The following is a 72,089-nucleotide window of genomic DNA, read 5'->3' on the forward strand; positions in this document are numbered from 1 at the left end:
AGAGATTAGGGCTCGTACAGAGGCATATAGGCAGTCATTTTTCCCTCGTTCTGTTTGGGAGTGGAACAGGGAGAGAAGATGCTAGTTGTGGTACGAGGTACCCTCCGCCACGCACTGTATGTTGGATTGCGGAGTATGTATGTAGATGTAGATGTAGATCTTTGATGTATGGATGCAGACTGAAACAACAAATGAAAATTTGTACCAAGGGCAGGCTTAGAACCTGGGCCTTGTGCTCAGCGAGCAAATGCGCTAACCACTGTGTCACCGTGACACAGTAGTTTTCCATTACTGCAACAGATTACCCTAGCAACTCGAACGGCGTTGCAGAGTATCTCCACTGCACGCATGATCCCCCATTTCTTCGATGCTGAGGTGCTATTTCTATACAGCTGGAGAGCCTCTGCAACGCTGTTTGAGTTTAGGAGGAATACCTAGTGGGCTGAAATGTGAATGGGAATTTGGACTGAAGAATAAGGAGAGCTAGCGTAGTCCATGCAGTTATGCAACGCAACAGTGCCAGGATGGCGTAGCGGTTTGTGCGTCTGCCTAGTGAGCTGGAGACCTGGTTTCGAATCCCGACCTTGGAGCAAATTTTTCACTCGTCGTTTCAGTCTGTATAGATAGATGATGGATGTTTGAGACTGAAAAGATCTCTGGAACCATATAGTTTTATTTGATAGTTCACTTTTCAGGATTTACCGCACGCACGTTAGAAAGACACTAAAGCCATATTAATTCCTTTCCTACATGTCAGTGGTTATATACATGCATCGGAGTCGCGCTACGTTTCGTATACGCTGCAGCAAAGCTCTCAGATAGGAACTTTTTTATCAACCCTTATATGTGTCATCAACTGGAACGGGTTTTCATTCACTGAATATACAGATACGGTACAAAAGCACCTTCTGAAATTGAGAAATTAATGTATTAGTCTGTTGCTTAGCACTAGTGGAATAGTTGTATTTACTGCTGGAAACAGTCCCAAAGTTGGCACTCTTCCACCATAGAGTGCTATGGCGGTAATGATTTTGTAAAACGTAACGTAATATCATCCGGTGAATGTTCTCGAAACTGCTTGCCCGATCTGCGTCTCGACTTATGTCTCATCCGACCTGCCTCACTCACTGCAGCTCCTTGATGTTCATCACAATGGTTCCCCTGCCTCTTTTCGCCACTGGCTGGACGCAGCCGTGAAGTCTAACAGTCTTCTACACCCTATGTGAACCGATCACTTGTTAAATAGCATTCAAACTTTTTCCCTGCGAAGGACACACAGCTCACATCATAAAGAAGGAAGGGAAGAGATGATGGCCCTGAGGGTTTATTTAGTCGCGTAATCGGAAAGGGCTTTTCTACTTCCACACACAATGGACTCTTTCCATGCGGTATGTGAGATTTGTGTCTTAAGTCAACAAAAATATGGAAACACCAAAAAAACAACACATTGCGAAGCCTAATACGATGAAGGAAAGCCTTTGGCTTTCAAACCAGCTTCCAGTCGTCACGGAATGGTTAAATACAGGTCGTATGTGGTTTTCAAGGGAATCTTATACCACTCTTCCTGCAGCATAATGGCACGTTGAGGTATTGACGGTGGAAGTTGAAATCAATCACGTACTCTTCTCTCCAAAGTAAACCGCAGAAGGATCAATGATATTGAGTTCTAGTGGCTGTTGTGGCCAGGGAAAATGCGACAGTTTATCCCCGTCCATACAAAACCAGTGCTGGACGATGCGAGTTGTGTCAGCAGGGGCCCCTGTCGTCTTGGAACTCGGTATCACCATTGGGGTGGATCTGAACAGCCAAAATGGTCGAATAATCCTTGGCAGTAATGCAACCTTGCAAGTTAACCTTGGTGCCCATGAAATACCATGACATGGCTGCCTATATCATCGCCGAACTTCCGATATGTTTCACTCTTGGGACTTCTACTCAACCAGAAGTTGAAAAAGTGTTAACCAATACTCATCCGACGAAACGACCTTCTTCTGTTGCACCAGAGCGCTGGTTTTATAGGTTCGGCACCTGTTTCCTATTATGAGCATTTGCATCACTGATGAGGCTTTGGAATTACTGCTCACCCTACAGTTCGCTGCTTGTGGGGCTCCCTTCGTATTATTTTGGTGCTGTCAGGCTTTGCAAGTGCGAGATTCAGTTCTGCAGTGACTTTTGCAGCTATCTTCATCCGTTTTTTCGTCACAATCCGATTCAATGACCGTCTGTTACGGTCACTGAATACAGACTTTCGTCCGCATTACGGCTTAATGCATAACGTTTTTACTCTTTCCCTGTATAGCGGTATAAATCTTCGATTCAGTGCCTCTTCAAATACCGATCACTTCGGCTACCTTTGCTACGAAAGCCCCCACCATACGAGCACCAACAATTCGCCAACGTTCGAATTCACTTAACTAGGACATAATGCACTCACAACTACAGAGAACCCTGTTCTGACCGCAGCTGATAACTCCAGTGTCCATTCGTGGTCAAATACAGCACGGAACCTGCACGCTCGGTTAGCACCTGTATTTATGTTCAAGCATGTACTTCTCCTTGTGTTTCCATATTTTTGTCCAGCCCCTTTATTTGTGTTGACTGTAGGTGATGGTACTGGGTGTGTGTGTAGAGTAGCGTCGTGTTTGTGTGATGATGAGAGACGGGAGTGGTTAAACTCAGTGCGGAAATTAGCCTATTCCCTTGAATATCACCAAAGGGGTCGCCAGGCTTAATGTCCCAATACGATGGATTATTCACCATCAACTTAATCACATACTCTCACTTCATGAGACACTTTTATTTATTTATTTCATTAACAGTACAGGGTAACCAACCGCCTTGAAACGTAAGGTGGGTCGGATGTTACTACATAGTTGATGATAATATAATTTAATTTATACAATGCAAATGTCAAAGAAAAATAAAAAAAGAAAATGTAACACAATGAGCGTGGTTAAGAATAATTTTTAATATATAGAGGGAATTGATATGCTGTATTTGGGTTCTAGGCGTTCAGTCCGGAACCGCGCGACTGCTACGGTCGCAGGTTCGAATCCTGCTTCGGGCATGGATGTGTGTGATGTCCTTAGTAAGTTCTAGGGGACTGATTACCACAGCTGTTAAGTCCCATAGTGCTCAGAGCCATTTGAACCATTTTTGCTGTATTTGGATGAGTAATACAGTCTAAGTAGCATGTTGGTTAGTAATGGCCTATTTCTATCCATTTCAGATGAGAAGGTCTCGGTACAACCTCAAGCTATTCTCATTGAAATGGTTTGCGCTAATGTGTTTTTACACATATTATATAGATTAAATGCTGATTGAGCACTTCATACATGGAATACATGAATTTTAGCTTCACATGAGAAATACACTTATGTTTGTCACTTGTTAGTTGAAATAGAATATAATTCACTGCTAATTGAATACATTATTCCTTAAATAACTTAATACATTTCTGATATATGAAATTCATTGATTATAGCTTTGAATAGAGAAGAGAATATACTTTTGTCTTCGTACAATAAGACGAGCAATACGTGACTGCTTGTGAGAAGTATACTTTAAACACTATACAGGATGCCATTGGGGAGGAGGTGCCTCGGAATAAAAGTTCTTCGAGCTTTCTCCTCCCAAACGACATTACCTTATTACTACAGTCTTAGTGTGTGGTGCCAGTGTTTATTTGATTTATGATTGTTGTGTTGTTTGTGACTGTGTTGTGGCATGCAGTGTCATACATTGTTGGTTTTGGTCCCATAGATGTTGATCCCTTCTGAGTCATGTTCACTTAGTGTTCCTTCCTCTGTAAGTAGGCTGTTTAGGTTTTTATGTTGGTAACGCCACGTAGCGCTCTGTATGAAAATCACTGACTGTGCTGTGTGCAGTCTGTGGCTGGTTGGCATTGTTGAAACATTCTCTATTGTAGTGTTGGGCGGTTGGATGTGAACAGCGCGTAGCGTTGCGCAGTTGGAGGTGAGCCGCCAGCAGTGGTGGATGTGGGGAGAGAGATGGCAGAATTTTGAGAGCAGACGATCTGCACGTGTGTCCATCAGAAAGAGTAAATTTGTAATACTGTATATCATGAACTGATATATATATGATGACTTTTGAATATCATTAAGGTAAATACGTTGTTTGTTCTCTATCAAAATCTCTCATTTGCTAACTATGCCTATCAGTAGTTAGTGCCTTCAGTAGTTAGAATCTTTTATTTAGCTGGCAGTATTGGCGCTCGCTGTATTGCAGTAGCTCGAGTAATAAAGATTTTTGTGAGGTAAGTGATTCATGAAAGGTACAGTTTACTGTTAGTCAGGGCCATTCTTTTGTAGGGATTATTGAAAGTCAGATTGCGTTGCGCTAAAAATATTGTGTGTCAGTTTAGTATTGATCAGAAAAAGTAAAGACAGAAATGTCTGAGTACGTTCAGTTCTGCTCAACTGTTTGAAAATCAAATAACGTAGAGGTTTCCCAGCACTGTCATTTATAAATTTTTCTAAGGGGATGTTTCACCTCGGTTTCGAACTCTGTGGTCGTGTTTGTGTCCTCCCATGTGACACTGTGGAGAGGTCTGGAATTTAATATGGACATTGCTGCAAAGGCTGGATATCAGGGACTTAAACTCCACCACCACTCCTCCTTACAGCCCAAATGCTTGAAGTGAAAAAATTTTCCACATCCAAGATTCGAACTGGCTACCTGGGAGCTGAGCTTCACCCAGCATGCGCACATTTGCAACCTCGGCTACAGAGGCTCACGTAGTAGTTGCCACACTTATAACAAGTGTTGATCACCTTCATGTGCTACTGGGGCTGCCACGTGAGCGACGCGCCGGTTGTTGGTAGGTGACCGCAGGTACGGGCTGCAGCCGCTGGACCCGCTGCGGCTGACGGAGGTGCTGCTGGAGCAGGGCCGCGGGCTCAGCCTCGCTCTCCGAGACGTCGACGTCATCGGCCTGCACGCCACCGACATCAGCAGCGTACGGTCAGTACCCGCACACGTCTCTTTCCCAGTCACTCTCGGGGCATAAATATGTTTTTACACCTTTTCTTTATCTGCTGTAAGTACTCTATGTGATCAATGCGATCGACGATATCTACGCATCAATCACTATGTGATATCCCCACTTGTTGGATATGTCACTTCAGTTTGCAAAAAAAAAAAAAAAAAAAAAAAACTAAATACATCCTTTCGACAGTAAGTATCCTGAACCTCTCATACGGAAATATGAACATAAAATGGGTTTAGAGCGATTTTTGCAATAGTAGTAATATATAAAATACACCATTTATAACAAATATTAAAACAAGACGAATTCAAATTCGCGAGCCGCGCGGTCTGAGACGCCTTGCCACAGTTCGCGCGGCTCCCCCCACCGGAGGTTCGAGTCCTCCCTCAAGCATGTGTGTGTGTGTGTGTGTGTGTGTGTGTGTGTGTGTGTGTTTAAGTTAGATTAAGTAGTGTGTAAGACTAGGGACCGATGACCTCAGCAATTTGGTCCCTTAGGACCTTACCACAACCACCAAAGTTGCGACAGCGACAAGCTGTTTTGTTGAAACTTGCATGTCGACACCTCGACGCCGCTTCCATGGTAAATAAAGGCGTCACTCAACCAGTATTTCCACTGGCTCTACGATCTAGAAGCAATCTCCAATTCCTGGAATGCGTTTATACGTGTCGACCTGTATTGCAGTACGCTTGTAATATCCAATCGCTGTCGCAGCTCTGAAATCGTCTTCTGCTGGATAGTATATATCGATACGACGACGCCATCTGCATGGGAACCTTTGACATCACTTAACCAATACTGTCTTTGCTGGTATATATCTAGGAGTTTATGATAAATCCCCACAGATGGCTACCGGTGTTCTCAGCAGGTTATGATTGGTTATCTCTTTTACATATATTCTTATCACATATGGACGCAATGCTGTTTATAGCAGTTTCTTTATATAGCGTAATGTACTTATTTGTTCATTTGCTATAACCGTTCGTGTATCTGTTCTGTATATGCCTTATCTTAACAACTGTTTTACGTCCTGTATGCCTGAATCGCTGTCGCTGACGCAGAGCATCGCGTTTGTAAACTACAGCTGCGTTGCTCTCCTTATCAGTTGACACTCGTGGAGTTACAACACCGGCTCCATTCACCCCCACCACCTTCCATCATGAGTATAATTTTTTCTTTTAATATTTGTTATATATGATGTATTTCATATATTACTACTGTTATCAGACATCCCTCTAAATCAGCGCTTCCCAACCTTTCTTAGACCATTACCCGTAAGTACAATTAGATATTAGCTAGTACCACCGCCCCCCCCCCCCCCCGCCCCCTGCTGTCTGTTGTCCCCTCTACCCCACGTTATCACCAACTTGAGCAACCAACTAAACTGTAGGATGAAATACTTTTCTTGGAACACTCTAACTTTTAACATGAGGAAAGACGGATGATATTTAGCTTACGTGCGTGCGTGTGTGTGTGTGTGTGTGTGTGTGTGTGTGTGTGTGTGTGTGTGTGTGTGTGTGTGTGTATGTGTATGTGTGTGTGTGTGTGTGTGTGTGTGTGTGTTAGTCTGAATGACGAAAGAATTCATGGTGCATCGCAAATGCTGCCCACGTCTCCTCCTCAGGAAAGCAGAAAGCCAGCTATTTAAAATCAACCAAACTAAAATGTGTGCACTATGCTGTTGGTGCTGCATTCCTTACCTCTGAAATGGCAGAAATTGGAAGACCTCAGACTGTTAGTGCTTTGTGTCTGGCCATAGCCACTAATAGTAGTAGTAATAATAGTAATAATAATATTAATATTGTGGACAGTAGTATAGTAGCCCTTATGTAGTTACTGCTGTGTCGTGCTATCAGTTAATTCATTTATCTGTTTCGAAGCGAATAATGAAGCAATTTCTGGAGTACTGCAGCTACTGCCTACAACTTGGAGAAGGCATTTTCTTGAGACACTTAGCATTTGTTACGTATATGTCTCACTTTTATTATCATCTATGCACAGGAAAATGCACAACATACGTGTGTAGTGGGTGGACTTTGTACAGAACCTGTAATCTCCACCGGATTAATGCTACTAATTCAGAAAAAGTAATTATTAATGACTTGTATAATCAATATTAGTCTCACAAAATTGTGATAATAGTAATGATATTTTGAAAATAATTTAGTTTCGTGACTGGAACAGAATCTCATCGTTTAGTTTTTACCCCTCAGAAAATTTCATTTTGCTCCTCAGGGGGTACTTGCCCCAGGTTGGGAACAACTGCTCTAAATCCATTCTATGTTCATATTTCAGTATGATGGTCTGAGGATGGTGAAATACTGGTTGAAACCGGTTACCACCGAAATAAATGTTTTTGCAGTGGGGAATGCTTGTAATCTATTTTCAAACTACCTTTCGTCAGACCGTTGTTTCTCCACGAGAAATGTTCTCAAAAATTATTATGTCACTAATGTTTATTTCTCAACGATTCAGCTCTGGTCCAGGAAACACCACAGGTCGGTAACACAGCTCATTAATGTAACTAGTTCTATAGTACTACTCCGGCCTTTGGAGTCTTTATCAAGTGGACATGACAGCACACTTCGAAAGAATTCAGAGAGACGTAATAAATCTGTGTAGTCTATATGAATGTGCAACAGACTTGCATGTGACTTAACGGAAATTTGAGGAAGAAAGGCTTAGTTGACTAGACATAACTGATATAACTCACTGTACATTCCGTAGGCTCGTAATTAGGAGATTTTTGCTGATATTGAACATGACAAGACAACAAAATATAAGGTGACTGTAAGTCCGTCTTTATACAGGATGGGTGCTGGACCTCAGCTGTTCAGTATAAAATGTCGAATCAAAAACACCTTCAGCCGTCTGTATTTCCAATTTTATTCTATTTTTGTTACTAGTTTTGACATTACACTATGCCATACTTAGGCCCTGTGGAAAGACAACAATAATGACACCGTAAACCACATAGCAAAACGAATGATGTAAAATTTAAGAAATCAAATTATATACAGTGGTAATTTGTTGTAAACATATAACAAAAACTAGACTGTTCAGGGAGTGACATTAAAATTGAAGAGAAGGGATAAAATGAATGAACAGTTGCACACTGTATGAGTATGAACTAAGGAACAAAATATGTATGCTATATGACAGTAAAGAGGACCTACTAATTGGGGGTCAAAGTCACAAGTTATGCATAGACAACGGTATCACGTGTTGACAAACAACCAGTATGTATGTCATTGCCCGTGAAACAACTGAAGCAAAACAATCACAGTCATAGCTGATGGGTATGATCGTGATAAATATTTTACCTTCACACTGTACTCGTCAGCAAATGATTGTGATGGTTTTGGTTCAGTTGATCCACGGGCAGTGACTTTAGCATTATGTATTGGTTATTTGTCAATATGTGACTCCGTGGTTGTCTATGTATAGTATGTAATTTTCACCTCCGATTAGTAGGTTCTCTTTACTACTACAAGGTGTACAACTTTGCTTCCGCCGTTTTTTCCCCAACATCTGAGGCTTTAATGAAACGAAATGATTACACATGTATCATTCAAAGTATTTTCCATCGCTGACCACTATTTTCTCCCATCTTTCGGGTAGTGTACGAATCCTGCGTCGAAAAAAGTGTTCATCTTTTGAAGCGATCCACGAATCGATCCAATTTGTGACTTCTTCATGAGATCGGAAGTGTTGGTCAGCCAGGCCATGCGCCATTGATCTAAACAGGAGCTAGTCAGGGGGAGCAATGTCTGGAGAATACGGCGGGTGGGGTAGGACTTCCCATTTTAACGTTTCCAAATGCGTTTTGACCTCTTCTCCAACGTGGGGTCGAGCGTTGTCGTGCTGCAAAATCATTTTATCGTGCCTCTCACTGTACTGCGGTCGTTTGTCTTGTAATGCTCTTTTCAGACGCATTAATTGCGTTCGATAACGAGCACCTGTGATTGTTTCACTTGGTTTGAACACCTCATAGTACACGACGCCGAGCTGGTCCCGCCAAATGCAGAGCATGATCTCGGAGCTGTGAATATTCGGTTTGGCCGTCCGTTTATCGTCCCCGGCCACAATGCGATGCATAAATCCCTTCCGTTTTTGCCTCTGAAGCAACTGTTCACAGACACACAAACGTCGTTCAACGGCCCTTGGTTTCAGCTCACAAGAAACCCAAGTTCCTTCTTTCTGAATCACGCCCATCACGTCTCAAAACGTTTTGAAATGGCTTGCTGTGTCACTCCCACTAATCGTGCCAATTCTTCTTGAGTTCGACGCGAGTCTTCACTCCGCAATGTCTCCAATTCTGCATCTTCGTAAACATTCTCCCTTCCACCACTGACGTTAGAATAACCGTTCTTGAAGCGTTGAAACCACTAACGACACGTTCTTTCACTAATAGCGTCCTTGCAATGCTTACTTGAGAGCATTCGATGAGACTCAGCCGCTGTTTTCTTCATGATGAAACAAAACAGTAACACCTCCCGCAAATCACGAGAATTAGCCTCGTAAACTGACATTTTCAATCAAGAACAACTTTATGATGCAGACACAAATCGACTAATGTTTGAATGAGGATATGTTGACCGAGGTCCAAGCTAACTGCCTGACGTCTGCGATCTGTTTCTTTCGACCGCTACTTACCGTTGTCGCCACCTATCTGCAAACGGCGAAAGCTAAATTGTACACCTTGTATATACATGGTGAACATTAATAACACCGACTAACTGTAGGGCGGATTCCTGACTGGAAACGGAGAAAGAAAGGTCCTATGAACATGTGTCCAGAAAAGCTCCTTTGCCACGATAGATGGCGCTGACGAATGGAAGTTCCTTTGACCACGTGCTGTGTGCTCGTCATGTGTTATTGGCTCTGTGATTGACGCAGAATACTGTAAGCAGCAGAATAGTCCGGTATTCCTGTCGGCAACAAGCCGAGATGGTATTGTTATACGGCCAAGCAGATGTAAACGGTCAAGAGGCGGCACGGCTATACAAAAAACAAGTACTCTCACAGACACCAAACACATCTCACAACATTTCAGGACCTTTTTGGGCGTGTATGAGGTAATGGGCCCTTTCAGACAGATGCTCATGCAGCGAGGCGGCGGACTGTGCGTACAGCAGATTTGGATGACCAAGTTGTACAGGGTTTTGAGACGAGCCCTAGTACAACGTCCAGGCAAGTGGCCTGCCAACATGGCGTAAGCCAAAGTACGATTATGTGTACGTTGTGACGTGGATGCGATACATCTCTATGCTGTGTTCCGGGACGATTTGTTGTCGTTGTACGCACACCGTCTGTGTCCGGATATATGTTCATAGGACCTTTTTTCCCTCCATTTCCAGTCGGGAATGGTTCCTGCAGTTTGTCGGTTTTTTTTAATGTTCAGTTAGCATATTTTATTCCCTAATTTATATTCATACAGTGTGTAACTGTTCTCTCATTTTAACCTTTAATTTATCTTTAACTTTGATGCCACTCGCTGCACAGTTTGGTTTTTATCACATGTTTACTATGTATTACGACTGTATACAATTTGATTTCTTAAATTTGATACCGTCCCTTTCATTGAGTAGTTTACACTGCTATTATTGTCGTCTTTATTCGGGGACCTGAAGATGGCGTAGTGTAACGCCGAAACACTTAGCAAAAGTAAACTAATATTGGAAATATAGACGACTGAAGGCGTTTGTCATTTGATATTTTACAAAAAATAAGGTGCTTTCAAAAAGGAACGAGCCGAGTGCTGTAAAATGAAAACCGCCGAAGGTATTAATACGCCAATGTCTACGGAAGAAGGAGTGGTCCGGTCCCTATTAGAGCGCTGACGACACTAACGCGCTGCTAGAGAGACATGGGATCACACTTACGTGACGACAGGGTGAAAACGTGCACACGTCGACGTCCATAGCACTCAGTAGTGCTGAAAACAGAGACATGGAGGCTGTAAATTAAGAGAAAAGAGATGTGGTGCGTTTCCTCACAGTGGAAGGAGTGTGGCGAATGGAAATTCATCGAAGAATGTCACAAGTGTACGGAGAACATTGCATGTCAGTTGCAGTTCTCACGCTCAGTTTGACCTCTGTGGGAATGGCTGTCAACGTAACTCGCCGGCCTTCACTAATAAGGGCGTCCAACTGCTGGACCGTAGCATCGGTCACGCAGGTGTGGCGTTCCAGGCCGTGCGTCATCGACCAACGGCATCCATCGTCTCTTGAAGCACTTGCGCAACACCCTGAACCTAGCAACGGACATGCAGCGCTCTTCGAACACTTCTACCATTGTTTAATGAGTTTCCATTCGCTGTCCTCCTTCCGCTGTCAGGGGACGCACTACACCCCTTCACTTTCCTTTTGAACCCTCCATTTCTCTGTTTTCAGCATTACTGAATCCAGTGAACAATCGAAGCCTGTACGTGCTCGTGTCCCTCTAGCGACGAGTATGGTTCACAGCACTCTTACAGAGACTACACTTTCTTCGATAGGCGATGGCATTACAATCCCTTCAGCGGTTTTCATTTTACAGTTTCCTTCCCGCACTAAACCTATATATACAAATTAGCTATTTGAAAAAGGACTATATGGTCCTGTTCCTTCCACAGATCCGATACGTATCCTCAACGATGTTGAAAGTAGGAAAGAAGTTCAGTTTTCATTTAGATATTTGTTAATAAGTTTAAATGTATATGAGCACAGGCAAATGAAAACCGAACACCCACCACAAAGGGACCATGGAATGGTTCCATTCAAAAGTAATCACCACACGTGACAATACATTTATCTCACTGGGAGACGAGATCCACAACCGCAACCAGAGTTGCGATTCCTCATCTGACAGGAACTGACGACCACACAAGTCTTTCTTCAGGTCACCAAAGATGTGAAAATCACACTGTGAATGATCGAGGCTGTACGGAAGGCGGTGCAGTGCTTCACAACCAAATCACCGAAGCATAGCCTTCGTCCTGTTGGCACTGTGGAGGAAGATGTTATCGTGCGACATTATGATTCCGTCCGACGGCATTCTGACAGCTCGGGTGCTAGGGAGCGGGAGGTTGCATGTCCATATCACGTCTGGGTCACCATTGTGAAAGTGGGGTACTAAGGTATACTAGAACCATCACTGAATTATATACGACACGGCATGAATGGTTTTACTGCATAGAATGAATTTACAGAGCTTCCACACCGTTACAACGTCGAAAACGCACTGGTTGTCTCTGCTTTTTCTTCCCCAACGATCTTCTCCCTGGTGCGTCAGCGAGGTTTTCACCTTTTACAGCTCTCGATGTTCCCACATATTCATGCAAACAACCATTTTCAATCATGAGCCTTATCAAGAATAAACTGAGAAGAAGTCTTATTGACTAGAAGTTGGAATTACGCCTAAGATTAAAAACAATGACATAGAAACTCGACTTACCCAACTGTCCATGGAGATGCAACGCCATTGTTCACATTAGTGTTCGTCACTTATTGCCATGATTTAATTTCATGGAAATCTCATAATTTAATTTTATAACTAAAATATATTTACGAAATTCAGCATGGTGCAGATAAAATATAGGTCCACAACTGACAGGTTAACTTCTTTTTGGTGTGGGTGCTGCCGCACTTTCTCGTCTTGTCTTGTAGTAAACACATGTAACTTTTCCAGAACTGGGCATCAGTTGTGTGTCATGCATAAAAGGAAAATTATTGAGCGCAGCTCTTGCAACTGTAGCGTCTGTTGCAAGTAATGTCATGTCGTAACGTAACGCATAGAACTTCAGCGTAATTCGACCCATTGGAGACAAATGACTGGTCTTACCAAAAACGTATTTGGCACTGTGGGATTTTTAAGTCTATATTAAGTTAATGAAAGAAAAAGAATGCACTGTTTAGTCAGCAAACATATCTGCTTCGACGCGCGCCGTTGTCAGCGGCCTCTAGGGTCCAGGGCTACCGTCTTTGATTAGTTATCAAAAGATCCTCGGTCCTGGGTTCGAACCCCGCCATCGCTTGAATATATAATTAAAAATCATCAGAAGTGACTTAAGAAGTCACCCTCATTCGGCCACAGGCCTCGTCAAAGAGGGAGCAGGGGCAGACAGAGGTTCAGGGCACTCTCTTGCCGCTGGGATCTACACCTAAGGGCGGAAGAATCAGCAATAATCAACGGCTGGGGACGCAGAGGGCAATGGAAATCACTGCTTGAAAGACACATAATACGTATCCACAGGACATGTGGCCTGTTACTGAAAAACTGTCATGAAGATCTCTCCATGAGCAAAAGATTCTGGACTAGTCCCCCATCTGTCCACAGCTCGTAGTCTACAAAGGACATTCCAGGCTAAGAGAAGTCCACTAGTATCAAACGTAGGCCTTAAGCTGAGGAATAAATTTCTGAGAATGTACGTTTGGAGCATAACATTACATGGTAGTGAAACATGGACTATGGGAAAACAGGAACAGAACAGAATCGAAGCATTTAAGATGTGATGCTACAGAAGAATGTTGAAAATTGGGTGGATGGATTAGGTAAAGAATGAGGAAGCCCTCCAGAGAACTGGCGAGGAAAGAAATACATGGGAAACACTGACAAGAAGAGGGACCAGGACGGTAGGATATCTGTTTAGACATCACGGAATGGCTTCCAGGTATTAGAGGGAGCTGTAGAGGGAAATAGAGATTAGGGTACATCGAGCAAATAATTGAAGATGTACACCTACATCTACATTTAAACTCCGCAAGCCACCCAACGGTGTGTGGCGGAGGGCACTTTACGTGCCACTGTCATTACCTCCCTTTCCTGTTCCAGTCGCGTATGGTTCGCGGGAAGAACGACTGCCGGAAAGCCTCCGTGCGCGCTCGAATCTCTCTAATTTTACATTCGTGATCTCCTCGGGAGGTGTAAGTAGGGGGAAGCAATATATTCGATACCTCATCCAGAAACGCACCATTCGAAACCTGGACAGCAAGCTACACCGCGATGCACAGCGCCACTCTTGCATAGTCTGCCACTTGAGTTTGCTAAACATCTCCGTAACGCTATCACGCTTACCAAATAACCCTGTGACGAAACGCGCCGCTCTTCTTTGCATCTTCTCTATCTCCTCTGTCAACCCGACCTGGTACGGATCCCACACTGATGAGCAATACTCAGGTATAGGTCGAACGAGTGTTTTGTAAGCCACCTCCTTTGTTGCTGGACTACAAGGACTCTCCCAACGAATCTCAACCTGTCACCCACCTTACCAACAATTAATTTTATATGATCATTCCGCTTCAAATCGTTCCATACGCATACTCCCAGATATTTTACAGAAGTAACTGCTACCAGTGTTTGATCCGCTATCATATAATCATGCAATAAAGGATCCTTCTTTCTATGTATTCGCAATACATTACATTTGTCTATGTTAAGGGTCAGTTGCCAATCCCTGCAGCAAGTGCCTATCCGCTGCAGATCTTCCTGCATTTCGCTGCAATTTTCTAATGATGCAACGTCTCTGTATACTACAGCATCATCCGCGAAAAGCCGCATGGAACTTCGGACACTATCTACTAGGTCATTTATAGGTATATTGTGAAAAGCAATGGTCCCATAACACTCCCCTGTGGCACGCCAGAGGTTACTTTAACGTCTGTAGACGTCTCTCCATTGAGAACAACATGCTGTGTTCTGTTTGCTAAAAAGTCTTCAATCCAGCCACACAGCTGGTCTGAATTTCCGTAGGCTCTTACTTTGTTTATCAGGCGACAGTACGGAACTGTACCTAACGCCTTCCGGAAGTCAAGGAAAATGGCATCAACCTGGGAGCCTGTATCTAATATTTTCTGAGTCTCATGAACAAATAAAGCGAGTTGGGTTTCACACGATCGCTGTTTCCGGAATCCATGTTGATTCTTACAGAGTAGATTCTAGGTTTCCAGAAATGACATGATACGGGAGCAAAAAACATGTTCTGAAATTCTACAACAGATCGATGTCAGAGATATAGGCCTATAGTTTTGCGCATGTGCTTGACGACCCTTCTTGAAAACTGGAACTACCTGTGCTCTTTTCCAATCATTTGGAACCTTCCGTTCCTCTAGAGACTTGCAGTACACGGCTGTTATAAGGGGGGGGGCAAGTTCTTTCGCGTACTCTGTGTAGAATCGGACTGGTATCCCGTCAGGCCCAGTGGACTTTCCTCTGTTGAGTGATTCCAGTTGCTTTTCTATTCCTTGGACACTTATTTCGATGTCAGCCATTTTTTCGTTCGTGCGAGGATTTAGAGAAGGAACTGCAGTGCGGTCTTCCTCTGTGAAACAGCTTTGGAAAAAGGTGTTTAGTATTTCAGCTTTACGCGTGTCATCCTCTGTTTCAATGCCATTATCATCCCAGAGTGTCTGGATATGCTGTTTCGATCCACTTACTGATTTAACGTAAGACCAGAACTTCCTAGGATTTTCTGTCAAGTCGGTACACAGAATTTTACTTTCGAATTCACTGAACGCTTCGGGCATAGCCCTGCTTACGCTAACAGGACATGTAGGCTGCAATGCTACTCTGAGATGACGAGGTTGGCACAGGAGAGGAATTCGTGGCGGACCACATCAAACCAGTCAGAAGACTGATGACTCAAAAATAAAAAAGGATGGGTTTTACATGGTAACCACCGTTGTCTGTGCATGCCATTTCTCCAATGCCTGTCTTGTGTGGTCTACTTACTGTTGTTGAGTCGGCCAGAGTGTCACTTTTATCATAACTGAAGGGGCTGTTTTGTACATAAACTTTCGCCTGTATTGTCACACATACAACCGTGCAACTCATATAACTAAATAACAATGAAAAATCTGTATACCTCACATATATATTAGTTTAATATAATTGTATTGCAAATATGTATGCCTTGTTTGTATAAAACTGTCAGTCCAACTGTGTTTTTATTTGTAAGATTGTATGAAAATGGACAAAGGTGTCCAAAAATAGTCACCATGAAGAAATAAAAAAGCAACTTATGATGAAACTACAACCATTTACTTCAGTAAATTATATCTCTATTAAGTGTGATATTGATTGACATTCATACTTTAACTAAGACTTAAACCTTTACTTAAAGTTTATTAAGTTAATTTTTGAGAGCATTGTGGAGTGAGTGAATGTGCGGGGTCGAGTAATGGGGAAGATATGTTGAGATTGTTTGAATATACAGAGGATGAAGAAAAGAAGATAAAATAAATAACTTCGCGTTTCGTCTATTTATTTAATCTTCACTGTTACAGCCTATAATCTGGGAAACTAACGTAGGCCACACACACATTATGAAGTGTATGGGAGAGTTGGAAGGGGTTGACCTCAGAGAATGTATCTCAGTCAGACTGAAAACGTTTCTAGCAAACGCTAGTTCAGAAGTACCGTAATCCAGTCCATAATAACGTGCTATCTTTGAGCAAAAGTATAAAAATTTGGCTTTCGAAAGAAATTTCAGTAATTGTATTGTCGACCTTTGGGCTAGTGTTTCTGATTTGGCTGTGTTCCCGCTCACTAAGTTATAACAGGTCTGACCTGCCAGTTGTAACTATTAAGATATCGTGACATCATATCTTTCACAGTAGATCAGCGCCTCCAGAAGCGCTGTTAGTGTTGTAATGTGTCATAACTTCTCTTTTCATAAGTATTGGGACAGTGTGTTCTGCAATGTCAGATTACTGAGTACATGTTCTTGGCTACTGAAGAACTCCTTTTCCTTTGGGGTTATTGAGATGCCTGGAGTTACCCTCCTCATGATGTCGGTTTACTGGATCCATTGCAAGAGTAATTTTACCAGGTGGAACTGTGGCGGAACACCCCAGGAAAGAAACCCATGTGCAGAGGACAGTTTTTCAGCTTGAGGAGGACTCCATTTCTCTTCGGTACCTGAAAAAAGCTGGTTTTACTGGCTACGGCTTATAGTCCCTCGCTATCAGTGATTCTTACTCTCACTGACACATGATTTGGAACCTGAACAGCAAAATGTTGGCATGCAAATTGATGACACATTTTATCAATGTCACTCCTACAGGTACCTTAATTGCACAAAAGCTAACTCATCCTCTTGAATTTCCATGTTCCTAAATTCCAGGGTGAATGACATTTTCTCTCAATGTTTTTGTGGGCAGATAAGGATATTGCACACCTTCTGGGCGTGTTTTTTTGTTAGATACACTGAATAGCTTAAAGAGAATTGCCACATCGAAGCATTTCTGAGTGTGGTGAGGTCTCATCTGGTCAAGTGCCCTCATGATACCATTGTGCATTATACACTACTGGCCATTAAAATTGCTACACCACGAAGATGACGTGCTACACACGCGAAATTTAACCGACAGGAAGAAGATGCTGTGATATGCAAATGATTAGCTTTTCAGAGCATTCGCACAAGGTTGGCGCCTGTGGCAACACCTACAACGTGCTGACATGAGGAAAATTTCCAACCGATTTCTCATACACAAACAGCAGTTGACCGGCGTTGCCTCGTGAAACGTTGTTGTGATGCCTCGTGTAAGGAGGAGAAATGCGTACCATCACGTTTCCGACTTTGATAAAGGTCGAATTGTAGCCTATCGCGATAGCGGTTTATCGTATCGCGACATTGCTGCTCGCGTTGGTCGAGATCCAATGACTGTTAGCAGAATATGGAATCGGTGGGTTCAGAGGGTAATACGGAACGCCGTGCTGGATCCCAAAGGTCTCGTATCACTAGCATTCGAGATGACAGGCATATTATCCGCATGGATGTAACGGATCGTGCATCCACGTCTCGATCCCTGAGTCAACTGATGAGGGCGTTTGCAAGACAACAACCATCTGCACGAACAGTTCGACGACGTTTGCAGCAGCAAACAGAGACCATGGCTGCGGTTAGCCTTGACGCTGCATCACAGGCAGGAGCGTCAGCGATGGTGTACTCAAGGACGAATCTGGGCGCAAAAATTGCAAAACGTCATTTTTTTGGACGAATCCAGGTTCTGTTTACAGCATCATGATGGTCGCATCCGTGTTTGGCGTCATCGCGATGAACGCACATTTGATGCGTGTATTCGTCATCGCCATACTGGCGTATCACCCGGCGTGATGGTATGGGGTGCCATTGGTTACACGTCTCTGTCACCTCTTGTTCGCAATGACGGCACTTTGAACAGTGGACTTTACATTTCAGATGTGTTATGACCCGTGGCTCTACCCTTCATTCGATCCCTGCGAAACCCCACATTTCAGCAGAAGAATGCACGACCGCATGTTGCAGGTCCTGTACGGGCCTTTCTGGATACAGAAAATGTTCGACTGCTGCCTTGATCAGCACAATCTCCAGATCTCTCACCAACTAAAAACGTGTGGTTGATGGTGGCCGAGAAACTGGCTCGTCACAATACGCCAGTCACTACTCTTGATGAACTGTGGTATCGTGTTGAAGCTGCATAGGCAGCTATACCTGTACACGCCATCCAAGGTCTGTTTGACTCAATTCCCAGGCGTGTCAAGGCCGTTATTACGGCCAGAGGTGGTTGTTCTAGGTACTGATTTCTCAGGATCTATGCACCCAAATTGCGTGAAAATGTAATCGCATTCAGTTCTAGTATAATATACACTCCTGGAAATTGAAATAAGAACACCGTGAATTCATTGTCCCAGGAAGGGGAAACTTTATTGACACATTCCTGGGGTCAGATACATCACATGATCACACTGACTGAACCACAGGCACATAGACACAGGCAACAGAGCATGCAAAATGTCGGCACTAGTACAGTGTATATCCACCTTTCGCAGCAATGCAGGCTGCTATTCTCCCATGGAGACGATCGTAGAGATGCTGGATGTAGTCCTGTGGAACGGCTTGCCATGCCATTTCCACCTGGCGCCTCAGTTGGACCAGCGTTCGTGCTGGACGTGCAGACCGCGTGAGACGACACTTCATCCAGTCCCAAACATGCTCAATGGGGGACAGATCCGGAGATCTTGCTGGCCAGGATAGTTGACTTACACCTTCTAGAGCACGTTGGGTGGCACGGGATACATGCGGACGTGCATTGTCCTGTTGGAACAGCAAGTTCCCTTGCCGGTCTAGGAATGGTAGAACGATGGGTTCGATGACGGTTTGGATGCACCGTGCACTATTCAGTGTCCCCTCGACGATCACCAGTGGTGTACGGCCAGTGTAGGAGATCGCTGCCCACACCATGATGCCGGGTGTTGGCCCTGTGTGCCTCGGTCGTATGCAGTCCTGATTGTGCCGCTCACCTGCACGGCGCCAAACACGCATACGACCACCATTGGCACCAAGGCAGAAGCGACTCTCATCGCTGAAGACGACACGTCTCCATTCGTCCCTCCATTCACGCCTGTCGCGACACCACTGGAGGCGGGCTGCACGATGTTGGGGCGTGAGCGGAAGACGGCCTAACGGTGTGCGGGACCGTAGCCCAGCTTCATGGAGACGGTTGCGAATGGTCCTCGCCGATACCCCAGGAGCAACAGTGTCCCTAATTTGCTGGGAAGTGGCGGTGCGGTCCCCTACGGCACTGCGTAGGATCCTACGGTCTTGGCGTGCATCCGTGCGTCGCTGCGGTCCAGTCCCAGGTCGACGGGCACGTGCACCTTCCGCCGACCACTGGCGACAACATCGATGTACTGTGGAGACCTCACGCCCCACGTGTTGAGCAATTCGGCGGTACGTCCACCCGGCCTCCCGCATGCCCACTATACGCCCTCGCTCAAAGTCCGTCAACTGCACATACGGTTCACGTCCACGCTGTCGCGGCATGCTACCAGTGTTAAAGACTGCGATGGAGCTCCGTATGCCACGGCAAACTGGCTGACACTGACGGCGGCGGTGCACAAATGCTGCGCAGCTAGCGCCATTCGACGGCCAACACCGCGGTTCCTGGTGTGTCCGCTGTGCCGTGCGTGTGATCATTGCTTGTACAGCCCTCTCGCAGTGTCCGGAGCAAGTATAGTGGGTCTGACACACCGGTGTCAATGTGTTCTTTTTTCCATTTCCAGGAGTGTATTTGTCCAATGAATACCCTTTTATCATCTGCATTTCTTCTTGGTGTGGCAATTTTAATGGCCAGTAGCGTAAATTGCTAATGTATTAGGTAAGAAAGTATTCAGTATACAATCAGGAATACGAGTGAGAAAGTAAGGGAATTTCCCAGATTAGATCTATCAATACTGCAGTAGTCACTTAAAATTTCGTAATATATGGACTTAAAAATACACTGTCTGACAAAAAAAAAAGCGTCCAGATGGGGAACAGAAAATGAAATGAAACTTTATGACTTGAGAGGATATGTGATAGTATTTCCGTGATTACAAAAATTTGCAAAGAACTTCGCAGTACAAGCTCTCTTATCAGCATGATGAAGCCCCCCCCCCCCCAATCCCTCTGGTCTGGATGCAAGTTCGTATTCGATTGGAAAGGGATTCGTAAAGCAATTGTATCCTCTTCTGAAGCATGATGGCCCATAAACTGCTACGTCTAGCACTGGGACGGAGCTATAGTTCAATTCTTTTATCTTGGCGGTTCGCGCATGCCCGCTCAGACGCGGGAGATTGCTGCGTTGCCAGTTGTACGCGCCAAGCAAACTTACGTTTAGGGGGGAGCGCGCAGTTTATGAAGTAAAGCCACCACGACCGCATTAACCCTTTCGGTGCTACAGAGACGTGCTCCCCGCATTCCGCGCTGTGCGCGATTTTGTCAGCACTGCACTGCTCGCCAGTGCAGACGCATGGTGTTCCGACTGCTTTGACACACTTATCATTCGATTTCACTAAAACCATTTGGTCCAAAAATTTGATTTTTACACATCTTCTTGACTGATACCTTCCCCCCGTTGTTGTTGTTGTTGTGGTCTTCAGTCCTGAGACTGGTTTGATGCAGCTCTCCATGCTACTCTATCCTGTGCAAGCTTCTTCATCTCCCAGTACCTACTGCAACCTACATCCTTCTGAATCTGCTTGGTGTATTCATCTCTTGGTCTCCCTCTACGATTTTTACCCTCTATGCTGCCCTCCAGTACTAAATTGGTGATCCCTTGATGCCTCAGAACGTGTCCTACCAAAGGACCCTTCTTCTAGACAAGTTGTGCCACAAACTTCTCTTCTCCCCAATCCTATTCAACACCTCCTGATTAGTTATGTGATCTATCCATCTAATCTTCAGCATTCTTCTGTAGCACCACATTTCGAAAGCTTCTATTCTCTTCTTGTCTAAACTATTTATTGTCCATGTTTCACTTCCATACGTGGCTATACTCCGTACAAATACTTTCAGAAACGACTTCCTGACACTCAAATCTATACTCGATGTTAACAAATTTCTCTTCTTCAGAAACGCTTTCCTTCCCATTGCCAGTCTACATTTTATATCCTCTCTGCTTCGACCATCATTAGTTATTTTTCTCCTCAAATAGCAAAACTCCTTTACTACTTTAAGTGTCTCATTTCCTAATCTAATAGCCTCAGCATCACCCGACTTAATTCAACTACATTCCATTATCCTCGTTTTGCTTTTGTTAATGTTCATCTTATATCCTCCTTTCAAGACACTATCCATTCCGTTCAACTGCTCTTACAAGTCCTTTACTGTCTCTGACAAAATTACAATGTCATCGGTAAACCTCAAAGTTTTTATTTCTTCTCCATGAATTTTAATACCTACTCCGAATTTTTCTTTTGTTTCCTTCACTGCTTGCTCAATATACAGATTGAATAACATCGGGGATAGGCTACAACCCTGTCTCACTCCCTTCCAAACCACTGCTTCCCTTTCATGCCCCTCAACTCTTACAACTGCCATTTGGTTTCTATACAAATTGTAAATAGTCTTTCGCTCCCTGTATTTTACCCCTGCCACCTTCAGAATTTGAAAGAGAGTATTCCAGTCAACATTGTCAAAACGTTTCTCTAAATCTACAAATGCTAGAAACGTAGGTTTGCCTTAACTTAATCTAGCTTCTAAGATAAGTCGTAGGGTCAGTATTGCCTCACGTGTTCCAATATTTCTACGGAATCCAAACTGATCTTCCCCTAGGTCGGCTTCTACTAGTTTTTCCATTCGTCTGTAAAGAATTCGCGTTAGTATTTTGCAGCGGTGACTTATTAAACTGATAGTTCAGAAATTTTCACATCTGTCAACACCTGCTTTCTTTGGGATTGGAATTATTATATTCTTCTTGAAGTCTGAGGGTTTTTCGCCTGTCTCATACATCTTGCTTACCAGACAGTAGAGTTTTGTCAGGACTGGCTCTCCCAAGGCCGTCAGTAGTTCTAATGGAATGTTGTCTACTCCCGGGGCCTTGTTTCGACTTAAGTCTTTCAGTGCTCTATGAAACGCTTCACGCAGTATCATATCTCCCATTTCATCTTCATCTACATCCTCTTCCCTTGTCCGCAGCTCGTGGTCGTGCGGTAGCGTTCTCGCTTCGCGCGCCTGGGTTCCCGGGTTCGATTCCCGGCGGGGTCAGGGGTTTTCTCTGCCTCGTGATGACTGGTTGTTTTGTGATGTCCTTAGGTTAGTTAGGTTTAAGTAGTTCTAAGTTCTAGGGGACTGATGACCATAGATGTTAAATCCCATAGTGCTCAGAGCCATTTGAATCAATTTTTAACCTCTTCCCTTTCCATAATATTGTCCTCAAGTACATCGCCCTTGTATAGACCCTCTATATACTCCTTCCACCTTTCTGCTTTCCCTTCTTTGCTTAGAACTGGGTTTCCATCTGAGCTCTTAATATTCATACAAGTGGTTCTCTTTTCACCAACGGTCTCTTTAATTTTCCTGTAGGCAGTATCTATCTTACCCCTAGTGAGATAAGCCTCTACATCCTTACATTTATCCTCTAGCCATCCCTGCTTAGCTATTTTGCACTTCCTGTCGATCTCATTTTTGAGACGTTTGTATTCCTTTTTGCCTGCTTCGTTTACTGCATTTTTATATTTTCTCCTTTCATCAATTATATTCAATATTTCTTCTTTTACCCAAGGATTTCTACTAGCCCTCGACTTTTTACCTACTTGATCCTCTGCTGCCTTCACTACTTCATCCCTCAAAGCTACCCATTTTTCTTCTACTGTATTTCTTTCCCCCATTCCTGCTATTTGTTCCCTTACGCTCTCCCTGAAACTCTGTACAACCTCTGGTTTAGTCCGTTTATCCAGGTCTCATCTCCTTAAATTCCCACCTTTTTGCAGTTTCTTCAGTTTTAATCTGCAGTTCATAACCAATAGATTGTGGTGAGAGTCCACATCTGCCCCCTGGAAATGTCTTACAATTTAAAACCTGGTTCCTAAATCTCTGTCTTTCCATTATATAATCTATCTGAAATCTGTCAGTATCTCCAGGCTTCTTCTGTGTATACAACCTTCTTTTATGCATAAATGACTTAGTTTTGTTTCGATGTTCAACGCAGTTATTGTGCAGCATTAAATGTAGTAAACCATTGCACGAAATTTTGAAGAGTTTGCAAAGGTAAAAGTCCATAGCGTATACTTTCCGTATGGTAGATTTTAGTTGCCACTAGAAATTTCAAAAAATTACATTCAAGAGAATAAAATTCATGAAGTAAGATACTTCGATATTGTTTTTAAATAAAGAAAATACCAAGCACCGAACATGGTTTGAATTCAGAATCTTTCGCTCATCAGCTGAACACTTTAACCAATACGCTAACAGAGCGCAGCATGCACTAGACTTTCTGGAGTATTTTAAAATATGACGCAAAATACCGACAAACACTGTTGGTATGACTATGAATTACTCACGTTTCGTCGAAGTACAATAGGAAATAAACAATTACCGCTGTTCTTTATTGCGAAAAAGCGGTTAATGAGAATGATACAAACACCTTTCCTTGCTATCGCCTGAATTAGGAGGCTTATTGCTTGTTTGGTTTAATTAATTAATAGAATATGAAGCAATTTGTATAAAGAATGATTTTTCCAAACTTTCTATAAAAGAAATTCTGCTATCAAGACATTGCTTTTGCTCAATTGCTTTATTTATGACTGAACGTTTCTAAAACTGAAGACACTCGTCCGTGCTCTGCGCTGCAGTCGAGCTCTGGCAACGTCGTTCTCTGTTCATTGGCTGACTGTGTTTTGTGACGTCAGATGCGCAGAACGAACCTAAACTCGGCCGCCGTCGTAAATGACACGCACTTTAGTGTTCGAGCAGGTCCCTCACATCTTCTTACAAGGACAGCTCTGAGGATCTTGCTGGCCATGGGAGTACATCAACTTCACACATCCAATTTACAGAGACATGTACCATGGGTGGGGAAGTATTGTCCTGTTGAAAAAAGGCATCAAGATACTGTCAGTCGAGGAAAATATACACTAGGATGCAGGGTATCCGTGACAAACGATTGTGCTGTCAAAGTTCCTGGAATCATTTCCCGCCGTCACCGGATGCTCCTCGCACTATGACGCCAAGAGTGAGACTGCTGTGCCTCTCCAAAACGTTAACAGAATGGGTTCTTCAGGTTGCCACCATACTCGCTGATGGTGGTCATCTGGGATAGTGCAGAACCATGATTCACTGCTGAATACAGTACGATGCGACTCATCAGCAGCCCTTCCTGCCTAACCATGGCACCATTTCAAAGGCAACAGTTTGTGTTGTGACGTTAATGGCAGCCCACGTGTGGGACGGTAGTTCCCTGGACTGGCTGCTGCTAGTTCCCGATCAATGGAACAGGACGACACATGTTACAGGGAGTCCATTACTTGCTCTCAGATGGCACGTACAGATATGAAGGTACTGTAATGTGCTTAGCGCATAATAAAACGATCGTCTCTAGTGATGGTCAGATGGAACCTTGACAGTAAATATGCCTACCCTCATGTTCCTATGCAGTCCAATATTTGGCCACTGTCACATACAGCTGCCCTAAAAATTTGGTTATTGTTCGATTTGATCAGCCATCTAAATGCGGACACGCAGTGAGGCCCTTTCAAACTCAGTCAGATGCTGATAATGCTGTCTCAAACGAGTATGCTGCATCCCTTGCCCTTCACAGTGAATACTTAACATCTGGCGCTATTCATGCCTCTTACATAACATAACAAGTCCGCTAACAACACTTAACACGAATAACACTAACACACTCTGCTGGCGGCCGTTACACAGAATGGCAACTGTAATCGTTTACAAACCCGCCCATGTTGTGTACGTGTATGAGTCTACCTTGACATCTGACCATGACTCGTGGGTGCCCCTTTCTTTTTTTTTTTTTTTTGTCAGGCAGTGTAGATAGCATGATACTGTCTGTGTTTGTGAAGGTCTAGAAGGAAGTTGGAGCGTTTTAACAACCAGAATGGCGAACAACGTCTGCCACGATACCTGTATTTTGCTTGAGAGAAACTGCTGCAACAGCAGCTTTTCTTACAGTTAAGGACATCTGCTGTAATATATGCTGAACTTTTATGGTGAATTTGAAAATTTTCCTCCCTACGCTCTGAGAGCAAAAGATGTCTAGCAATTATTCCCTGTTTAATTTTCCAGATTGGAGATACCAACGCACACTATGAAAATCAACCTGTCTGTACCACATGTTGAAATTGTGGGAAACTATGAGATCCAGGGGAAGGTATTGGTAGTACCGATTACGGGAAAAGGGAAAGCAAATATCACTCTTGGTAAGCAAGTTTACGGCTCACTGTTAAATAAGGATGGAAAAAATCAAAAAGTGCTGTAACAGCTTGTCTCTTCAGAGGGCACTGTGTGTTTCAGACGGTGTGCACGCGTCTTACACGTTCAAACACGACCTATTCAGGAAGTCTGACGGCAAGCAGTACATCAGAGGCAAGGAGCACACGTTAAGGGTGACTGCAGCTAAGGGTGGTGCACACTTCGAAAACCTCTTCAACGGCGACAAGAAACTAGGTATGTTGCAACGGTACTTTCTGTAATGTCCATGTTTTCAGCTTAAATAGCCACGATTTTAATAACGTTTGAGTAATTTCAGAGGGTCAGATTTTACGACAGTTTTTGTCACTTTCTTCTACTCTTATTTTCAAAAATATTTCTCATTTTCACCGCACTACGCAGTTGAGGAGTCCTAAATGTCCGATGCATATGTCCCTTTTAGACGTTTTGAAAATGCTGACACTCCAGTCTACCTATCTAATTTTCGGCATTGTCCTGTAGCACTAAATTCATTTCAAAAGGTTCTATTCTCATCTTGTCTGAATTGTTTATCGTCCATGTTTCACTTCTGTCCAAGGCTACACTCCGGACAAATACCTCCAGAAAAGACTTCCTAACGCTTCAATTTATATTTTGCAATCTGCGTTTTATATTCTCTTTACTTCGGCCATACTCATTTATTTTGGTGCTCAAAGAACATAAATCATCTACTACTTGTAGCGTCTCATTTTCTAACCTAATACCCTCAGAATTGCAAGTCTTAATTTGGCTACAGTGCATTGCCCTAGTTTTACCTTTGTTCGTGTTCATCTAATAATCTCCTTTCAAGACATTATCTACTCCTTTCAATCAATCTTCCTGGTCGTTTTCCGTCTCTGACAGAATTTCGATGTTATCGGCAATCCATGAAATTTTATTTCTACTCCCTGAGCTTAAATTTCCTTTCCAAGCTTGTCCTTGGTTTCTTTACTGTTTACTCGAAATGTAGATTGAATAACGTCAGGGATAGGCTACAAACCTGTCTCAGTCCCTCCTCAGCTACTGTTTCCCTTTAATGTTCTACGTCCCTGTATCTTCCCCAAGGTGAGCTTCTACCAGTTTTTACATTTTCCAGTAAGTAACTCTCGTTGATATCTTGCAACCATGACTTATTAAAGGTACAGCTGGATAATGTTTAGACCCGTCAGGGCCTGGCTATTTTGGAATTGGAATTATTATAATATTCTAGAAGTCGGAGTATTTCGTTTGACTCATATATCTTGGATACCAGGCGGGACAGTTTTGTTATATCTCTCTGAAGAAACTCAATAATTCTGGGGAAACGTCTTCGCCACGGGCCTTTTTTCGACTTCTTCAAGATCCTACCGTTAGGATACATATTACAAGCCAAGTACTCCAAGTGAAAAATCCCTACGAAGAATCCGTGTGAAAAGCACATGCTAGACTTCTCTCCAGTCACTAAATATTTTGTGGGCGTATGAGAAATAACACGAACACGGGTTCCTTTGCGCTTCATTTACTTTGAGAGCCATGAGCTAATCGCCACACAGGGTTGTATCATGTTTAACATTGATGTACGAGTTCTGATAAAAGGGATAGGAGACAATTCGCATTACTAAAAAGCTATTTGTCGTACAGTATTAGTACCCGGCTGTTTTCCCGTCCAAACAAAATCTAACTTGTTTGAGTAGCTCAGCGACAATGAACGATACATACAGCAACAGAAGAAATGGTAATCAGTCTCCTTAACAGTATTATTGACTGGTTTTCTGCAATTGGTCTCACTCTCAATTTTAAAAAGACACAACATTTTCCGTTATGCACATCTATAGGTACTACACTAATGATAAGCGTAACACACGACGAGCAAATAATAAAGAGGGAGGAAAATTCAGAAATTTTAGTTGTCCATATTGACGAGAATTTAAACTGGGAAAAGCACATTTTAGAACTCCTAAAAGAACGTTTGCACTTAGAATCATTATAAATATTGGGAAGAGACAAATCGCTAAGTTGACATAATTCCATTCAGTAATGGCATATGGAATTATGTTCTGGGGTAACTCGTCTTCTAGATAGAAAGTCTTCATTGCTCAAAGACGTGCTGTAAGAATAATATGTGGTGCTCACCCATAAACATCGTGCGGACGTCTGATTGCGAAGTTGAGCACTCTGACTGGTTAAAATGGCTCTGAGCACTATGGGACTTAACATCTGTGGTCATCAGTCCCCTACAACTTAGAACTACTTAAACCTGACTAACCTAAGGACATCACACACATCCATGCCCGAGGCAGGATCGAACCTGCGACAGTAGCGGTCGCGCGGTTCCAGACTGAAGCGTCTAGATCCGCTCGATCACACCAGCCGGCAATATTCTAACTACTGCATCACAATATATTTATTCCCTCATGAAGTTTATTGTAAATAACTGTAGTTACGAGGAACAATGATGTACATAATTACAATCCCTACTAGAAGGAAAAATTACATTCATTATTCCACTTTAAGGTTCTCTTTAGCACAAAAAGGGGTGCACAATGCTGCAACTGGAATTTTTGATCACTTACCCAGTGATATAAAATGACTGACAGACAGCAAAATACAATTTGAAAACAAACTAAAATAGTTTCTCCTTAACAACACTTGCATTCTGTAGAATAATTCGTGTTATCGTAACGTATAAAAGGTGGTGGCTAGGAATTATTAACTCACATCTGTGTATTTAATGATAATAATAATAACAAATTATAAATATTCAAAATTTGGCTATATTCGCAAATTAATTTGCGATGTGAATGAAAAATGACTTCTTCCATATTACTATTTTTTACCGTGCAAATGATCTATTGAACGTTAAACTAACTAATGATCAGTTTACTATGAATGTGTTATACATGTTATAGCTCTCTCACGGAAGAAAAACACAGCGGAGCCTTTGAAAATGTCATTCAGAAATGTTGTAAGCAGTGTAATGAGACGTGTGTTGACTCAAACAAGTTTTATTTTCAAAGTGAACGCCAATAACAAAAATATTTGGTAATAGCCAAATTTAAACCATCAGTCTCAATTCATCACTGTTAGAAATCGAACTATAAATGTATCTTTTATTCTTTGTTATTGTCCTCCCACTGTTGATCTTTACTTTTGCGTAAAATTCAGTTCGCAACGTATATAAAATTCTTTCGAATACATAACACTGGATGCTAGAAAATTCGTAACACTACAGGTTGTTAATGAGTTTACTGCTGGTTATTAAAAAAGATTATCCCTTTAGTGACAGCCAACAACAAGGTTTTGTGTTGTTCTTTGGCTCTGAATTTATTGGCCTTCCATAAAACGTGTTTTTTTTCTTCTTTACGCTTCTTTTTCTCTCTTCCAGAGAGTAGAGAGGGATATTTGAGATCTGTCTTATTATACTGTCATTGTTCTTTACAGTATTATGTCCCAGTGCGCTTGGGGGCGGGGTAGATTGGTTCCCATTTGGAAAAAATGGCATTCGCCTGACAATTGGTCTGAGGGAGTGGAATTATATCAGTTTATTTCTGGGACAATATCATCCATCGTGCCGGTCAGACATTAAAATTTTGTGTATGTGTACGTATTTATTTGTATATGTGTGTGTGCGTGCGCGCGTGTGTGTGTGTGTGTGTGTGTGTGTGTGTGTGTGTGTGTGTGTGTGTGAGTTGATGTTTGCACAGTTTATTTTGCTCGCAACTCTGTTTACTGTCAATATTTTTCGGTGCCCAAAGAGGTACGCAAGGAAGCTGTTTCTATCAGATGTATGTAGTGGCGAGTGATGCTACGATCTCTAGTCCACTGGCTGCCTATAGCCAGTATAGCGATTCCTCAAATTTGAACATAATGAAATTCACAGTTAAGCTCAATGAGTGATGCATTGCTGTAATATAACAGTTCCCAGGAATCAAACATCCATCGAACGTTTTGTGACAGGATGGATATTAATTGCTCCCGGACAACGGTTTCATCCGTAATTGAACACATGATCGATCGCTTACTAAATCCGATGTGCAAGTATGTTCTCCTATAATTTAACCACACACTCTTATTCTTCCATTCACAATATTGTTTGTATAAATGACCCCTCCAATTACGTTCTTTCTTATAAACGTGGGCTTCCGCAGCCATTGTCACAGTCAATAAAATTTTTTTGGGTTTGTGATCGTATTGTCAATATATAGTTGTACATATTGACAATGCGGTCACAAACCCAGAAAAATTTTATTAACAACGTTCTTTCCTGTTTAATTACAGCACGGCGAATAAACATGTTCTTTAGCAATTCCTCTTATACTTAACCCTTCAAAATCCAACAGTCTAAAGTCATCTTAAACTGCTTTCCACAAAAATGATAAACTTTTTGTGTCTTTTACAAATGTCTCTCAGGCATCACGTCACCAAACAATTTACCAGAATGCCATTTCTACTGCCCTGACTTTACCGTTCTTGACTTTAAACATCATTCTACACAAATAATTAGTTCTTAGTATCATTTCGTGTAACTTTTTGGCCCTCTTGCGCGAGGTGCCACCGACCACACCAGCAAACGCCATATTTCTCTCTCGACTCCACTACTCCCTGTTCCTCTGATTGTATATGGATTTCAATAGGCACAGTTCTTAAATTACAAAATACGTACAAGTTCCATACATAAAATATACGAATTTCAGATGACGGAAAAAATTTAACTAAAGTAAACCATAAACACGCAGAGAAAATTCCGTCTTAATACAACATATTATTTTTAGTCATACGAACAGCTTTGTCTTTTTCATTCAGTTTTTTTATTTATTGCCTTTTTCGACAGGCGTTGTGTAGAGGATGTCGATACAGTACACCCCACAAACACTCAACAAGTAATAATTTTAAAAATTGTTCTCGAAATTATATTAGCCTCAAAAGTTCGAAAATGGCATTACGTATGTCCAAAAGTTATCCGTGCGTAGACTTCTGAAGCTAGGATAAGCAAGTTGAAACAGCCGTTTTCCTCCAGTATCAACATCGCGCTTTGCTCAGAAAATACGAGAGTGGTTCAAAATGTAAGGTTTTGTTCGAGATACCAAAGACACACACAACACTGGTACTTATTACTTTTCCCAACGTCACCATGGTCATCTACGTATTTGTACCAGCGGTAAATCGATCTGTTGAAACCGGCATAAAGGAAAACAGGCTCCAGGTCTGAGTCACAGCACAACAACCATCTGAAAGTCGACGTTCATTCTCCAGTAGGGGCCGGTCAGATGCTTCTCTAACAATTCTGAGAGATGAAACCTGGTTGTGAGGCAACACATGCCCATCACTGGCGCCGAGGCAGGGCCAGCTCTCATTAGAAAGCGCAACTGACCTCCACCCTCCCCTACAGTGAACTCCCGCACGACCCTATTGAAGTCGCAAACGTCTGTGTCTTGGAGGGTCAGTGGAATGCACGCTACAAAGCGCCTGGCTCGGAGCAGCCCTCCATGTAATCGATCTGTAGCCGTCCGTTGTGTCGCTTTGGTGCCAACTGCTGCTCAAACTGCGGCTGCAGATGGAGTACGATGCGCCAGAGCCATACACCGAACACGATGGTCTTCCCTCTCGATAGTGCCACGTGGCCGTCAGGAGTCCCGTCTTCTTGCTACTTTACATCCTCCTGACCAATGCAGTCATGTACAGTAGCTACATTCTAGATCTACAGATCTACTAGATGTACATCCATACTCCGCAAGCCACCTGACGGTGTGTGGCGGAGGGTACCTTGAGTACCTCTATCGGTTCTCCCTTCTATTCCAGTCTCGTATTGTTCGTGGGAAGGATTGTCGGTATACGTCTGTGTGGGCTCTAATCTCTCTGATTTTATGCTCATGGTTTCTTCGCGAGATATGCGTAGGAGGGAGCAGTATACTGCTTGAATCTTCGGTGAAGGTATGTTCTCGAAACTTCAACAAAAGCCCGTACCGAGCTACTGAGCGTCTCTCCTGCAGAGTCTTCCACTGGAGTTTATCTATCATCTCCGTAACGCTTTCGTGATTACTAAATGATCCTGTAACGAAGCACGCTGCTCTCCGTTGGATCTTCTCTATCTCTTCTATCAACCCTATCTGGTACGGATCCCACACTGCTGAGCAGTCAGTATTCAAGCAGTGGGCGAACAAGCGTACTGTAACCTACTTCCTTTGTTTTAGGATTGCATTTCCTTAGGATTCTTCCAATGAATCTCAATCTGGCATCTGCTTTACCAACGATCAATTTTATATGATCATTCCATTTTAAATCACTCCTAATGCGTACTCCCATATAATTTATGGAATTAACTGCTTCCAGTTGCTGACCTGCTATATTGTAGCTAAATGATAAGGGATCTATCTTTCTATGTATTCTCAGCACATTACACTTGTCTACGTTGAGATTCAATTGCCATTCCCAGCACCATGCGCCAATTCGCTGCAGATCCTCCTGCATTCCAGTACAATTTTCCAATGTTACAACCTCTCGATATACCACAGCATCATCCGCAAAAAGCCTCAGTGAACTTCCGATGTCATCCACAAGGTCATTTATGTATATTGTGAATAGCAACGGTCCTACGACACTCCCCTGCGGCACACCTGAAATCACCCTTACTTCGGGAGACGTCTCTCCATTGAGAATGACATGCTGCGTTCTGTTATCTAGGAGCTCTTCAACCCAATCACACAACTGGTCTGATAATCCAGATGCCCTTACTTTGTTCATTAAACGACTGTGGGGAACTCTATCGAACGCCTTGCGGAAGTCAAGAAACATGGCATCTACCTGTGAACCAAACTTTCTGAAGTATCGTAGAAAGAACATCCAGCTTGTCGTAAACCTATTACACGACTCGTTCAAACTCTGCGAGGTGCTGATAATGGCGTCTTTCTGGCCTTATAGATACTCTTGACTAACATCAGCTTCAGTTCACGACGTCCAATCTCAAAGGTAAATGAAAATGGAAATGAGCGTTTGGTGTCATTGGCTAGGAAGCCCCTTGCAGGGCTGGTCTGGCCGCCTTGGTGCAAGTCTTATTACATTCGACGCCACATTGGGCGACCTGCGCGCCGGATGTGCATGAAATGATGATGAAGACAGCACAACACCCAGTCCCTGAGCGGAGAAAACCCCCGACCCAGCCCGGAATCGAACCCGGGCCCGTAGGACGGCAATCCGTCACGCTGACCACTCAGCTGTGGGGGCGGACAGTCTCAAAGGTAACTAACGTTGACGACCGTTACAGCGTGTATATATAGCAAAGCTGATTTTCATCCTCATAGTGGCGCTACTAATGCACTTTTACGCGGCCGGCCGAAGTGGCCGTGCGGTTAAAGGCGCTGCAGTCTGGAACCGCAAGACCGCTACGGTCGCAGGTTCGAATCCTGCCTCGGGCATGGATGTTTGTGATGTCCTTAGGTTAGTTAGGTTTAACTAGTTCTAAGTTCTAGGGGACTAATGACCTCAGCAGTTGAGTCCCATAGTGCTCAGAGCCATTTGAGCCAACTTTTACGCGTCTGGCGCGAAATCTGAACAAACTTCACCTTTCAGCTGTAGAAACACGTCTACCAACTTCCGTTTATGTCGTCCAACGCCTCCGTAGCGTAGCGGTAGCGTTACCGCCTACCACGCTCAGAGGCCCGGGTTCGATTCCCGGCTGGGGCAGGAAATTTTCTCCGCTCAGGGTGTTGTGTTGTCCTCATCATCATTTCATCTCCAGCGCGGAAGTCGTCCGATGTGGCATCGAATGCAATAAGCACTAGCTCTCGGCGGCCGAACGCCCTCGAAAGGGGGACTCTCGGCCCACAATGCCGTACGCTCATTTCCATTTTTTTGGTGTTGTGATTTTTTTTCCGTCAGTATATTTCCATGACATTACACTGGTCAGTATGAGGGATAGTCATTAAGTTTAAATTAACACTTCAAAAAATCAAACTGCGACCATCAAACCTGGTGATGGTGTTGTTTTTTCCCTGCATATTCACCTTTCAGTGTGACAAATTTTTCCCAAGTATGGATGACTGGGCGGAGACTTTGGTAGCAGAACTCTGCATTTTAGTTGTTATGGAAACTTTACACCTCGAAAATTACTTTGTAGTCATTGTGTAAATGTCTGTCACGCAATGATTTCTTCATCTGAGCAAGGGAGGAAAAGGCACTGGGTTTAATATGGCGAGAATGTTGGTGGGGAGAGGGGGACTGGAGTTGGAACAGGCAAAATATTGTTGCAACATGTGTGCATGTGTCCTGTCAGGATGAGCTTGGGCGTTGTCGTGGAGAAAACCACATCCTAGGACAGGGATGGCCGCTGTTGGTTCCAGTCAGGCCTGTAGAAGAAATTCGTGAGGGACAGAGAGAGAGAGAGAGAGAGAGAGAGGGAAATAGGCGCTCGCATTGGACTCCGTCCGGTACACGTTTTCGGACATTCCCACCGACGCTCGACTGTACTCGGATTTACGGCTAATTACGCAGACCAGTGAAAGTTTTGATTACTCAGTGCATATGCAGAGCCATTTCACCGCCGCTGGATTTTTAACAACAAAGAGAAACACCTGTCCAGTCTCAGCCCGAAGTTACGGGCCAAGTGCGCGGAAAGTGGGGGAAACAGCTTACTACTTTGAAGGGTTGCGGGGAGAAGTATTCTCGCCTGTGGATCAGTGCTGAGCACAAATGCAGGTCATTTGCTGCTTACTGCCAACGTCTGTACTACACACTGATAGATCACAAAAGTAGTTAATAGGCAACAGCGGCACGAAGATTACCGACTATTCGCGAAATGCGACGATTTGACAACGGCAGCAGACGTCAGAACTTGCTGAACAAATTAGTTATCTGATGTCAGTTCTGTGCTAGTTTGTTAATTTCATGCAAGTGTTTACATGCGTTTTTACTGACGATGGAAAACTAGATAATGAATGCCGTCATTAGGAGAAATAGACGAATTATTTCTTTGGCTCTGACCACCATGCGACTTAACTTCTGAGGTCATCAGTCGCCTAGAACTTACAACTAATTAAATCTAACTAACCTAAGGACATCACACACATCCATACCCGAGGCAGGATTCGAACCTGCGACCGTAGCGGTAGCTCGGCTCCAGGTCGTAGCGCATAGAACCGCACGGCCACTCCGGCCGGCTAATTATTTCTTCAAAGTGCACAAAGATAAACCTGTTTGTTTGTTGTTTAGAGAATCATTACTCCTTGTGAACTAACATGGTACGCAAATGTACTTTTCTACGAAACATTTAACTCAACAACAGTTTGTAGAAAGACGAAGTTAAAATATCCATTTCCAATTTGCACAAGCAACAGTAATATTTTGCCAAATCGAGGACACAGTGCGACAGTTCGGTTAAACTTAGTTTTATAATAAACAAAAAAACTGTCTAATGGTTTAAGTCTCTCGCTGAGGGTGAATTTGTAAAGGAGTGCCGCTTGGACACTGCAGATATACTATATCCTTATAAAGAAAAAGAGTCCGAACAAATAAGTTTATCGAGATAATCTGTTATTCGACCAATTGTTATGAAGGCCGATGACAAAGTTTGTGATTTTGCTGCCACATTCGAAGCATTTGCGATCACTTTGGACGAGAACATTGATTTGTTAGGGGCAGCTCAGTTAGCAGTTATTGCTCGTGGTGTAGACGGTGGCTGCAATATAACGGAAGAATTATTAGCATCACAGCTATCAAAAGGAACCACTACTGGTGAAGATATTTCTGAAGAAGTGAAAAACTTAACAGAACGTTCAATCTGCAGTAACGTGTGATGGAGCACTTATAATGATCGGCTCAAAAAAAGGTTTTATTAGCATATTAAATAAAAAATGTGCTGAATGAAATAAGAGGAGAAACAGTTAAAAAATTCTTCACTGCATTATTCACCAATAAACTTCATGTGCGCCTCAAGAACTCAAGTAAGTATGAGAATCAGACCCATGGGACACCAGAGGCTGCCCTAGGACCTAGACACCTTTCCTCGACAGTTCATTTTCAGAGCCGCCTGCATACTCGTTAGGAGATTTCGGTAGTATGCCCTTGAAATGGGTAGCTTATTATGAGCATAATCCGTTAGTACCACACCCTAGCAGCCCCAAAAACCAATCATCATTTTGCCCAATGATAGAAGAGTCTTAGCCTTTCTCAGCGGTGGTGGAGACGCATGTTTCAAAAAAAATTGATCAAATGGATCTGAGCACTATGGAACTAAAGTTATGAGGTCATCAGCAGGTGATACAACTCTGTTCGCACAAGTTGATAATTTAGAGGAGCTGCTAGACGACGCAGATACAACAATGGACAGATGCACTAACTGGTTCCAGGTAAATTGTTTGGAAAATAATGGTAATTACGTTGAAGACATTGTCTTCAATTCAAGTGTTGTCACGACGATTCCAAAATATTTGAATTATTGGGTTTCCACATATATGAGAAACTCAGCTGAGCGAGTCACGCAGAAAAATTGTGCTCCAAACTGTCTAGAGTGATTCACCTGTTGTGTAAACTGAGGAAAAATGTAAGCAAAAGTCTATTACCGTATGCATATTTTGCATTTTTCCACTCCCACCTTACCTATGGAATTCTTCTGTAGGGTAACTGCCCTGGCTCAAAAATTGTTTTCAAATGACAAAAAGAGGCTGTCAGATGTGTAAAGGCACGTATTCCAACAAAAGCACTTAAAATCATTTCAAAGAGCTTCATATTATGACACTACCTAGCCTGTTTGTGTATAGTTGTCTCCTCAGTGTTAAAAAGAATTTAATTAGTTTTAATTTTAGGTTGTCAAAACACTAACGCAATATAAGAAATGGGCAATCAATTAATTTACCCTACAGTAGGCTCCTTAAGGTTCATATCACCGACAAACAACTTGGTCTCAGAGTTTTCAACAGACTTAAAAAAACTAACCATTGTGTCCCCTAGAGCACATTTAAAATTGTTTTAGCAGAGTGATTTACGAAAAAAACATACTACTCAGTAAAAGTGTAATAGGAACCAAATTTAAGTGACATACGAAGTTCTGACTCATTATTCTCAAACTAAATTGTAACACTACAGATTACTAGCAAATACTAATAATCTATATCAAATGGTCTATTAACAGGTTCATGCTTACATAATTCAGAGATTATGAGTAGCGCTGTACCATTGATGTAAACATTATGAAATTTTAAGTATCCCTTCTCTTAGTTTTATATGTAAATATTTACACCAATAATACACAAAATGTTCAAAGGCGAATGAATAAATAAATAAATAAAAATGTTGAGTATCATTCTGTTAGTCCATCGGTGGGTCCCACACTGGTGAACGATATTCAGGCATAGGCCATACAAATATTTTGTAAGAAATATCTTTTATATGCAAACGTCAGTTTATTAGTGTCCTATCAATGAATCGCTTTTCCTCCAAATATGCCAATACGAACGTTCCACTTCATATTTCTACACATAGCTACTCACAAATGACTGCATGCTATGACTGGCTCTAGTTGTGACTCAGTAACCTGGTAACCAACAGACGCTCCACTTTTACGTTGTCTGAAGGGCACAACTAAGCATTTATCTACATGAAAAGTGTACCAGTCTACAACACTTGTACGATCCATCTTACGTATTTAACATACGTGGAGAAGGACAGCCAGCACGAATGTACACTGAAGGGACAAAAGTCATCGGATAGCGATAGGCGCAGACACAGATTGTGGTAGTCAAGGTTACTAAATAATAAGGTTGGGCAGTGAGCGCTCTGCTCTGCCATTGGCTGGCCTAGTGACGTCAGCGTGGAAGCAAGCGCTCACAAGCAGACGACACGGCATGCGCGTTTACGTCAAGTTCTTGGCGGAAGATTTTGTTTATACCAGAAATGAGATGTCTAAACTGCTTTTCTGCTGCTAAAATATTACAGTTAAAACTGATGAGTTATATTCTTTCGCAGCTTATGCCTCACACATCGGTAAAATGTCAGAACACAACCACACTGACACACACTTGAAATTCGAAACCTCGGCTCAAATAAATCAGAAACTATTCATTTAATCACATTGAAATGAATTTACTTAAGAGCTCGAAGTTGAACATACTTGTTTGTAAGAACAGCATTCCTTCTTTCTAAAGCCGCTATAGTATTCATCAAAGTAACTTTATCTGTGCCTCAAAAAAAAAAAAAAAAAACTGTCATCTGTACATGTGCTCTTATTATGATGTTTCTTATTTGGTGACAGCTTTTCCAGAGATTTCTTATGTAGTTCTCGTTTCTTATACCGTTTGGTTCTGTCTTCTGTTGCGGGTGACACATTGACAGTCGCACTACTGCACGGCAAATTGCGCGAAGGAACTGCATCTGGCTTGAGCATTCTTCTTCGGGGCAAATTAAGCAATTCAGACTGTAAATCCCTTAAGTAATCTGTTTCTGCGAAATGGCGAGAACATATTCTTGCATGCGCAACATTTACACTGTCTTTCCCTCAACATTTCGACAACCATAGTTTTTATAATGTATCATTACGCGGGAAACTGTGATACATTACGTCAGTTCCCTTTGTGCTCCAGTTGTAGGAAAAACAGCCCGTTACAGCACAACCTGGCATTGTAAAAATTAATTTTCAGACTCACTTGTAGATTCTCCAATAAGAATTTCACAGGACGAACCATAAACTATAGAGCTGGCGAACACAATGTTGATTCCGCTGTCCACTATCGCTAACTATTTCAGTTCCGATTCAAATATCAATTACAGCAAAAACCGTTAACACTCCCGAATTCCGAATGTTTCCGCCGTTGACTGAGTACCTCAGAAGAAAGAACTCAATCAAAATACTCCTTCAAACACAAAACAACACAAGAAAAACAATCACACACAATTCGAACTGTGTACTGTTTGGCACAGCTGCTTCCACCGTGACGTCATGCGCACAACTGAGAAAACACGTTGCTTTCTGCGCATAGCTTTCTGCGCCTCCCTGGTGGTAGCATTGCATACACAAGGTATAAAAGGGCACGACATTGGCGGAGCTGTTGGGTTGGGGGGAGGAGACCAGACAGCGAGGTCATCGGTCTCATCGGATTAGGAAAGGACGGGGAAGTAAGTGGGCCATGCCCTTTCGAAGGAACCCTCCCGACATTTGCCTGGAGCGATTTAGGGAAATAACGGAAAGCCTAAATCAGGATAGCCGAACACGGGATTCAACCGTCGTCCTCCTGAATGCGAGTCCAGTGTGTTAGCCAGTGCGCCACCTCACGCGGTTCGGCGGAGCTGTCATTTGCACTCACGTGATTCATGTTGGAAGGTGTCCGTTGTGATTTTGGCCGCACAACGGGAATTAACAGAGTTTGAACCCAGGATGGTAGTTGGTGATAGACGCATGGGCATTCCATTTCGGGAATTGTTAGGGAATTCAATATTCCATGACCCACACTGCCGAGAAGAACATATTCCAGGCATTACCTCTCACCACGGGCAGTGCAGTGGCCGACAGCATCACTTACCGACCGAGAGCAGCGGCGTTTGCGTAGAGTTGTCATTCGAGGAAAACTGCGTGAAACAGCTGCAGAAACACTGTGGGCAACGAACGTATCCGTTAAGACAGTGCGGCGAAATTTGGCGTTAACGTGCTATGGCGTCAGACGACCGACGCGAGTGGCTTTGCACATCACGTTTAGCGCCTCTCCTGAGCTTGTGCCCATATTGGCTGGGCCCTAGACGACTGGAAAACGGTGACCGGATCAGATGAGTCCTGATTTCAATTGGTAAGAGCTGACGTTAGGGTTCGAGTGTGGCGCAGACCCCTCGAAGCCATGGACCCACGTTGTCAACAAGGCACTGTGCAAGCTGCTACTGCTTCCATTTGGGCCGTGTCTACATGGAATGGTCTGGGTCCTCTGGTCCACCTGAACTGACCATTGGCTGGAAATGGTTATGTTCGGCCACTTGGAAATCATTCGCAGCCATTCATAGACTTCATCTTCCCAAACAAGGATGAGATTTCTATGAATGGCAATGCACCATATGACCAGGCCACAACTGTTTGCGATTGGTTTGATGAACATTTTGATAATTTGAGCGAATTATTTGGCCACCCAGATCGCCCAACATGAATACCATTGTACATATATGTGAAATAATTGAGAGATCAGTTCGTGCACAAATTCCTGCACAGGAAACACTTCTGCAGTTATGGACGGCTGTGGAGACAACATGGCTCTATATTTCTGCAGAGGACTTCCAATGTCTTGTTGAGTCCATGAAATGTCTAGATGCTCCACTGGGGGTTTCCCATGACTTTTACTACCTCAGTGTATACTGTTTGACTCATGGGATTATCACAGAAACGCTGAAATACATGAACTGCTGTGCGCTTGAAAATATCAGCTATCCCCCGAAACCCTTCGTAAAATGTGTCGAGAGCCAGTATCACGTGCGAGCTCTAGGAATACCGGTATATTACTGGCAACTACGTATGGCTCCCGCAGTGCGCACAGGGGCTTTCAGTCAGTCATTCTTCCACGTTCCTTATGCAATCGGAAGGGTACGAAACCTTAACAGCGATACAACGGGATAATTATGTGTTCTACCATGCACTTTACACTGGTTTGGAGTAAAGTAGATGGATGTAGACATGGACTAAGAGTCAGTTGCCAGTTGTTTCACCATTATTATTTGGGCCAGAATTAACCGACTGCTGCATAGGAGGTATCCCATGACTTTTATTACCTCAGTGAAAACTGTTTGACTCACGGGATTGTCATAGTCGCAACCTGTTCCAGTCGCAAACGGCCCGCGGGTAGAATGGTTGCTGATAAGCCTCTGTGTGATTTCGAGTGCCTCTAAACTTAAATTCACGACCTTTTCACAGGATATACGTGAGAGGATGCAACATATCGATTGACTCTTGCAGAAACGTACACTCTCATGATTTTAACAGTAAACCACGCCGTGATGCACAATGTCTCCTTTGTAGCATCTTCCACTGCAGTTGGGAAAGCAACGCGTTAGCCAGTAAACAAACGTGCTGCTCTTCTTTGGACCTTCCACATTTCTTCTATCAATCCTATCTGGAACGCATCCCAGACTGATGAACGATATTGAATTACTGATCGGACGAGGGCTTTGTAAGCTACCTCCTCCATGGGTGGACTACAATGCCTGATGATTCTTCTAATGAATCACTGTGTGTCATCTGCCTTGCCTGCTATTAGTTTTCTGTGGCCATTCCACTTTGAATCCCACCGTACTCACACTAACAGAAAATTAATGGATGTGACTGCTTCTAATGATTGTTCTGCCACCATGTAATCATGCTCTGGTTGGTCTTTCTGTTTATTTATGCGCTGTATGTCACATTTCTTTAGCTGCCAACCCCTGCACCAAGCGTTGATCTTCAGCGTGTCTTTCTGCATTTCACTACAATTTTCTACGATTGCAACTTCTCTGTATACAACAGTGTCATCTGCGAATTGACTTATGCAACTTCTGACATTTTCCACTCTGTCATTTATATATATTGTGAAAAGCAGTGTTACTACAAAATTCCCTGAGGTACACCTACAGTTACTTTTACATCTGAATATATCTGTCCATTAATAGTGACATGCTGTGTTCTGTTTGCTAATAACTCTTCAGTCCATTCACAATTCTGGTTTGATATTCTATGTGGTCACATTTTGTTCACTGGGTGAAACTGCCTTCTAAAAGAAAAGAAACACGACATCATCTTGGGTGCTGTGGCGTCTGCTGCCTTCTGAGTCTGGTGGATAAACAGAGTGAGATGGGTTTCGCATGACTGGTGCTTGTGGAGTTTATGTTGATTCCTACAGCGCACATTTTCAGTCTGCAGAAATATCGTATATGTGAGCATAAAAAGTGTTCCAAAATTCTACAACAAGCCATGTCAGCGATGTGGATCTATAGTTTATGCGTCTTTTCGACAACCATTCTTGAAAACAGAAATGAGCTGCTCTTTTTTCTCCATTACTTTACTCCTCCAGTGACCAACATTACACTGTCGTTAGGAAAGGACCAAGTTTTTTCACATATTCTATGTAGACTTTTCATATTTTATTGAGTCGAACCGAAGATATATTGCCACATTTAGTTTGGACTCAACTCAGGACATAGTTCTTAAATTACTTAAAAGTCTCAGGAGTTTACTGAAACATTAACCTTTATTTATTCAGTTGTGTACTTCTCTAGACATGAGTCTTTCATAAATGGGTTGTTTGTTTTAATTACATCATAACATTGACATCAAGAATGCCCTGAATTAATTTTAACATTTGGCAAATGTTTAACAATAGGAACTGAAAGTTTACCCCTTTCTGCAGACCAAATGTTCCCCATAATCGAAAAAAAATTCTCAACTGGAGAAGATGCCTTTAATATCAACCTTTCCCTTTCTGTGCAACAGAAAATTCTCGAGTACGTAGAGTGCAATGAAAACATTAATTGCTACCATCATTACAAAGTTTCAAAAATTTGTATCCCTGTTACAGGTTAACATTAAATACACACTTTCTTTTACCCCTCGCTAAACAATGAGACAAAGAAGGAAAAGAAATTAAAAAGATCAAAAACATGTGGAAGTTACTTCACACACGAGTATAACATACACTATGTGATCAAAAGCATCCGGACACATGGCGGAAAATGTCTTACAAGTTTCTTTGCAAATAGCAACTTAAACACTATGTGATCAAAAATCTCCGGACACCTGGCTGAAAAAGACTTAAAAGTTCGTGTTGCCCTCCATCGGTAATGCTGGAATTCAATATGGTGTTGGCCCACCCTTAGCCTTGATGACAGCTTCCACTCTCGCAGGCATACGTTCAATCAGGTGCTGGAAGGTTTCTTGGGGAATGACAGCCCATTCTTCACGGAGTGCTGCACTGAGGAGAGGATCGATACCTCTATCGCTGAGGCCTGGCGTTCCAAAACATCCCAAAGGTGTTCTATAGGATACTGGTCAGGACTCTGTGCAGGCCAGTCCATAACAGGGATGTTATTGTCGTGTAACCACTCCGCCAAAGGCCGTGCATCATGAACAGGTGCTCGATCGTGTTGAAAGATGCATTTGCCATCTCCAAATTGCTCTTCAACAGTGGGAAGCAAGAAGGTGTTTAAAACATCAATGTACGCCTATGCTGCGATAGTGCCACGCAAAACAACAAAGGTGCAAGCCCCCTTCATGAAGAACACGACCACACGATAACGTCACCGCCTCCAAATTTTACTGTTGGCACTACACACGCTGGCAGATGACATTCACCAGGCATTCGCCATACCCACACCCTGCCATCGTATCGCCACATTATGTATCGTGATTCGTCACTCCACACAACGTTTTTCCACTGTTCAATCGACCAATGTTTACGCTCCTTAAACCAAGCGAGGCGTCGTTTGGCATTTACCGGCGTGATGCGTGGCTTATGACCTTGAAATCCAAGTTTTATCACCTCCTGCCTAACTGTCATAGTACTTGTAGCGGATACTGATGCAGTTTGGAATTCCTGTGTGATGGTCTGGATAGATGTCTGCCTGTTACACATTACGACCCTCTTCAACTGTCGGCGGTCTCTGTCAGTCAGGTCGGCCTGTACGCTTTTGTGTTGTACGTGTCCCTTCACATTTCCACTTCGCTATGACATCGGAAACAGTGGACCTAGGTATGTTTAGGAGTGTGGAAATCTCGCGTACAGGCATATGACTCTAGTGACACCCAAACACCTGACCACGTTCGAAGTCCGTGAGTTCCGCGGAGCGCCCCATTCTGCTCTCTCATGATTTCTAATGACTTCTGAGGTCGCTGATATGGAATACCTGGCAGTAGGTGGCAGCACAACGCAACTAATAAGAAAAACGTATGTTTTTGGGGTGTCCGGATGGTTTTGATCACATAATGTGGACCTGTTGCCCCCGTTGTGTTGCCAAATGACTAAGTGAAAAGCCACGACTCTCCATCGATGTCCGTGCCTGCGGAAAGGTCGGCTGAGCGAGGGACGCCAGTAAGAGAATGTTTAAAAACACCATGTTGAACATGAATGTCTAAGATTTAAAAAAATTCTCAAACCCTGGACATTTCTGCAATACTGGACATTACCCCAGACTGCAGTAAAGAACCAGGACTGCCCAGGCTAATCCCGTATGGTAAGCATAACTCAATGCAGAATCGTATAGGTACTCCACCTGCATACATACAATCATGTTTCCTCTGTTTCCTGGCTTCAGTTAATTTTATATCCTGTAGCCAGTTATTTCGATATGTCTTTTTGATGCTCTTGCAATGATTTAAAGGAGGAACTGCAGTATGATTTTCCTCGGTGAAACAGTTTTTGGAAAATAAATTTAGTATTTCAATATTCCCTCTGTCATCTCCTGCATCGCTGCGCTTGTGGTCACAGAGTGCCTGGACATATGCTTTGATTTGTTTACGAACTATATAGACCAAATGGTCTCAGTATTTTCTTTCAGATCGGTAGATATAATTTTGCTTTGAAGTTCACTGAATGCATCACACAAGGGTCTTCTTATGTTTATTTTGGCTTTGTTTCGTTTTTATTTGTCTATGAAACTTTTGCTACGTTTAAAAATGATTCAAATGGCTCTGAGCATTATGGGTCTCAACAGCTGACATCATCAGTCCCCTAGAACTTAGAACTACTTAAACCTAACTAACCTAAGGACATCACACACATCCATGCCCGAGACAGGATGCGAACCTGCGACCGTAACGGTCGCGCGGTTCCAGACTGAAGCGCTTAGAACCGCTCGGCCACCACGTCTGCCTGCTACGTTTAAAGCTGCAGTGAAGCATTCTTTGCTTTCATAGCAGCTTCCTATAATTGCTTTCGAACCACAATGGGTCTTTCCTATCTTGCACAAATACACGCGATACCAGAGCTGCACCGCGCTGATCCTGTCCCCTTGGTAGCAATGCCAAAGCGGTTCTCCCCTCCCACACCCCTCGGCAAAAACTACCTTTCTGCAATTTTTTTCTACACAGATTTTGGAAATTTTTGCAATCTGTAAAGAAAATTTAATAAAAATGATCGTATTTTCGCTGGAAAACGCTCAGCATACAAGGCAACAGCATCTTCAACATTTCTCCTACATTCTCCCTAAATCAGGATCATTTGAAATTTTCTTTTGTGGTTATCGACCATTTGCACGTCTGTTCTCCAAATGCTAGGTAGATGTGCAGGCAATAAACACTGCGCAAGTATTGTAATGTATAGAGCCGCTATCCGTTCTACGTCTGCATGATGCATGTGCTCCGGTCGCTGTGTACTGCCTTTTGTGATACGTCGTAGTTCGCCGTATGGCCATTGTGGCGCGTCTAGTACTACCGGTTCGATGTGTCGGAAAAATACAACGTTGCGAATCGGGTTTCCAATTAGAAGTTATGAAATACTAGCCTGTCCTAGCTTGGAGATGGGATCCCACGTGCCACTGAATATTGAAGGGCCATCGAATAGTGTGTCGTAAATTATGATCGTGTACCCATTTCTATTCCTCTGACTACAGCATCTGTGGGGAAAAAAAGAAAATGCGTTGGACAAAACGTATGTACATTTTGCCATAGAATCGTAATCTGCAATAAAAAACGGGTGTTCCAATTGAAGGTTTCAAAGTTGTCCCCCCGCCATACCACCACCACCACCGATGCACGGGATAGGATAGAGGGTCGGGTGTGGCATCGTTGGATGTCCTCCTCCAAGATATACAAATTGGAATTATATTTTTTGTTTTTGATCAGATGTGTAGTTTTCGAGATATTTCAGGGTCTTCAGTCTAAATGAGCACCCTGTGTAATACACGCATCTGTACCACAGTTCATTTTGTCCTTTTGTCCAAATTCTCCACAAATAAGGCAGATTTCAACATTTTCATAAAAAATATTGAAGATTAGACGGTGGTTTGAGGTACTCTGATGAACATTCGCCAGTCGATATGCAGCAAGAGAAGTCACACCGCGTTCAGAGTAAAGACACTTCGACTATCAAAATTTTATCAGTAAATTGCCGAAGTATTCGTAACAAGGTCCCGAATTTACTTCCCTCCAGGAAATCTCTCGCTCTCAAATTATTCTTGGGACCGAAAGCTGGCTAACACAAGAAGTGGAAAACTGTGAGATATTTAGCGACTCGTAGTACATACATCGGATAGACAGTTTGGAGGCTATAGGAGGGGGTGTGTTTATTGCAGTCGACAAAAATATTGTCTTTATTAAGGTCGAATTGACGTTGTTGTTGTTGTGGTCTTCAGTTCTGAGACTCGTTTGATGCAGCTCTCCATGCTACTCTATCCTGTGCAAGCCTCTTCATCTCCCAGTACCTGCTGCAGCCTACATTCTTATGAATCTGCTTAGTGTATTCATCTCTTGGTCTCCCTCTACAATTTTTACCCTCCATGCTGCCCTCCAGTACTAAATTAGTGATCCCTTGATGCCTCAGAATATGCCCTACCAACCGATCCCTTCTTCTAGTCAAGTTGTCCCACAAACTTCTCATCTCCCCAATTCTATTCAATACCTCCTCATTAGTTATGTGATCTACCCATCTAATCTTCAGCATTCTTCTGTAGCACCACATTTAGAAAGCTTCTATTCTCTTCTTGTCTAAACTATTTATCGCCCACTTTTCACTTCCATACATGGCTACACTCCATACAAATACTTTCAGAAACGACTTCCTGACACATACATCAATACTGGATGTTAACAAATTTCTCTTCTTCAGAAACGCTTTCCTTGCCATTGCCAGTCTACATTTTATATCCTCTCTACTTCGCCCATCATCAGTTATTTTGCTCCCCAAATAGCAAAACTCCTTTACTACTTTAAGTGTCTCATTTCCTAATCTAATTCCCTCAGCATCACCCGACTTAATTCGACTACATTCCATTATCCTCGTTATGCTTATGTTGATATTCATCTTATACCCTCCTTTCAAGACACTGTCCATTCCGTTCAACTGCTCTTCTAGGTCCTTTGCAGTCTATGACAGAATTACAGTGTCATCGCCGAACCTTAAAGAATTTATTTTTTACTCTTGATAACGATGTCGAGTAGTCCCCGCGCGGAGATCCGAATAGGGGACTATTTTACCTCCGGAATATTTTACCCAAGGGGACGCCATCATCATTAACCATACAGTAAAGCTGCATGCCCTCGGGAAAAATTACGGCTGTAGTTTCCCTTTGCTTTCAGCCGTTCGCAGTACCAAAACAGCAAGGCCGTTCTGGTTAGTGTTACACGGCCAGATCAGTCAATCATCCAGACTGTTGCCCCTGCAACTACTGAAAAGGCTGCTCCCCCTGTTCAGGAACCACATGTTTGTCTGGCCCCTCAACAGATACCCCTCCAATGTGGTTGCACCTACGGTACGGCTATCTGTAGTATGACTTTGAAATTATCTGGACGTGTGTAACTGGTCTAGGTGAATCCAAGTTAGTTGTTGGATTTTTTACCGGTACCCGATTCTGCTGTGACAGTTCTAGAATCATTCAAAGAAAGTCTACGGTCAATGGCGAGCAAATACACAGATCATGCAGTACCAGTTGGAGGCGACTTTAACCTACCGAATATAGTCTGGGATGCTTGTGGATTCATTGCGGGGGGTACTGACAGACAATTGTGCAAAAGACTTTTGAACGCGTTTACTGTAAACTATCTTGAGCAGCTAGCTCGCCAGCCCATACGCAGTGGAAATATCTTAGACCTTGTAGCTACAAATAGGCCGGATCTTATGACAATGTCAGTATAGAAACAGGGATTAGCGATCATGATGTCGCTAAAGTAACTATGGTTACCAAAGTTAATAAATCAGTCAAGAAACTATGAGAGTGTTTCTGCTAGATAGAACAGCAGTTGTTAGCATCTCACTTAGTTCAAGTAAGATTGACGTAGAGGACTTATGAGCAAAGTTCAAGCAGACTTTAAATCGTAATCTGGAGAATTATGTGCCTAGTAACTGGATTAAGGACAGAAAAGATCCGCCATGGTTTAGTAACGAGATTCAGAAAATACTGAGAAAGCAGAGGCTGTTGCACTCTCGGTTCGAGAGAGAACACGCAAATGACGACAAGCAACGGTTAGTAGATATATGTGCGTCTGTGAAAAGATATATGCATGAAGCGTTCAACAACTATCACCGTCATACCTTAGCAACAGATCTGGCAGAGAACCTGGCAAATGTCTGGTCCTATGTAAAATCGCTAAGCGGGTCTATCGCTTCTATCCAGTCACTTGTTGACCAGTATGGTGTGACAGTTGAACATAGCACAACGAAAGCCGAAGTCTTAAATTTCACGTTCAACGAATCGTTCGTCCAGGGCACAAACAAACGGTCGTTCGACTACCGAACAATTTCCGTATGGACGACATAGTAATAAGCATCCCTGATGTAAAGAAATAATTGGAGGAGGAAAACAAATGTCACAAGGCCTGGGTGGAATCCCAATTCCGTTTTTCAAGGAGTATTCTACAGCATTGGCCCTTTACTTAGCTTGCATTTATCGTGAATTTCTTTTCTTTCGCTTACGCCATAGCCCCACAACGATCGCAGGGTCGGCGTGGTTACAACGGATTTGGCAATGTTAGTGTTAGGGATGGCCGGATGCCCTTCCTGCTGCCACCCTGAACCCTCCAGGATGGAATCAGTGTACCATAACTGGCTGCATCTAGTGTACATCGTGAGATAGTGCAAATGTGTTTCAAATGTCTGCGAGGCATGTAACTGAGATGAAACGTGGAGATCAGGCCAGTATTCACCTAGTGGGATGTGGAAAACCGCCTGAAAACCATATCCAGGCTGGCCGGCACACCGGCCCTCGTCGTTAATCCGCCGGGGGGATTCGATCCGAGGCCGGCGCGCCTACCCAAGTCGAGGAAGCAGCGCGTTAGCGCGCTCGGCTACCATGGTGGGTTTATCGTGAATTTCTCACCCATTGCAAAGTCCCAGGCGACTGAAAAAAGTGCAGGAGACGCCCGTGTGAAAGAAAGGAAAAAGAACAGACCCGCAACTACAGACCAATATCCCTAACTTTGGCATGCTGCAGAATCCTTGAACATATTCTCAATTCGAATATAATAAATTTTCTTGAGACTGAGAAGCTTATGTCCACGAATCAGCATGGTTTTAGAAAGCATCGCTCCTGCAAAACTCAGCTTCCCCTTTTCTCATATGATACACTGCAAACTATGGATCAAGGGCAACAGGCAGGTTCTTTATTTCTAGATTTCCGCAAAGCATTTGACATGATGCCTCATTATGGGTTGTTAACGAAGCTAGAAACATAAGGAGTAAGTTCACAGATATCTGAATGGCTCTAGTACTTCTTAAATAATAGAACCCAGTACGTTGACCTCGATGCCCAATGTTCATCAGAGATGAGGGTATCGTCAGGAATGCCTCAGGGAAGTGTGATAGGACCACTGTTTTTCTCTACATACATAAATGATGTGGTGGACGGTGTGGGCAACAATCTGCGATTGTTTCCTTATGATGCTGTTGTGTACCATAAGGTGTCGAAGTAGAGTGACTGTAGGAAGATACAAGGTGACTTAGACAAAATTTCTGGATGGTGTGGTGAATGGCTGCTGGCTCTGAAGGTGGGGAAATGTAAATTAATGCGGATGAGTAGGGAAAAAAACCTGTAATGTTCGGATACAGGATAGGTAGTGCACTGCTTAACACAGTCACACCGTTTAAAAATGCACAGCAATATGAAATGGAACAAGCATGTGAGGACTGCGGTAGGGAAAGCGAATGGTCAACTTCGGTTTAGTGGGAGAATTTTAGGAAAGTGTGGTTCAGCTGTAATGGAGACGGCATATAGAACGTTGGTGCTACCTATTCCTGAATACTGCGCGAGTGTTTGGGATCCGTACCAGATCAGATTGAACGAGGACATCGACGCAATTCAGAGGAAAGCTACCTGATTTGTTACCGATAGATCTGAACTCAAATGAGGAACCCTAGAGGGAAGGTAACGTCCTTTTCGAAGAACACTATTGGGAAAATTTAGAGAACCGGCATTTGAAACTGACTGCTGAATGAGTCTACTGCCACCGACATACATTGCATGTAACAAGCACCAAGATAAGATACGTGAAATTAGGGCTCATAGGGAAGCACATAGATAGTCGTTTTTCCCTTGCTCTATTTGTGAATGGAACAGAAAAGGAAATGACTAGTAGTGGTACAGGGCACCCTCCGTCATGCACCATACGGTGGCTTACAGAGTATCTATGTAGATGTAGACGTAAATCCTGATGATTAGAATAAATTTCTTTTATTTCCGCCACCGATTACAAAAGTTTTGGTTCTTAGACTACCGGTTTTGGTCAGCTAATACCATCAACATATTGGGAGAAAAACATTGGACATTAAATACCATAGCAGACAGTTTACATCCTGAAAACAAAACAGACCAGTGATGGCACTGATGCAACCACTTTAAATCACGTTGTGGAACTGCTTCTGAGACCAGTAGCAATTATGCATTGGCATGACTAAAATTCGTCACATGCCTATTCCACTGATGGCAAAGATGAATAGTGACTGGTACTGAGATTATCAACCCATAATGAGAGTGATGATTAAATTTACTTCTCTATTCGACTTTCCACTTCACGATAATATCGTTAACACTCAACCAAGGAACATTTAAGCTCTCACAGAAAGTCCAAATTGAAAGCCAGTACCACCATACCTTGTTTGAACCCCCTCAATTCTTTTCATAATCTTGATTATGCTCTTTCCTACCCTGAAGGTAATAAGTGTTGCTGCATTTATAAATCCATGTATAACGTGAGACTACATAATCGTGTGGTATGAGATGAACACACACACACACACACACACAGAGAGATCAATCAATCAATCTATCTCTTTATTCATCTGTTAACTATATACATTGTATGAGTTTAGTCAATTACAATATAGTTTCTTATCTTTCAAAAACTTGGATAATAAATACAAATGTTTTATGTCAGTATATACAAATAATATTACTTTTCCATATTCAGATATTCTTCAATGTTATAAAAGCTATGTGTTAGTATAAATTGTTTAAGATCTACCTTGAATTTATGAAATTCTTTAATTTTCTTTATTGTAGAAGGCAATTCACTAAAAAGTATTTTGGGCTGGTAGTTTACACTTTTCCTTTGTGGGTGTCTCTGTGAAAATCATCCCTGTTCCTTGTTTCATGGTTATGAACCTGATTATTTAATGTTGAAAATTCCTGGTGAGTTTTCAGAAATCATACACGTTCATAGATGTATAAGCTAGAATTAGTCATTATTTTGAATTCTTTAAATATTTCCCTGCATGACACTCTGCAGGGAACCCCTTTCATTATTCTAATAGCCCTTTTTTGAAGTTTGAAGGCTTGTTTTGCCATACCTGTATTTCCCCAGAAGATCACACCATATCTAAGGAAACCGTTCATGTAAGCATAATAGGCACACAGCAATGATTCATGTTGCAACATTCCCAAAGCATTTTTAGCACATAGCATTTACTTAATTTTTTACTCAAAACTTATAGATGCTTTTCCCATCTCATGTGCTCATCCACCCATGTACCGAGGAATATTGTGTATGGAGCTTGTGCAATAACATAGTTTGCTAACTCAGCTTGTACTCTTCTTCTAGCTTTACTTTTAATATTACTGAAATTCATCAATACCATTTTATCCTTTTTTATGATCAAAGAAGTATAGCTAAACCATTTTCCTGTCTCATTTATTGTCCTAGAGACACTCTGTTGTAGATTATCCTCAGCGTATCCTTTTATAAAAATGCTAGTGTCATCAGCGAACATCACCGTTTCTGCAACTGTCAGATGGTTTGGCAAATCGTACAACAGAGGGCCTAACACAGAACCCTGGGGGACTCAATAGCTTTTTTTTTATCTCAAAGATACTCTTTGCCTTCATGACATATTTGTTCTGTCTGTTGTCTATCAGAGAGATAGGACTTGAACCATTTGAAGGCAAGTCCTCGGACCCCATAAAATTCTAGTTTCGTAAGCAATAAGTCATGGCTAATTAAATCAAATGCTTTAGATAAATCTAAGAATATCCCACAGCTTAATTCGTTCTTGTCCAAGGCATTTAGAAACATTTTCATGAATTGGAAGACTGCCATTTCTGTGGATCTGTTCTTTCTAAACCCATTTTGAGCATTAGTCAGTATTTTATTTTTACTCAGAAAGTCAGCTAGCCTTTCATACATTACTCTTTCAATTACTTTAGAGAAACTTGACAATAATGACACTGGCCTATAATTATTTATGTCAGCTGTGCTATTCTTTTTCTGAATTGGCTTTATTATGGAGAGTTTTAGTTTTGATGGGAACACTCCTGTCCTGAAAGAAGTATTAATAATGTCAGTTAGGTGAGTATCTATACTAGTAGAACTATGTTTGATTACCTTTTCTGGAATTCCGTCAGGACCACAAGATGTTTTATTTTTTAGTTTATTAATAGTATTTGTAACTTCACATTCTGTTGCTGGGCACAGAAACTTTGTCTTTTCACAAGTTGGTACTTTTTGTTGTTTGAATTGCACAGACTTTTAATTAGGTTTGGTGCTATGTTCACATAATATTCATTGAGTATATTGGCTACCTGTTGAGCATCTTCTATCACTTTGCCCTCACTTTTAATTTTGACGTTATGGGTCTTGGTTTTAGATCTTCCTATGCTATTGACGAGCCAAAAACCAACTTAATAGCATACTGTCACACCTTTAGAAAGCAATACATCAGAAATTATGCAGGGAATATATTCGATAAGTCCTTGGTAGGTTTCCAGAGGTATCCAGCACCATCTGTCAATGCACTTATTATGCAGTTCCCATAAATTATGGGCTGTTTATTTGTGAGCCTGAAGCTGGCACCCAATAGCATACCAGAAGTGTTCCGTTGAGTTTAGAACAGGATAATTTTGTGGCCTAGACATGGTGATTGTCTCCCATGTTGTTGTTGTTGTGGTCTTCAGTCCTGAGACTGGTTTGATGCAGCTCTCCATGCTACTCTATCCTGTGCAAGCTTTTTCATCTCCCAGTACCTGCTGCAGCCTACATTCTTATGAATCTGCTTAGTGTATTCATCTCTTGGTCTCCCTCTACGATTTTTACCCTCCACGCTGCCCTCCAATACTAAATTGGTGATCCCTTGATGCCTCAGAACATGTCCTACCAACCGATCCCTTCTTCTCGTCAAGTTGTGCCACAAACTTCTCTTCTCCCCAATCCTATTCAATACTTCCTCATTAGTTATGTGATCTACCCATCTAATCTTCAGCATTCTTCTGTAGCACCACATTTAGAAAGCTTCTATTCTCTTCTTGTCCAAACTATTTATCGTCCATGTTTCACTTCCATACATGGCTACACTCCATACGAATACTTTCAGAAATGACTTCCTGACACTTAAATCAATACTGGATGTTAACAAATTTCTCTTCTTCAGAAACGCTTTCCTTGCCATTGCCAGCCTACATTTTATATCCTCTCTACTTCGACCATCATCAGTTATTTTGCTCCCCAAATAGCAAAACTCCTTTACTACTTTAAGTGCCTCATTTCCTAATCTAATTCCCTCAGCATCACCCGACTTAATTAGACTACATTCCATTATCCTCGTTTTGCTTTTGTTGATGTTCATCTTATACCCTCCTTTCAAGACACTGTCCATTCCATTCAACTGCTCTTCCAAGTCCTTTGCTGTCTCTGACAGAATTACAATGTCATCGGCGAACCTCAAAGTTTTTATTTCTTCTCCATGAATTTTAATACCTACTCCGAATTTTTCTTTTGTTTCCTTTACTGCTTGCTCAATATACAGATTGAACAACATCGGGGAGAGGCTACAACCCTGTCTTACTCCCTTCCCAACCACTGCTTCCCTTTCATGTCCCTCGACTCTTATAACTGCCATCTGGTTTCTGTACAAATTGTAAATAGCCTTTCGCTCCCTGTATTTTACCCCTGCCACCTTTAGAATTTGAAATAGAGTATTCCAGTCAACATTGTCAAAAGCTTTCTCTAAGTCTACAAATGCTAGAAACGTAGGTTTGCCTTTCCTTAATCTTTCTTCTAAGATAAGTCGTAAGGTCAGTATTGCCTCACGTGTTCCAGTGTTTCTACGGAATCCAAACTGATCTTCCCTGAGGTTGGCTTCTACTAGTTTTTCCATTCGTCTGTAAAGAATTCGTGTTAGTATTTTGCAGCTGTGACTTATTAAGCTGATAGTTCGGTAATTTTCACATCTGTCAACACCTGCTTTCTTTGGGATTGGAATTATTATATTCTTCTTGAAGTCTGAGGGTATTTCGCCTGTCTCATACATCTTCCTCACCAGATGGTAGAGTTTTGCCAGGACTGGCTCTCCCACGGCCGTCAGTAGTTCCAATGGAATATTGTCTACTCCGGGGGCTTTGTTTCGACTCAGGTCTTTCAGTGCTCTGTCAAACTCTTCACGCAGTATCATATCTCCCATTTCATCTTCATCTACATCCTCTTCCATTTCCATAATATTGTCCTCAAGTACATCGCCCTTGTATAGACCCTCTATATACTCTTTCCACCTTTCTGCTTTCCCTTCTTTGCTTAGAACTGGGTTTCCATCTGAGCTCTTGATATTCACAAGTCGTTCTCTTATCTCCAAAGGTCTCTTTAACTTTCCTGTAGGCGGTATCTATCTTACCCCTAGTGAGATAGGCCTCTACATCCTTACATTTGTCCTCTAGCCATCCCTGCTTAGCCATTTTGCACTTCCTGTCGATCTCATTTTTGAGACGTTTGTATTCCTTTTTGCCTGTTTCACTTACTGCATTTTTATATTTTCTCCTTTCATCAATTAAATTCAATATTTCTTCTGTTACCCAAGGATTTCTACTAGCCCTCGTCTTTTTACCTACTTGATCCTCTGCTGCCTTCACTACTTCATCCCTCAAAGCTACCAATTCTTCTTCTACTGTATTTATTTCCTCCATTCCTGTCAATTGCTCCCTTATGCTCTCCCTGAATCTCTGTACAACCTCTGGTTCTTTTAGTTTATCCAGGTCCCATCTCCTTAAATTCCCACCTTTTTGCAGTTTCTGCAGTTTTAATCTACAGGTCATAACCAATAGATTGTGGTCAGAGTCCACATCTGCCCCTGGAAATGTCTTACATTTTAAAACCTGGTTCCTAAATCTCTGTCTTACCATTATATAATCTATCTGATACCTTTTAGTATCTCCAGGGTTCTTCCATGTATACAACCTTCTTTCATGATTCTTAAACCAAGTGTTAGTTATGATTATGTTGTGCTCTGTGCAAAATTCTACCAGGCGGCTTCCTCTTTCATTTCTGTCCCCCAATCCATATTCACCTACTATGTTTCCTTCTCTCCCTTTTCCTACACTCGAATTCCAGTCACCCATGACTATTAAATTTTCGTCTCCCTTCACAATCTGAATAATTTCTTTTATTTCATCATACATTTCTTCAATTTCTTCATCATCTGCAGAGCTAGTTGGCATATAAACTTGTACTACTGTAGTAGGTGTGGGCTTTGTATCTATCTTGGCCACAATAATGCGTTCACTATGCTGTTTGTAGTAGCTTACCCGCATTCCTATTTTCCTATTCATTATTAAACCTACTCCTGCATTACCCCTATTTGATTTTGTGTTTATAACCCTGTAGTCACCTGACCAGAAGTCTTGTTCCTCCTGCCACCGAACTTCACTAATTCCCACTATATCTAACTTCAACCTATCCATTTCCCTTTTTAAATTTTCTAACCTACCTGCCCGATTAATGGATCTGACATTCCACGCTCCGATCCGTAGAACGCCAGTTTTCTTTCTCCTGATAACGACATCCTCTTGAGTAGTCCCCGCCCGGAGATCCGAATGGGGGACTATTTTACCTCCGGAATATTTTACCCAAGAGGACGCCATCATCATGTAATCATACAGTAAAGCTGCATGCCCTCGGGAAAAATTACGGCTGTAGTTTCCCCTTGCTTTCAGCCGTTCGCAGTACCGGCACGGCAAGGCCGTTTTGGTTATTGTTACAAGGCCAGATCAGTCAATCATCCAGACTGTTGCCCTTGCAACTACTGAAAAGGCTGCTGCCCCTCTTCAGGAACCACATGTTTGTCTGGCCTCTCAACAGATACCCCTCCGTTGTGGTTGCACCTACGGTACGGCTATCTGTATCGCTGAGGCACACAAGCCTCCCCACCAACGGCAAGGTCCATGGTTCATGGAGGGGTTGTCTCCCATAGCATAGCACTAACCCTACTCGCCTGTGTCTGTGAAACACTGAATGTTTCAAGCATCTATTTTCTGGATGACAGTGCTCCTAGACGTGATCATTGAACTTGTGTAACATGAAATGTTATTTATTCAACTAGGACACCTGTTTCAATTGATCCATAGTCTAATCATGATAGTCCCACGCATAGCACAATCATAATTGATGAAGTTATTGGGTCAATATAGAAATATGTAAGGTTTGTCTGCTGCAGGGCACAACATCGACAATTTTCACTGAACAGTGCACTCTGAAACACTTGTGTCTGCTCCTGCTTTGTACTCAGTCATTAGATCTGTTGCAGATCGCCATACATCCTGCTTTACAGAGCAAGGAAGCATCTGACCTTCACAATCTGTGACAAGTTGCGGACACAAAAACGATCTCATCTACTTGTGGCTTCACTATCCCTCAACCATTTCCATATATGCTGATGGCAGTAGCATGCAAACAGATAGCCAGCTCCACCATTTCCAAGATGCTCATTTGCAGACACTGGGCCACAAATAGTCGCTTATGTCAGCGGCTTTCGCAACTTGTGGCCCATTTCATCATTGGAAAGTTTCTCCATTCATCTCTGGTCTACTTACTGTTTCCCCCCAGTTCCCTGAACCGGCCTCTGAGGATGTTTTTGAGTTCACACCACAAATAATTCATATAAAATACTTTTGGGCTCAGAAAACTTGAGCTTGGCTTTATGAGCTACGCAAGAAATTATTCTGCATAACATTATGGACTGAAAGTAAGCAAATTACGCTAGCTTTTTTATTTTTGTAATGCCTATGACTGGAAATATACATGTTGCATATATTTTTACATGTTTCAGCGATTCTGTGGTGTGCTCCTCTAAGATCAATCTGTTATGAAGTTGTAATCCCAAGAGTATAACATTGTCAACTCCTTCTATCTGCTTGTTGTCAAAGGTTAGACATGTACTGGGAGGAAACGTCTTACAATTTCTGAACTGCCTATAGTGTGTTGTTATTAAGTATACTACGAAATAATTGACTAGGAACTGTTTTTGATGTTCATGGAAATTTCATTAATCAATATTTCTAAAACTATACTTGATTTGTGATTAATTACAAAGTTGGTATCATCCGCAAACAAAACAAACTTAACATCTAGTAACGTACACATAGAAGAAGTAAGGGGTCTAAGTTGGAGCCCTATGGGGCACCACAAGTAATTAATTCCCAGTTGGGTGATAACTGATAGCTTGAAACAGGGCTCTCTCCTATTGATACCCTCTGTTTCCTATTCAAGAGACACAATTTGAAACATTCTGTGACACTTGCTGTTATACCACAATATCCTAGTGATATTGCATAGTAGAACATCTTTGCAGCTCACAGAATCCGCTAGTAGTCTAAAATGTATTGTTTAATGAATTAAGTATATTTTTATTGTATTTGTGTGTAGCTATCTCAACATCAGCACCCTTTGGAAGTATGAACTGTGGCTTTGAAAACATATTAATGGTATTTGCAGTGAGATAATTAAGAAGCCACTCATACATTGCCTCTTCTAAAACTTTCAAGAATTCTAGCAAAAGTGGAATTGGATGGAAGTTTGATGCTTTTTATTCATCTACCTTCTTATACAGAGGCTTAATTTAAATTTTTACCAGTCAGGAAATGTTCCAGTGATAAACAATTTGTTACACAAATACCTAAATGTATTACTAAACTCAGAGGAATGCTCTTGGAATAAGAAATATAACTAACACAAGTTAAAAGATCAGTAGAGGAAGATCATGGGACAAGTCACTCACACATATTCTTGTATTGGCAATCTAGTTGCAGCACCAGAATGTTTCTTTCATTCCCAATCTAAAAGCCTGCCAATTTGATATGTTACTTAATACTATCACTTTCCCTTTTTAGGAGATTCTGTCAACAAATTCATCAATGAAAACTGGAGAGATGTGATGCAAGAAATCCGTGCTCCCATTGAGGAGACAATCATACAAGTTGTGAAGAGAATCCTAACCAGCTTTGCCAATGTCATACCCTATGATGAAATCCTGCTCCCAAAATAATGAAATATGAAGAAAACAGTATATCACTGTGTATCACAGTCAATAAAACTATTGTCCTGTCTAAGCAATTTTTTTTTCACAGTCAATAAAACTATTGTCCTGTCTAAGCAATATTTTTTTTTCATTGTTACAGGAACACTTTCCCCCAGCTCATTAAGTAACCTTTCATCACAATCTAAAACAATTAAATCCTTTTGTTCTGAAATCTGGGCTTGATGTCACTAACTGGCTATGTTTATATAATGAAAGAAGTAAAAACAACAAGACATTGTACAGTTGAGGAATGTATTGTTAATAGAACATAAACAAGAGTGAAAATGTTGCTAAGCCTTCAGATACTCTCCTTTTTCAGAGCTAACTAGCACACAATACGTTTTTCCTTCAGAGATAGCTACTACAGAAGCAGCTTTCCCTGTTTATAATCTCTGAAGAAGGACATTGTCTGGAAGCTTATCAATGTTTTCCCTCTTATCTCATGCCAACAGCTACTCAGTGTGACAACTGCATGATGAGTTGTTACCTCTACTCCTTTCACTATTTATATTCTGTCAAGGACTTTCCATTACCAGGTTTATTTAAAAAGACAGACAAGTTATGGAGAAAAGAGAATGATCACGTCCAATCATTTTCTTTGGCCATTTAAATATTTCCTTGTGGGACCACAGAAACATATGGTAGTTGTACCATCAAAATATTAACATACAAAGAAATTGATCATGAAACTGAATATTTTAAAGTTAGTCAAGATGTAAATACCTCATGATGTAAATACCATAACTGCCCTGTCAATGTTATTTCCAACATAATGGGTAAGATCACAGAGAATCTGTGTTTGTAGCAGTAGTGAATAGTAGCTGGATATTATAATCAGAAAATCATAAGTGTTTCCCTTAGGTCAACACAAAGTAGCAGACTAATTTGCAGTCTTGTTTAAGCTTGGAATAAAATATGTACAATACGGTAAATTCATTTAATCAATAAAATACGTCACCTATCTCTAATAACTGATATTTAATGACATACATTTTCAACTTGTTCTCTCTTCATGGAACATGTCTGATTATTCATGTCTGTATACATGACTTAGAGTTTTGTTGCACAAGAGCCATCCAGAAACTAAAGAACATTTGCAAATACAGTCCACACATTTGTCTTGTGGCACCTGCTCCATGGTGTGTAGTGTTGAGTGAGATGCAGACAGCTGCAGCATGCAGTTGTAAGTTGGACCTCATGACGCGATAACTGCAGAGAGGTCTGTGACTATGGCTTGCAAATCCCCCTGACTGTGAGGTGCCAGGTTTATTCGTTTTCTATAGGCAGAAATGTTGGACTATCTTACATTCACCACAGTCTTGTTACCATTTAAGTCAAAGCTGTAAGGAATGCAGCCAGTGTTCAGAAGTGGTGCATAATATTTGAGAATGGAAGAAAAGATGTTCATGACAAAGAGAGATCAGGGGCACCCTCCATCATCACAGATGAGCTGAAACAAAATTTGGATCACTATCAGCGACATCCATGAACAATGTCAGATAGAGTTTCGTTCAATTTTGCAAGTAAGTATCACTCAGCACGTAACGTGCCATGAAATCTGTGCACAGCTGGTGTCCTGCATGCTAACAGGTGACCAGAAAACTTTGAGAATGGGTGCTGCATTAGCATTACTAAAGGTATGGCAACATATTCATGAGCTTCAAGCGCTAATAGAAAGCACAGAAGCTGAAATCGTTATAGGTACAGAAAGCTGGCTAAAGCCTGAAATAAGTTCTGCAGAAATTTTTACGAAGTCTCAGACGGTGTTCAGGAAAGATAGATTAGGCAGAATTGGTGGTGGAGAGTTTGTGTCTGTCAGTAGTGGTTTATCTTGTAGTGAAGTCGAAGTAGATACTCCGTGCGAATTGGTATGGGTGGAGGATATACTTAACAGCCGAACTAAGTTAATGATTTGCTCCTTCTACCGACCCCCAGACTCCGATGATATAGTTGCTGAACAGTTCAGAGAAAATCGGAGTCTCATAACAAATAAATACCCCACTCATACGGTTATAGTTGGTGGGGACTTCAACCTTCCCCTCGATACGTTGGCAAAAATACTTGTTCAAAACCGGTGGTAGACAGAAAACATCTTCCGAGATTGTCCTAAATGCTTTCTCCGAAAATTATTTCGAGCAGTTAGTCCACGAACCCACGCGAATTGTAAACGGTTGCGAAAACTCACTTGACCTCTTAGCCACAAACAATCCAGAGCTGATAGAGAGCATCATGACTGGTACAGGGATTAGTGATCACAAGGTCGTTGTAGCTAGGCTCAATACCGTTTCTTCCAAATCCACCAGAAACAAAGGCAAAATAATTTTATTTAAAAAAGCGATAAAGTGTCACTAGAAGCCTTCCTAAGAGACAATCTCCATTCCTTGCGATCTGACTATGCAAATGTAGATGAGATGTGGCTCAAATTCAAAGATATAGTAGCAACAGCAATTGGGAGATTCATACCTCATAAACTGGTAAGAGATGGAACTGATCCCCCATGGTACACAAAACAGATCCGAACGCTGTTGTAGAGGCAACGGAAAAAGCATGCGAAGTTCAGAAGAACACGAAATCCCGAAGATTGGCTAAAATTTACAGACGCGCGAAATTTGGCACGGACTTCAATGCGAGATGCCTTTAATAGGTTCCACAACGAAACATTGTCTCGAAATTTGGTAGAAAATCCGAAGAAATTCTGGTCGTATGTAAAGTACACAAGCGGCAAGACGCAGTCAATACCTTCGCTGTGCAGTGCCAATGGTACTGTTACCGACGACTGTGCCACTAAAGCGGAGTTATTGAACGCAGTTTTCCGAAATTCCTTCACCAGGGAAGACGAATGGAATATTCCAGAATTTGAAACATGAACAGTTGTAGCATGAGTTTCTTAGAAGTAGATACCTTAGGGGTTGCGAAACAACTCAAATCGCTTGATACGGGCAGGTCTTCAGGTCCAGATTGTATACCGATTAGGTTACTTTCAGATTACGCTGATACAATAGCTCCCTACTTAACAACCATATACAACCGCTCGCTCACCGATAGATCTGTACCTACAGATTGGAAAATTGTGCAGGTCGCACCAATGTTTAAGAAAGATACTAGGAGTAATCCATCAAACTACAGACCTATATCATTGATGTCGGTTTGCAGTAGGGTTTTGGAGCATATACTGTATTCAAACATTATGAATCACCTCGAAGGGAACGATCTATTGATACGTAATCAGCATGGTTGCAGAAAACATCGTTCTTGTGTAACGCAGCTAGCTCTTTATTCGCACAAAGTAATGGGCGCTATCAACAGGGGATCTCAAGTTGATTCCGTATTTCTAGATTTCCGGAAAGCTTTTGACACCGTTCCTCACAAGCGACTTCTAATCAAGATGGGGTATCATCTCAGTTGTGTGACTGGATTCCTGATTTCTTGTCAGGAAGGTCGCGGTTTGTAGTAATAGACGGCAAATCATCGAGTAAAACTGGGTGATATCAGGTGTTCCCCAGGGACGCGTCCTGGGACCTCTGCTGTTCCTGATCTATATAAATGACCTGGGTGACAATCTGAGCAGCTCTCTTAGGTTGTTTGCAGATGATGCTGTAATTTACCGTCTAGTAAGGTCATCCGAAGACCAGTATCAGTTGCAAAGCGATTTAGAAAAGATTGCTGTATGGTGTGGTAGGTGACAGTTGACGCTAAATAACGAAAAGTGTGAGATGATCCACATGAGTTCCAAAAGGAATCCATCAGAATTCGATTACTCGATAAATGGTACAATTCTCAAGGCTGTCAATTCAACTAAGTACCTGGGTGTTAAAATCACGAACAACTTCAGCTGGAAAGACCACATAGATAATATTGTGGGGAAGGCGAGCCAAAGGTTGCGTTTCATTGGCAGGACACTTAGAAGATGCAACAAGTCCACTAAAGAGACAGCTTACACTACACTCGTTCATCCACTGTCAGAATATTGCTGCGCGGTGTGGGATCCTTATCAGGTGGGACTGACGGAGGACATCGAAAGGGTGCAAAAAAGGGCAGCTCGTTTTGTATTATCACGTAATACGGGAGAGAGTGTGGCAGATATGATACGTGAGTTGGGATGAAAGTCATTAAAGCAAAGACGTTTTTTGTCACGGCGAGATCTATTTACGAAATTTCAGTCAACAACTTTCTCTTCTGAATGCGAAAATATTTTGTTGAGCCCAACCTACATAGGTAGGAATGATCATCAAAATAAAATAAGAGAAATCAGAGCTCGAACAGAAAGGTTTAGGTGTTCGTTTTTCCCGCGCGCTGTTCGGGAGTGGAATGGTAGAGAGATAGTATGATTGTGGTTCGATGAACCCTCTGCCAAGCACTTAAATGTGAATTGCAGAGTAGTCATGTACATGTAGATGTAGACCAGCTTGTTACAGGAGATGAAACATAGGTTTCTCGTAACACCCCAACAATGAAATGACAGTCTACAGAATGACATCATCCGCAGTTGCCACAAATCCACGCAAGTTGAAACTAACTGCATCAACTCGAAAACTAGCTTCAGTACCCTGGTACAGTGAAGTGGTCCCACTCATCGATATTATTCCCCACAAGGCAGCAATCAATAGAATACAAAAAACACAAATACAACTAGCAGATTGTCTGTGGCTTAAAAGAACAAAATAGACTGTAATGAAAAGTATTACTGACATACATGTGAAAGTTATGTGCTTTAACTATGACGAAACATACCTGTTTCAAAAACAAGTCATAATATAATGGAGCCATAGTGGCATCATCAAAAGATAAACACAAAATCAGCTCAGCATCATCAGACATAAATGAAATATCCTATACACTAAGAGTCACTTCGTTAACAGCACTACTGTTCAAGACAAACTGACGTACAGTAGCCACAAAATGTTTGTGTTGCAAGTTTGCCAGATGTCACTAGCTGTAGGTATACAAATATTCTGTAATTATATACTTGAGTGATATGGAACAAAAAGAAGAATACAATTGGTAAAGTGCACAGTAGGCTTACAAGTTATGTAAGACATTACAGTAATAAACTGCAATACATAAAACATGACCAAAGTTAGACTGTTAAAAAGGAAATAGTTAAGCAACAATTATTCTCATACACTCTTGTGGCTAATTTTAGTACAAACATGATGACATACACAAGCAAAAGGTTACAGAGTTCAAAGAATAATACACAAATGACAAAACAAATACTGAAAGAAGCCAAATGAATGAAAACAGACCATAGTAAGCTATCAGGCTCTCTATTGGAATGAGCGCCAGAATGCCGCATAGGCGATAAGTGATCAGGGTAACTTAACCGTCAGAGTGCCCCTTGCACTCTGCAACATACTGTTCCTAGAAAAGAATGATAAAACACCATACCACTCAATTAACAACATTATCTAGTTTAAGAAGCTTATTGTATACTCAGAGAAAGGAGAAGAAAAGGTGATAACGAAATGCTCAACATGAGAGAATGAAGTAAAGGTGTAAAGCTCTCTAAGCTAGGCAAAGACAAGATGTACAAAAGAGGCATGCCAAGTGAAATGAGCACATCTCAAGGGTTAGATCCTCTCACTTCCAAATCAGAATATTTCCCAGCCTGGGCTACTCTCAGGGTGCAATCGACGTTTATGGAAGAGCCCCCCCCCCCTTCCCGGTTGTCTACCACTGCCGTCTACTGATGCCGTCAGTCCATTCGTCTGTCTGCCAGCCGCCATCCATCCGTCCATCCATCCGTCTGCCATTCACCACTGCTGGTGCTCGCCACTGCTGCTGCTGCCACCATTGGTGCTCATTGCCGCTGCCATTGCTGCCCAGTGGTCATCGCTATCTGTCCGTCCATCCATCACCATCCATCACTGTCCTTCTGTCATGTCCGTAGCTGTCCATCTGTCACTACCTTCGCCATGAGCCCTCCCACGTCCACTGTCATCTACACCCACTTCCACTATCACTTTCCGGAGTGCCGCCCCTGGCCTTCCCCTTTACACCTCGCCTCCCCTTCCCCCACTCACCCATTTCCCCATCTCCTCCCCTGCTGTCTATCCCCATCTTTACTCTCTTCCTCCAACCCCTACACCTGCAACAGCTCCCACTCTGGCCCCCGCCCTCACACATGGCTCAGCTGTCACCTCTGCTGCAACCCCTCATGTGGTCAGCTTCCCCTCTTTCACCCTCCCCATCACTTCATTGTCTGCCTTCCCCACCTGAATTATGCCACACTGGGCCACAATTGCCACCACTGAACCAATGGCACCTCCCAGCACCTCCACCATACCTACAGGATCTGACGCCCACCACCTACCTCTCCTTCCCATCTCTCTCCCCTCCTCCCAGGCTACCCTCACCAAAAAAACCCAGAAGCACGTCAATGCCAACTTTGCTGCCGCCCCTTCCAACAATAAATCACAGCACCCTCCCCCTCCTGCCATCCTCTCTATGGATACCACCCCTCCTTCTGTCACGCATACCATGGCCTCCACCCTCCATACCTTTGTCCTGTCAACCCCAGACCCCAAGTTCCTCAATGCCCGTACCCTAACTAGGGAAATACGAAAGTATCTCCCAGGTGCTCCCATCTCCCAACTGATTCCCCACAGGGATTCTGTCCTCATCAAGTCCCCCTCCCCCTCCTTTCACACAAACATCCTCTGTAAACTCCCATGCATCTTGTTTGGCCTCCACACATCCCTGACATCCTTCCTCTCCTCTTCCTCTCCTTGTCAGCCCCATTCTCCCTGTCGCCCCACAGTCTACACCACCACGATCACCAAGCTCAACCCAATGATCATGGAGGATAAGGTGCTGGCTGAACTAAACTCTCACCTTAACCTTGAAATCTGCCCTGCCCACTGTATCCACAATGCCTTTGGTCCCACTTACCTCATCAGGGTCTTTTTGGAGTCCGCCCCTTCCATCGACCACCTCCTCACTCACAGTGACCTGATTTTTCACCTCCTCCACCCAGTTGAATCCTCCCAATCCCCTCCCCAATCCTATCACTACCTCTTCCAGAACATCTGCTCCTTCCACACCAACAAATACCCCCTCATGAACACCCTCTCCCAACACCGGGTCGACACCTTCCTCCTGAATGAAACCTTTCTCCAGACCCACCATACTGTCTGCACCTCTCCCTGTATCCTCCACTTATGCTCCTGGTCCTCGAGCACAGGGTAGAGTCATGATCAGGCACCTTATGCACATCTACATCTACATCTACATGGTTACTCTGCAATTCACACTTAAGTGCCTGGCAAAGGGTTCATCAAACCATTTTCAAACTACTTCTCTACCATTCCACTCTCAAATGGCTCGTGGGAAAAAGGAACGCCTAAATCTTTCTGTTCGAGCACTGATTTCTCTTATTTTATTATGATGATTATTTCTCCCTATGTAGGTATGTGTCAACAAAATATTTTAGCATTCAGAATAGAAAGTTGGTGATTGAAATTTCGTAAATAGATCTTGCCGCAAAGAAAACTGCCTTTGTTTCAGTGACTGCCACCCAACTCGCATATCATATCAGTGACACTCTTGCCCCTATTGCGCGATATCATGAAATGAGCTGCCCTCCTTTGTACTTTTTACATGTCCTCCGGGAATCCTACCTGGTAAGGATCCCATACCATGCAGCAATATTCCAGCAGAGGATGGACAATTGTAATGTAAGCTGTCTCTTTAGTGGGTTTGTCGCATCTTCTAAGTGTTCTACCATGGTTTAGGTGTTTAGGTTTTTTCGCCTTCCCCACAATATTATCTATGTGGTCTTTTCAATTTAAGTTGTTCGTAATTGTAATTCCTAGGTATTTAGTCAAACTGATAGCCGTTAGATTTGGGCGATTTATCATATACCCAAAATTTATCGGATTTCTTTTAGTACCCTTGTGGATAACCTCACACTTTTTGCACTATTCAGAAATTCTCTCTAGATCATTTTGTAATTGGAACTGATCCTTTGTAAATTCCAGTACGGTCCTATTTGCAGATGACACAACCTTCCTAAACTACAATTATGACCTGAATAAGCTAAAAGAGTCTGTGGACAATACACTTATCCAAACAAAATATTGGTTTAAGTCACATGGTTTTCTCCTGAATAAGAACAAGACAGAAAAAATGTTATTTAGCCTAAGGGACAAAAGCCATTTTAATGATCCCAGCTATGTAAAGTTCTTTGGGATATACTTAGACAATAAATTGTCCAGGGAACAACACATAAAATATATTAGTATCAAACTGTCTATAGTAATTTATGTATTAAGGTGTCTTATAAAATATGTACCAGCAGCCTATGTTAAGACTTCGTATTTTGCATTCTTCCAAATTATTGTGTCATATGGACTTATTCTCTGGGGGAACTCAAGCCATAATCAAAATATATTACTTCTGCAGAAGAAAGCAATCAGAGTCATTACATGTTCCCAGCATAAAGCACATTGTAAGGACATGTTCGCTGAACTCAAAATAATGACTGTTATAAATCTGTACATATACCAAGTGTTAATCTATACAAAAAATAACCTACATGAAGTAAAATGTAGAAATAATATCCATATCACAACACAAGGAAAAACAAGTCCATATATACATCATACATACATGGGAGATATGATACTGCGTAAAGAGTTTGACAGAGCACTGAAAGACCTGAGTCGAAACAAGGCCCCTGGAGCAGACAACATTCCATTAGAACTACCAACAGCCTTGGGAGAGCCAGTCCTGACAAAACTCTATCATCTGGTGAGCAAGATGTATGAGACAGGCGAAATACCCTCAGACTTCAAGAAGAATATAATAATTCCAATCCCAAAGAAAGCAGGTGTTGACAGATGTGAAAATTACCGAACTATCAGTTTAATAAGTCACAGCTGCAAAATACTAACGCGAATTCTTTACAGATGAATGGAAAAACTGGTAGAAGCCGACCTCGGGGAAGATCAGTTTGGATTCCGTAGAAATGTTGGAACACATGAGGCAATACTGACCCTACGACTTATCTTAGAAGATAGATTAAGGAAAGGCAAGCCTACGTTTCTAGCATTTGTAGACTTAGAGAAACCTTTTGACAATGTTGACTGGAATACTCTCTTTCAAATTCTGAAGGTGGCAGGGGTAAAATACAGGGAGCGAAAGACTATTTACAATTTGTATAGAAACCAAATGGCAGTTGTAAGAGTTGAGGGGCATGAAAGGGAAGCAGTGGTTGGGAAGGGAGTGAGACAGGGTTGTAGCCTATCCCCAATGTTATTCAATCTGTATATTGAGCAAGCAATAAAGTAAACAAAAGAAAAGTTCGGAGTAGGTATTAAAATCCATGGAGAAGAAATAAAAACTTTGAGGTTCGCCGATGACATTGTAATTCTGTCAGAGACAGCAAAGGACTTGGAAGAGCAGCTGAACAGCATGGACAGTGTCTTGAAAGGAGAGTATAAGATGAACATCAACAAAAGCAAAACGAGGATAATGGAATGTTGTCGAATTAAGTCGAGTGATGCTGAGGGAATTAGATTAGGAAATGAGACACTTAAAGTAGTAAAGGAGTTTTGCTATTTGGAGAACAAAATAACTGACGATGGTCGAAGTAAAGAGTATATTAAATGTAGACTGGCAATGGCAAGGAAAGCGTTTCTGAAGAAGAGAAATTTGTTAACATCGTGTATAGATTTAAATGTCAGGAAGTCATTTCTGAAAGTATTTGTATGGAGTGTAGCCATGTATGGAAGTGAAACGTGGACGATAAATACTTTAGACAAGAAGAGAATAGAAGCTTTCGAAATGTGGTGCTACAGAAGAATGCTGAAGATTATATGGGTAGATCACATAACTAATGAGGAGGTATTGAATAGAATTGGGGAGAAGAGGAGCTTGTGGCACAACTTGACTAGAAGAAGGGATCGTTTGGTAGGACATGTTCTTAGACATCAAGGGATCACCAATTTAGTATTGGAGGGCAGCGTGGAGGGTAAAAATCGTAGAGGGAGACCAAGAGATGAATACACTAAGCAGATTCAGAAGGATGTAGGCTGCAGTAGGTACTGGGAGATGAAGAAGCTTGCACAGGATAGAGTAGCATGGAGAGCTGCATCAAACCAGTCTCAGGACTGAAGACCACAACAACAACAATATGCATCATACTGTAGACTAGCAAAGACAGTCAATAGCTATGAGCTAGTGGGCCATAAACTATTTAATAAGCTTCCACAGACAGTACAAGATCTTCTAGAGTTTGAATTTAGGAAAAGACTAAATAAGTGGCTTGTTGCCAACACCTTTTATGAATTAAAAGAATTCTTTGACTGGGACATTTAATGGTAAGTCAATAATGCTTTATTATTCTGTTTATTAATGTAATGATTGTGCTGTACAAAAATTTGTCCATTGTGCAAAAATTTGTCTATTGCTGTAAATGCCTAACGACAGTAAAATTATCTTATCTTATCTGATGATTTTACTAGACGGTAAATTACAGCATCATCTGCAAACAGTATAAGGGGGCTGCTCAGATTATCACCTAGATCATTTATGTAAATCAGGAACAGTAGAGGGCCTACGACACTACCTTGCGGAACGCCAGATATTATTTCTGTGCTACTCGATGATTTACCATCTGTCACTACAAACTGTGACCTCTCTGAGAAGAAATCACGAATCCAGTCACACAACTGAGACGATACTCCATATGCATGCAATTTGATTAGTAGTCACTTGTGAGGAATGGTATCAAAAGCCTTCTGGAAATCTAGGAATATGGAATCGATCTGAGATTCCTTGTCAACAGCACTCATTACTTCATGGGAATGTGTTGCACAAGAACGATATTTTCTGAATACGTGTTGGTTATGTATCAATAAGTCATTTTCTTCAAGGTGATTCATAATATTTGAGTACAGTATATGCTCCAAAATCCTACTGCAAACTGTGGTCAGTGATATGGGTCTGTAATTCAATGGGTTACTCCTATTTTCTTCCTTGAATATTGGTGTGACCTGTACTACTTTCCAGTCTTTAGGAACAGACCGTTCGTCAAGTGAGTGGTTGTATATGAATGCTAAGAAAGGGGCTATTGTGTCTGCATACTCTGAAAGGAACCTGATTGGTATACCATCTGGACCAGAATACATCCCTTTCTTAAGTGATTTGAGTTGTTTCGCAACACCTAAGATATCTACTTTTAAGTCACTCATGCTAACAGCTGGTCTGGTTTTGAATTCTGGAATATTTACTTAGTCTTCTTTCGTGAATGAATCACAGAAAACTGTATTTAGTAACTCCGCTTTAGTGGCACCTTCATCGGTAACATTTCCATCACTATCGTGCAGTGACGATATGGACCGATTTTCACCACTGGTGTAATTTGCATATGACCAGAATCTCTTCAGGTTTTCTACCATATTTTGAGACAATATTTCATTGTGGAAACTATTAAAAACATCTCGCATTGATGTCTGCATTAAATTTTGAGCTTCTGTGAAACTTTGCCAGTCTTAGGGATTTTGCGTTCTTCTGAATTTTGGCATGCTTCTGCAACAGTGTTCTGGCATGTTTTGCGTACCATGGTGGATCAGTCCCGTCTCTTATTAACTTATATGGTATGAATCTATCTATTGCTGCCGATACTGTATCTTTGAATTTGAGCCATATCTGGTCTATACTTAGATAATTAGCTTGGAAGGAATGGAGGCTCTCTCTTAGGAAAGCATCAAGCAAATTTTTATCTGCTGTTTTAAGTAGATATATTTTGCTGTTTTTTTAGTGGTTTTGGTTGATATGGTTTTGAGCCTCGCTAGAAGTACCTTGTGTTCAGTAATCCCTGTATCCATCACACACTCTCTATTAGATCAGGATTATTTGTGGCTAAGAGGTCAAGTGTGTTTTCGCAACCATTTACAATTTGTGTGGGCTCATGAACTAATCATTCAAAGTAATTCTCAGAGAAAGCATTTAGTGCAATTTCGGAAGATGTTTTTTGTCCACCACTGGCTTTGAGCATGTATTTTCACCAAAAAGTCGAGGGTAGATTGGAGTCTCCACCAATTATAAGTGTATCAGTGGGGTACTTATTTGTAATGAGATTCAAGTTTTCTTTGAAGCGTTTAGCTATTATATCATCTGAATCGGGTGGTCGGTAGAAGGAGCCAATTATTATTTTGGTGCGGCTGTTGAGTATAATCTCTACCCATTGTAATTCACAGGAACTATCTATTTCAACTTCACTACAAGATAAACTACTACCAACAGACACAAACACACCACCACCTACTTTATTTAATCTATCCTGTGCACCTCTGTAAAAATTTCGGCAGAGTTTATCTCCGGCTTTAGCCAGCTTTCTGTTCCTATAATGATATCAGCTTCAGTGCTTTCTATCACCGCTTGAAGCTCTGGTACTTTCCCAACACACTTATGACAATTTACAACTACAATACCAATTGTTGCTTGGTCAATTCTAGTCGTTTCTTTGCCACACCCTTTGAGACTGGAGCCCTTTTTGATCTTTCCCAAGACTGACTAACCTAAAAAACCGCCCAGTCCACGGCACACAGCCCCTGCTACCCATGTAGCCGCCTCCTGTGTCTAGTGGACTCCTGACCTATTTAGCAGAACCGAAAACCACACCATCCTATGTTGTAACTCGAGGAATCTGCAGCCTACACAGTCGCAGAACCATCTGAGCCTCCAATTCAGACCCTCGACTCGGCTCTGTACCAAAGGTCCACAATCAGTCCTGTCGACAATGCCACAAATGGTGAGCTCTGCCTTCATCTCGCTAGCAAGACTGGCAGTCTTTACCAACTTAGATAACCGCTGGAAACCAGAGAGAATCTCTTCCTATCCATAGCGACACACATCATTAGTGCCGACATGAGCCATCACCTGCAGTTGGGTGCACCCTGTACCCCTCATGGCATCCAGATGGACCCTTTCCACATCTTGGATGACGCCCCTCCAGTATGCACACAGAGTGCACATTGGCTTTCTTCCCGTCCTTAGCTGCCATATCCCTAAGAGGCTCCATCACAAGTCTAACATTGGAGCTCCCAGGGACAAGCAATCCCACCCTCTGCACTTGTCCGAACCTCTCGGGAAGACCAGCCTCTGCCGCAACATGCGAGGCCGCCCTTGCTGGCTCAGAAGTACTTTCAGCAGTGAGCAGCACCTCAAACCTGTTACAGTGGCATAAGGGTACAGCCTTGAGGCCAGCACCAACTTTTGCCTTCCGTCCAGGGATTCACGACCCCACCACGGTTCGCCAATCACCGTCGGGCAAGTGCGATCAACAGGGATGTCAGAATCCAAGGGCACAGTGGCATCAGAGATCCCAGGCGATGCTACAGGTTCCAGAGCTGCCAAAGTGCTCACCTTGGGTGTCCCGATGTCACCGCAGCTCAGGGCTACAGCCTGGAGCCTGTCGACCACAGCCAACACAGCTTCCAGCTGTTTACAGACAGTGGCCAATTCCCCCTGAATCCATACACAAGTCGCAGTCCCTATCCATCCCTAACAATGTTTTTTTTTTCCTCTCTTTTATCTCATAAGCCATTCAAAACAAACAGATGACTGATGACTGACGCAAATTTACGCTATACGAGTACTAAAACGCCATGCTACAACTCTCACTTACTATAATATGCCAGAAATTTGTGAATTAAACTATGCAAGTATCCAAAAACACGCAAATAAATTAAGAATTAAACTATGAAACATATAAGTGAGCTAAGAGTATGACTTGCTGCTGGCTGCTGCTTATCCAGCAGCAGCAGGGAGCTCACATCCCCATCCAGCCACAACCCCTCCTCAATGACCCCACTGAACACCTCATCCTTAGCGTCTTTTTCCCTTCCCTCACCATCACCTGCACCACCATCTATGTCCACTCCACTGGTCTTATTCCCTATGACTTCATCTTCCACACTGACTGCACCTTCTCCACCTATGTCATTGCTACCGACATCAACATCCCCAGCCGCTCCCCTGCCACCCTTCGGTGGTGGCATCAGTT

The 72,089-nt window shown here is 42.3% G+C and overlaps 1 protein-coding gene across 1 annotated transcript; it reads left to right on the forward strand.

Moving 5' to 3' along the window:
- Positions 1 to 25,554: 25,554 nt before the first annotated feature.
- On the forward strand, positions 25,555 to 58,045 carry LOC124594202 (protein takeout-like). Its single transcript, XM_047132561.1, has 3 exons — positions 25,555 to 25,666; positions 25,761 to 25,913; positions 57,891 to 58,045. The coding sequence occupies exons 1-3, from the start codon at positions 25,555 to 25,557 to the stop codon at positions 58,043 to 58,045; spliced, it is 420 nt and encodes a 139-aa protein (XP_046988517.1).
- Positions 58,046 to 72,089: the final 14,044 nt, after the last annotated feature.

This window comes from Schistocerca americana, chromosome 2 (assembly GCF_021461395.2).
Source record: "Schistocerca americana isolate TAMUIC-IGC-003095 chromosome 2, iqSchAmer2.1, whole genome shotgun sequence".
Taxonomy (NCBI): domain Eukaryota; kingdom Metazoa; phylum Arthropoda; class Insecta; order Orthoptera; family Acrididae; genus Schistocerca; species Schistocerca americana.

Bases quoted from the DNA above. Each gene is read 5' to 3' on its own strand.
- LOC124594202 (XM_047132561.1), top strand. From the start codon at position 25,555: ATGAAAATCAACCTGTCTGTACCACATGTTGAAATTGTGGGAAACTAT. The intron at 25,667-25,760 runs GTAAGCAAGTTT...TGTGTGTTTCAG, and splicing joins GAAAGCAAATATCACTCTTG to ACGGTGTGCACGCGTCTTAC. The intron at 25,914-57,890 runs GTATGTTGCAAC...TTCCCTTTTTAG, and splicing joins CAACGGCGACAAGAAACTAG to GAGATTCTGTCAACAAATTC.